Source organism: Opisthorchis viverrini (genome assembly GCF_000715545.1).
Source record: "Opisthorchis viverrini unplaced genomic scaffold opera_v5_19, whole genome shotgun sequence".
NCBI lineage: Eukaryota > Metazoa > Platyhelminthes > Trematoda > Opisthorchiida > Opisthorchiidae > Opisthorchis > Opisthorchis viverrini.
Genome location: NW_008751675.1, coordinates 1137065 through 1209153, shown reverse-complemented (window position 1 = coordinate 1209153; position 72089 = coordinate 1137065). Strand labels below are relative to the sequence as shown.

Genomic DNA, 72089 nt, shown 5'->3' with positions numbered 1-72089 from the left:
GTTCTTCTTTTGCGAGTGCAAGAACTTTGCTAAAAAGACGGTTGGTGAAGTGAGGAGGTGAATAGATGAGTCCGTTGACGGAAATTTGTAAACGGTGTGGGTGACGACAGCATGAAGGTTAGGTGACCTGTGCACAATTAAGAATATTTCGTAAAAGCTAAAAGTCAAAACTATTCGTTTATGCTGAGGTATTTCTTCTCAGTGACTGAATAACAAACACTATCACAACATTTTGATATACTCGGAGTTAAATTCAGGAGCTAAACCTCTTAAAACGAAACCGAGACTTCATGTAGAACCTCCTCTTAGAGCGATTAATAAGAGAGAATCACACACTTCCTTCCAGGGTATTAAAAATAAAATCGCTCAGCTGTAACACCCTTCCGGTGCCTAACTGCCATGCCACCCGGGGGAAGCACGAGGGCTGGGATACTGCCAGGTCGTCCAGGCCTAGACAGGGGAAGTCGATTGGCAGAGGTCGAGTTCGAACCACGGACCTTCCGGTCAGTAAATTCGCGCTCTAACCACCTGGGCCATCTTATCCAGACTAGTGCCTTATGATCGTAAATTGACTGATAAACGTAGGTGAACCAAAGAATTTCCACAAGATAGTCAATTTTCTTGATGTTCTAGGAAAACGGTGCTTTTAGGAGCAGTCATTTGACAATGTTCGCTCTCTGGTAGCCCATATAAATAACTTCGGCCAGATGAGGGAGTAACCGGTCGTAAAATGGCATGATCTCCTTCAGATAAGGATCAATCAACTAATATCAGATTACGCAAGCATAAGGTTTTATCACAATAGCAACCCAGTAATAAGTAGATCGTCATTTTTGTGCGAATTTCTGGTAACTTTCATCCCATTTACTTGGCTATTTTCATGTTCATTTTTGAAAGTTGAACTCCGGCTTCAAACAATTTCCAATGAATACGAAGAGTAATGCAATAGAAACCATCTATGGTAGAATGACCGGGCACAATAGACAGACAACCAAATGGCGACCAATACCGGAAGCTGAATGCATCACAAAACAATGCAACAGAGAGCTCCAAGGGACAGAGCAAGTGCCCATGCCTAACTCAGGCCTGAGTTGGGAATTGGATAGTCAGGCGGGCAAGATAATGGACTATACCAACCGGGTGTGAGCTTCTGATCACCTAATGCCCGCTTCCAAACTCTCCACTACTTAGTTACTCCTGAATAAAAATTCTGTCTCACTAGAATCATGATCGAAATGAGGACGATAGCTACGACACAAATGGCAATGACCCTGAATGATGGGGTCACTTACAGGACAGTGTTCGGGGAAAATGTGTTCACCATGTGTGATCACAAGGTCCTATCGCTGTTTCGCATCACAGTCGGACACAAAGTAAACACAAACAACCAAATCTACCGAAGCTGGGTGAAACGATAAAAGGGAAACACAACCCCAAGATTATGGCTCTTACCCAGAACATATTTTGGGCAGATTGTCTGACGAGAGGATGCTGTTCGATTCTTGTATACCATCGGCGGATTGGGTAGTGCGATCGACAATCTGAGCGACTTTTTTCTCACTGATACCGGCTATGCTATTGGAAGATTTCAATTCCTCCAGCTGAAGTTGAACAGCCAGGCTGAGGTCACTGTCCATTTTGTTCGCGTTGGTGGATTCCAGCTTCATGTGCCTGATAGGACGGTTTGGGTGATGATGAATGGACAACGAAAATGTTTAGTTTACGGTCACGTATCTTACACTGTTCTTTTGAGAGCATTTTTTGCTGACAATCGTCCTATGACTGAGGTTCTGGTGTTGAGGCTCGACGATCTCATCTGACCTAGTGAAAATCGTGCGTGGTGTGGCAGTTAGTAGGTGTGCTACGACCATCGAGTTTATGCAGGGTACCCCAGAATGGAGGTTAAGGCCTTTTCATCGCGTTTGCAAAGAAAATACAGGCGCTGGTGGAAAGAAATAGTATGCCGTTAAGTTAACGGGAGACTCGAGTGAATCCCAGCTGAATCTCTCGTTCATGGCATACGTCAGCTGGATCAGCCGCATGAAAGCCGACTTGTACTTCAGTTGGGAGGATAGTAAAGATATCAAGGTATGTTTTCTTGATGGAACGCTAATTGATGAGACCCAAGAAGAGTGAAACGGGTGATGGGCTGTCAAAGGGTTTTCAGCAACTCGATGAGTAGTATGTTCCGCCGACAGAACGCCATTCAGTTATCTTTTGTCATCCCTCGGAGGGTCAATTGCTCTTGGCCAGATTGCCTTTGGCGTCGTGGATCATGGTCACCAGAAAAGCTGGACGTTCACAAGATGAAAAATAAATTAAACTGTCATGTCATCCCTAAACGAGAATATGCTTGTACAGGCAACAAAAACTCACTCTGTACATGCTTGAGCCAACTCCTCGACTGAAGTTGTGCGTCTTTTCCCGGATTCAGCTGCATCGTACGACGAGCTGCTGATACGGATTTTCCCTCTTGTGACTGCCTCGGGCGCCTTGATACCAGGCGCATTCACCAGCTCCACAGTAGTTTCTGTCTCACGAATCGGATTGTTGGCGACCGAATTGTTCTCCAGTACACTTGATACGGGCGAGTGCAGTTGAAATGCTTCATCCACAAATTGAGTGTTCCCGTCCACGTCGTTCAAAACCTCCCATACGATATTGGGTTCGTTAGAGAGTACCTGGTCGGTTACAAGAACTAGAATACGGCCCTGGTCGGGGAAATTACAACAGAAAGGCACTTTGGATTCCAGATAGTAAGAGTCGATGACTGTTATGCGTTCGAGTGAAAGTTGCCGGAGTGGCCACATCACGATTTTTGGATCACTTCAAACTACTAATAAGAAGCAATCTGATCTGGATAGAGCGATAACAGCCATTTTGTAGTGAATCAAGGACACAAACTGAACTGATTACAGTTGAGTGGGATTAATCCAAAGTGAGAGGGGATACTGACTTTAACTATATGGGAAAAGTATTTATTGACGTTTATGGCGGCATCGGGCGAATCAGTTACATTGCACAAACGTGGACACTTTCGTCTGTTCGGACGGAATAATCCAGCTAGGTCCAGCATGTGCTGGGAGAATAGGGGCGATACAATCACCTCACAGATGTCCGGAACTCTAGTCCCAGCATGCTCAGAGATACGCACTGCTGGTGAGGCACAAAAGGAGAGAAACTCAAGTTCGGTGCTTCCATAGTTCGGCGTGAACTTACCAGACCATTCAACCAAGGCGAAATTTCAATGTTCAAGTGTTGAACGAGAGTATATTCCCCAATCAAGCCATGTGTAGCGCCAAAACCACTTATCAATGTGCCAAAGTAGCCACCAGCATGAGACAAGAGTAGGGATGGTTATGTCGCACTGAGGATGGGTATGGCCAACGAAAGCAGGTAGCCTGATGCACTTCAGTATTTTGCGAGCAAATTTTGGTTGAAAACCGATTATTAGTAATTCAGCAGTTGCTTCAACCGAAATCTTTATCTGGCACGACAAGCTATTCGTGTTGCAAAGTCCGGCCGTATTTTTCTAAAAAGAATGCCGTTTCCCGCGCCCAAACCTGTCGACATGTGAACTGGTGGAATGGTATGAAAGAAATTAAGTCTGGGTAGATTTGATGCTGACCATTTCCAGGAGTAAAACCACCCACCCTTCCAGGACCCACTGGGCCTTGGCTCCAGGCAAACAAACGGGAATGTTGGTTCCAGTCGTTGCAGGTTACACTAGCAACAAAACTAATAAATAGGGACGGAGCGAGAAGGCTCAGTGGTTAGAGCGCGAATTTACCGACCGGAAGGTCCGTGGTTCGAACCCGACCTCTGCATCTCAACTTGGAGGTATCTCGGTTCTTGTGATACCTTCTGGTGGCACAGCTAAACGATTTTATTTTTTTTTACTATTCCGCTCCAGTATGAGTCCCAGAATTTCGATAAGCCTTGTTTGTAGCCCATCAAACTCCAGTGGTTGATGTAGAATTGGCTACCATTACGATAAGGAAACGGATATCGTAGGTTCATGTTATCGCGATTTCGTGTGTTCAAACAGCGCCTACAATCGTCCATGGATTGGTAATGTGTTGGAATATTGGTGGGTCGGGTGCATTAAGTGGCAATTGGTCAGCTGACCGTTGATTCGTTCACCGAGCTTGGCATGTGATTTGCAAACGTTTCGTCACCATTCGAGGAAACATCTTCAGTGCGCTGTTCAGTGTAGCTTCTTCGTGCGCGCGTTTTGACCCATAGATTGGTATTCACTTGAGTTTGGCCATTCATACGTTAGCCGTGTACAACGAGAATGTTGATTCCAGTCGCTGCAACTATACTCACTAAAAAGCTATTGAAAAGGGACTAGACTGAGAACCTCCAAATTAAATGCTCTAACCGATCCCTTAGGGCTGACAGAGTGGAAGTGAGACAATTGTGCATTGAAGGCGTCGTCGACGCTTTGATGAGGTGACCGGTATTGTACACAACTGCAGAAGATGCATCAAGGCTAGAGTATGCCGTAAACAGATTATCTACTGGCAATTGTGCCGATGTGTCTCAGGCAGTCCCTTTAGTCCTGAAGAGTCGAGAGCCGTCCTACAGTGCTGCGCAAATCAGCCTGATCCACATAGCCACAAAAATCTTACAGTGCACGTGTAGTTCTTGCCACGTAACTGTCGCTCACGTCATCAGTCGGCTCACTCGGCCATCAATACGGACAGAAGAGACGGGCGTCTATCAGAGCGCGTTGTGAAAAATCTCTAAGACAACAACATGCGCTGCTTATGGAAGCCGGTTGACTGTTCTAGCGATTTCTTGGGCATGAAGACCGGATCGCTAGTGCAGAAAAAGCGGAATATTTAATAGACTAAAGGGGGTTCAGCGATTGGTTTACCTACCTGAGATGCTGCATTAACTTTCGGCCTCGTTCGTTAAATGAACACAAAGGACCACATTGTTCTGTGTGGGTCGACGGTGAGTAGAACCAGTCCAATCATCAAATTAATTGCCGAGTATTGAGTACGCACTTAAAACGATATTAATTACCTCTGAACAGCAGACGGCGCAACAAAAGGTACAACGTAACCAGACATAACCAAGGGAGATGACAAAACCTCACAGTATGACAGAGTAGAGTATGAGATCAGAATACAAGGCCTCGGTGCCATCAACCACAACGTCAATCGACCCGCTTACCTCAGTCTTGTAGATGGTATTGTAGTGGTTGTTGCGGAAGAAAACAGCCAACTGTCCATCGGAAACTGCCGAATACAACTCACATAGCCCGTGATACGTGAGTTGTGAAGCCGTCTGAGCGAGAAAATCTTCCGCTAACAAACCTATTTGAGTTGTACAAGCAAAGTGGGATCGATGTCAAACCTAATCATGGTAGTAGAAGTGTTGAATCTGTTTCGAAACAGACAATCCTATGTTGAACAGTACAACAAATGCCACAGCAGGAAGTGGAGAATTCCGCTACAAATGATACGAATACTTGGTCTGAATAGAAACGGACAACACACGCATCACTTGTAGGCCGATCTAGGAGAGATGTTACGATCGCTCCTCCTCATCGACCTACGGTTTGGCACGAGGGAAAATGTATCTATGTAAAGCTCGGAAGCCGTGCATTATTTGACGACCGACGTTAATTTTCTTGCAGTGAGGTAGGTAACACTGCAACGACGCCAATACGAGCATCGAATCTACGAGGTTTTGGTTAGGAACATTTGATAAAGTTGTATGCTACAGCAATCAACATGAAGCCACCCGGTTGCGACAGGGTGATTTGAATGGCTTTCACCTCAATCTCGGACCTATATTGTGCCGTTCACTGGTAAATGCCCAAACCCACTTCAGGTCCCAGTGCGTGCTTGTCAAGTCGCGGCACACCAATTAAAAAGGAGGATTAGGCCGAATAGGGATATTGGAGACCGGAAATTCTGGTAGGTCTCAAAAGCGAAAACGATGTATGGCGACTGAAAGAAAAGGATTAAGTCATGTCCAAAAGCTAGTCCAGATATTCTGCCAAACGATTTATCATTCCAGTCAGTTTTTTTAGATCACATGCAAATGGAAAAAGGGTTACAGGTGCGTCACCGTACAGAAAGCCTGGTGTTTTCGCCAACATTCTGGATACGAACGATATGAATGCCGTGAGTGGATTTTGTTGAGAATCGAAGTTAAAACCCGATGGTGTTTCTCATTGACGATAAAGTTATTTCGGCTGACATGTCGAACAAACAGAATAGGTTCGATTTTGCGCATTCTTTGCACTAGTCTGAAATCAGTTGACAATGTGTTAACGGGGGAAAAAGTGCAAGTTTAAACAAGAAATGCCTACAGAGAACACCACAACACAAAGAGAGAGCAGCACCGATGAGTGTCGCCTGATGGTGATACAGATGACGGTAAAACTTTCCAAAGAACTTGTCAAGATCAGTGAACAAGATCTGTCGGTCTGGTGTACTAAAACTGACTCTGATCGATTTAAACGGTCCTCTGTGTCTTGAGTCAGATGGTGATATTGACGAGGTCATATTCGCTCACACTGTGCTGTTCAAAAATAAAAGCTAAACAATAGACGTGTAAGCCAGAGGACGAAATCTACGTGCAAGTAAGTCTTCAAATCACGTCTTGTTCCTGAACGGTAGCTACAGGACCTACTTATATGTCCTACACACAGAACACGTACAGTGCTCACCTACTGAGCAACCGGGTCTAGTGAAGATCGAAAATGAAAGCGTTCACTATGAGTAACGCCGAAAAATCAACTGGCTAAAGGTACACTCAATCAAGTTCTGCAAGTGAATCGGGGCTTGTTAAATCGCGAATAAAACCGGAGAAACTGTTTGCCAGAGTTTTTTGGTTCATTCTTCGGTTGTTGCTCTTTCGATCTCCAACCTGAACTGTCAGGCCAAAACGAATGGAAACATTTGCATGCGTTGCATGACATCACTTGCTCCCTTAATGCGGAAATGCTGGTCGAATCTCTTCACTCTTGACTCCTTCCCCACGGTGCTGTGTGTCACCGCGTCACCTACTGACATTAAAACATGTGTTCTATTTCAAAAGCTTCACAGGTATAGGTGCATTTCCGACAAAGCGAAGAGACATCACGGAATATCCGCAATAATCACAAAAATATTCAGTTGAACTTTACGGTGAATCAAAACGGGCAACAAAATCCTTCAGTCAACTTCAGGTGTGCTCAGACAGAACCCAAAGAACGGTGATTAAATCGGGTCACCTAAATCAAGTGGAAATGACGATTTCCGATGATACGAATGTGGAAACAAAACTCAGCAATTATTCACCAAATGGCAAATTAGTGGGTCTGTGAAACTGCAGCATTGGTTGGTTAGGTCCCCGTCACCGGGACATCAATAAGATATTTGGTCTCCATGTGTAGATACACGAGAAATCTCGGTACCTGGCTACCGGTATCCTCGATGAGAACATCAGATCAGCAGTGCTTAGGAAGAACGTTGTTCACGCTGGTACTTCGCAAACAGCGTTTACGCAACAGAAACCCTTTTGCCAAGTCCTAAGTGGAAATGACCAAAAGACAGGTGAAGTATGAAAGCCCTAATCCGTAAACCCACTCGGCTTGATCAGCAGTGTCACCTGGATGAGGACCCTGGAGCTTGACCAGTCAAACGTTGATGACTCTGGCAGCTAGGGTTCAGTTACCTTACCAGAGGCGCTCCTGTATTAAATTAGTCGACTTCCAGCCGGTCCTGATGAGCTTCCGGAATCTCCACCGATAAAACTATCAATCGCACACGAATATTCTGGCTCGTTATACCCCATTTATAAGGTCCATGGGCAAAGGCAGAGAATTTTATGCATTGCCCAACCCGTGTTCTTTTGATGAACTGTAAACTTTATTGCCTAGACCGAAGTTTTTGTCAGTCGTACGTTTACGAACGCTATGCTGTCGCCTGATTACTCCTCGAGAAACATAGGAAGACTTTATTGAGAATTATTGCAAAAGTAATCATTAGAAGCGAATTTAATAGACTTTCTATAAGAGTAGCAGTTGTAAGTTCAGTGTTTCTTAAATGTCGTAAAACCATAGATTTACTTTCAGGCGCCAAAAATGGACGAGACACACTAGGACTTGCAGATCTGTTTGTTGCCATTTTGGTCAACCTGGGAATGCCTCCAGCAGGATTCTGAGAAGCGATTTTTCTTCGAAAACGATTCTGTGTCTCAAAAATGCAGAAAAATTATTGGTGACGGAAAGGGACCGTATGAAAAGAACAGTTATCCAACTGACACACTTCATCTGTCTAGTTCTTATACACTTGCTTAGTGCATAGGAACCGAAAAGATGTGTTTGCACCCTCATTCATGAGTTCAGCTTATTTGGTCCTTAACTCTGCGTAACCACTCTACCCTAACCACTCGCCTCGAAATTAGTGCAACTGAACTCATTTCGCAGCATAATATGCATTTGAGAAGCAGACATAAATTAAAGTGGCTCACCTTGAGCTGCTTTATCTGGATCAGCTGATGCTTTGAGTTCTATCACTCGCTCAACCAGCTGATTGTAGCTTCGATCAGAAACAACCGAAATGAGTTCTGCATTTTCCGGATCCACCAACCAACCGTGGTATAGTGTGATTCGAAACAAATCAAACACACTCAGAGCCGGAGTGAATTCGAATGCGGACACTCTGGTAGAATGAAAAGAAGTTGTATTCTGGTCAGTTTGATTATCAGATTGACCTAACGTGACGGAGAAAAGGATTCTAGAGGAGTTGCTAACACAAGACAAGAATGATACGGTTACTTCCTTTCTAGCTAAGGAAAACTGGCAACGTACAAATAGAACCCTGTAGGTGCTCAATGACGGGGACAAGATGAAAGTGTTCGGCATCGTTGTCAACTGTTTCTCATGTTTCCCATAATGATGACTACCTACGAAAGAAAAACAGAAGGGCACAACAGCTTACTGGAGGCCATAGGTCACACCACCTTAATGGGGTTTTTGGTGTGATGAACAGATGATGAGTTCTGCCATGGAATTCACCCGAAAAGCGGGCTGATTAGACGGTCCACACTTTGACGCCAGATCATACACTGAGCATTTTAGGGCCATCACTCAACAAAATATGAAGAGCAAAAAATGCGCGGTCAGAATTACAGTAAACGCTGTTGGTTTGTTAGCTGGCTGGATGTACTTCTGGGGGGATAGGGTGAAAATGTCTAGGGTATCTAGTGGAACCACTAGGCACCGAATACAGGCCAGTCTGTAACTACGAGAAGCAGGCAGGACAGGCTACTGCCGATTTGGCTTCAAATCCAATGTAGCTTTAAAGTAAAGTTGGGAGCTTTATGCGTACAACTACGGTTCAATACACAAGGGGATTGGAGAGGATGGGGACACGATAATCCTGTCAGTGAATCCAAACTATACCGGAAAGCACTGTGCAGCTGTCTAATCACTATTGGGAATCCTCAGCAGTGCGCATCGCACGAAATTCAGAGTTTCGACCTCCCGGCCAATCGAACACCACAGAACGTATGCATGATGTCCTAATTTCTCGTTCGGTTACATCGTGAAGACGACGGACACGAAACCGCGTAACACTGTTCTTCTGTCTGCGTCATGAGGACTAGTTGCAGCTATCGTCTGTATGTGTCAGAGCACCAAAAAGAGAATTGGCGTTTTAAAAGCAAACTGAACAAGAATTGATCGATCTTAGTTTCACCCATCATAATTGGCGTTCATGTTTCGATCCTGTTAGTTACACAAAACCGACTGGTTTCCGGTATACATGACAAATGACTTGCTATCGTTGGATTCCCCTCATTTTCCTTTGTCCCCTATTTTTAATTGCAAGCAGCCAGATGAAAGCGAATCAACAAACTGACAAATATGGGTCGGAAACAAGAGTGTCAGGTGGTCCCGAAAAGTTTCGATATTTTGAAAGAGCTGGAATTTCGCTGTACAACAACGTACCAACTTGATGAATTCTACGCTTCGAAATGAGGAGTACACGTAGCATGAACGGACTCGGACAGTCGACTTCCCGCTTGCTAGACGGGTGTTCTATTGACTGACCTACCGACAACGCTCGCTTACGGTCATGCCTATACACCTGCACTTCATAGCTGATTCGCAGCACCTCTGCCTTATTGAACAACAGATTATACTTGTCAGTGCTACTCGTCTACCCCTTAAATGACTTCCATAACGGGCTGGAAGGCGGGATGTCGGCGGTTCAACTCATGTTGCATGTACCTGAAGTTCTCATTTCAATAACTATCAGATTTCTTTATACGCTCAAAAATTATACATATTTCCTGGCCCCGTGTGGAATGGTTTTACCATCAGGATCGACCGCAGTGAACCCTCGAGACCATAAAGAGTAGGTATGGACAATCACGCAGCGTTATTGATTCCAGTTATATGGCATCAAAGATCTAGGTACTGGAATACAGCCCGCGTTCCCAAATGACAGCACAAATGACCCTAGTATGGAACATTTAGGATGTACTTTATTGGATGTATGGGAGAACAGTCACATTTAGCCAAAATGTTTCAGCTCTAACACCCTTTCGGCACCTAGCTATTATGATAACAAAAACAATCGTTCAGCTGTAACACCATTTCGGTGCCTAGCTGCCATGCCACCAGAAGGAAGCACGAGGGCTGGGATACTGCCAAGTTGCCCAAGCCTGGACAGGGTTCGAACCACGGACCTTCCGGTCAGTAAAGTCCCGCTCTAACCACTGAGCTATCTCGCCCCAAGCTATCATGCCAGCTGAAGGAAGCATGAAGGATGCCCAAGTCTAGACAGAAGCAGTCGGGATTGGGTTCAAATCACGAACATTCCAGCCGGTAAGCTTGCGCGTTAATCACTGAGCTATCTCGAGCTCAGCTCACATTTGGTTAAGCAGGTATTAATTTAAAATGTTGCTCTTGTGATCACAACCAATCGGTGACAAGTTTGCTCACAGTTCGGCATCCTCAATGAACAAATCCACGGAATTTAATCTGGATTCAGCATCCACCTAAGACTCGTGCAGAGTGACTTGGAAAAGGAGAGGATTATAATATATGTACGCATTTACTCGGGCACATACTCCCTACCCCGTCTTCTTTTGAAAGTGAATACAGTGAATTAGCCGTGCGCGACCCGAAACATTACGTATGGATACGTATATGTACGGAGAAGTATAATGCCTAATGTATAAAAATAGGTCAGTGGGAAAGACAATTGAATAAGAATTACCCTGTAAACCGAACGTTGATATCAAGGCCCGTTTGAAGACTTGGAAACAGGTTGAAAGCATCGGCCACCGTAGTTTCATAGTTCAACAATTGGCCATCATCCAAGTCCTAAAGTAAATCATATAGTTGAAGCACAAAACAGAAGCTAACCGTGACAGGATGTGAGAGCAAAATATCACTGAGTAAGTTCACTAAACGCTGACCGGTTAGAACCTCTGTGCCGATAGGAAGACTCATCGTCCCGCGGAGAAGCAGTACATTTCCAATAGCTATGATTGGACACGGTCCGTTCTCGTTCTGAGTTATAATGGGTCGAGAAGTTCCTTGAAAGCTAATCCACTTGATATGATAGATGAAATCATTGGGGGAACTGAAGGCTGACGGTCTTGTGGGTGTCTTGATCTGTTCCGAAGCACCGGTCGCTGGTGGCTTCGACTGGGAAACTGGTATCGGCTGCGAGGAGTATTGTGATGCATTCACGTCAGTACAAAGAGAGGTAGATGCTGTGGTAGGTTCAACAGAAGGAGGCGACAAACCAACATGAACATGTTGGGCAACAATATCTTCGTCTGCAGTTGGGAGATCAGGGTTGAACGAATCCGAATGTGAGGATGAAGTAGAAGCCTGTAACGTCGAACATTCGGATGCCGGTTCAACAGAATGTTCACTCTGTTCACTACTTGTGGTTTGTGTAGTGGTCAAGTCCATCTCTAGCACGTACACGTGCTCTGGGTAGTATGCTTGGTTCTCCCTGTAAGATTGAACATGAGTACATGACGCGCTACATATAGGATTGAGTAAAAACACAAGTGACGTGGACAACAACAAACAAGTGATTCTGAAGAAGCACACAAGTATACGCGTAACCAGCAAAAAGGCGGATAGCAGGAACAAAAATAACTCAATTTCCAATTTACCAGCTACAAACCGCATGCCATATGCACATTGGTTCCCGCTGCTGCAGTTTCGACCACCGGTAAATGGGAAAAAGGAATGCACAACCAAGTGTTGAATGCTAAGGCGTGATCAGTTTGTTCGGAAATTAGGTATCTACCCACTGGAGGCGATAGCTTTGATGCACGAGCAACACTGACTGCGCGATTGGACCATTTCTGCCAATGTCAGTAACCATTGGTGATTTGAGTCCCGAGGTCCCCATCCAGGAAGGTGACAGTTGCCAACCCGATTAAGTTTACTGTTTTCGCACTTCGGTGCCACGTCATACAGTGTCCACCTCTCAGTCGCCTCCACTCAGCACAGGGCTGGGAGAAAAGAGCTCTGCGAGACAGACGGTCTTCTGGCATGCGGAGCACATGTCCCAACCAGTACAACCTGTGAAGCCCAAGTAATTCATTTATTCCGGGAGAGTTCCTTCTTCCGGAGACCACCTGGCATACCTCAGCATTACCAATCCGATTTTCTCACCAGATCTGACCAATGCTGCGGGGACACCGATGATCGAAAACTGACACCTTCCGTATTTCCTCTGCGCGTAGGGGCCACGTCTCTGATCCATAAAGCAGTATGGATCGCACCAACACAGTCCAAACTCTTCCCTTGACAAACAAACTCACGCCACGTCGGCGCCATAGGTGTTGGAGGATGAAAAACTTCCCTGGTCTGTTCGATTCGAGAAGTAGTCTCATCTCCAGTCAGTCCAGCGGAATTCATACAGCTGTCCAGGTAAACAAATTTACCTACCACGTCGACTGGCTGACCTGCAAGTATGAGGCGTGGGCCTTGTCTTACACCACTGGACGTGGTGAACTTGGGCGAGAGCCTCCTGTACACTGTAGGTACCCACAGGAGTTCGCATACAGTGCCCTCATAAGGGAGAGAAATTTGAAAGGGACACCACTGATCGCCAGACACTGCCAAATTTGCTGACGATCGACAGTATCAAAAACAGCTTTCAACTCAAGAAAAACGATCAACGTGAGACGTCTGAAGGAGTGGTGCTGTTCAATAATTTGTTTCAAGATAAAGATATGGTCGATGCACCCTCGACCAGGGCGAAACCAAGCTTGATTCTCATGAATCTGTCTCTCCCGATCATTCAGCAACCTGCGCAAAATAATTCCAGAGAGAACTTTAGATGCGACGGATACCAGGCTGATACCATGATGGCTTGCTCCATTTTTGAAAACTGGGATGACGGTCGAGGAGCTCCATTCGGCTAGTATTCTATTTTCGTTCCAAATCTTCTGCAGTATGGTTGTCAGAGTGTTCACCAAGATCTCCCCACCTTCTTTGAAGAGTGCGGGGTGTAGACCATCCCGGCCACGTGCCTTGTCGCTCTTCGGGATTGAAATCTCACGCTAAATTTCGGTTGCCGATGGCGGGTTGGTGTTAATGTTCCCTTCGGGCCAGTTTGGTTCTTTTAGTGGTTGTGTTGAAGGAGACCAAGTGGACTGTTATCCGAAGTGCTTGGCCCGCCGCTCAAGACGGCGAGGGAGGGAATGAATTGCTGTTCCGTCTTTTTTCACATACTGTTCCACTGACACTTGTTTTTTACCCATTAAAACAAAGCGGGGCTGTTGCCTGAAGCGGAAGCCTTCTTCATATCCTGGGTCTTCGAAATCCACCAGCGTTCTCTGCCATTCTTCAAGCTCCTGATTGTTCAACGTTTGAGGGATCTGTGTGCGCCATCATAGTCGCTAGTTGCTGGTATGACCTTTCTGGCAGCAATAAGACCTGCTGATCTTGAGGATATCCAGTGTTCATTGAGTCGAGTCAGGTGGACCGGACAAACAGTTCTGAAAGCTGACAGCATTGCTTCTCTAACTCGCCTCCATTAATCTTCCAAGTAGTCTTCTTCGTCCACATGATTGTGCGTTTCCAGTAGCTTTCTGGCCAGATGAACTCGATACTCTTCAGCTACTGAAACTTGTCGAAGTTGATGAACGGAGCTGCTCTCTTTCGGAAAGTGTATTGCTGACGGAAAGCGAATTGCTAAGCGGACCCGAATGAGGACGTAATCAGAGTCAAGTTGCGTACCCCAGAAGGAACAAAAATTCTTAACTGAGGCTCTCCATCGGCAACTGATGGCCATATGGTCCAAGTGAGTCCACGACTGTCTTGTGGTAAGTGACCTCCAAGTAACTCGGTGCGTGCTTTTGTGTTGGAAATTCGTGCTGGCCAGGAACAGACGATGATCTGCACACAACTTAAGCCACTCTCCATTATCCGTACGTTCAATATCGACTCCAAATCGACCACCTAACTGTGATTCTTCCGAACTTAGTCGTCCAACTTGGGCGTTCATATCACCGGCCAAAATTACTATATCCGTCCTTCTTGCCGACCGAGGCAGCCGTGACATCTTAAAAAAACTCGTCCTTCTCAGTCTCAGAGCTGCATCGACCTGCGTTAATTTTAACTGATCTAGACAACCGCACGGTGCAAAGGCGACTGTTTACTGGGATCCAGTCCAGTAAGGCGCTTTAAGCCTTGGGGCTGCGTGCAACTACCACATCGTAGATACCACGAGCCACTGCGCAGGATCACCGGATGTCCGAAGAGTGAAATGTGGAATAACTTGGCCCGTCCTAAGCGGTTTGGGTAGCACGACCAAAATTGGGTCCAGCATGCGTGTTTCGGAGGCAACATATATCGACAGAGAGGGGAAGTGGGGCGAGATGGCTCAGCGGTTAGAGCGCGAATTTATTTAATGGAAGGTCCGTGGTTCGAACCCAGCCTCTGCTTTTCGACTTCTGTCTGGACTTGTGCAACCTGACAGTATCCGAGCCCTCGTACTTCCCTCTGAAGGCATGGCAGCTATGCACCGAAAGGGTGCTGCAGCTGAACGTTCAGAGAGGAAAATTAAGGTTTCAGTAAGGGATGCCTGTTGCCCTATTTGACATAGAGTAGGGACATCAAAAGCTGCTGGTCGCCTGGGGGAAACGCCTTACTGCCTTCACACTCCTCTTGCAGAGGACAGCACGACTTTACCTCCAGACCGCCTCGTAATACAATTACTCGCAGTACGTAAACTCGCTTTTCTTCATCTGGCTGCTCCCCTTTGGTCTTTCTCGCATGGTTGGATCTTTAGGAACTGAGCTCCAGCCAGTATAGCCTACAGGATCCTTGCAGCACAGAAGCTCGGCCACCACAACAAGGTGACAGCTTTGGGTCGGGACAGGGACGAAAATCAAGCTCCTTGCCTTAAGCCTACCACCATCGCAGCACTATCTCACCCACAATAAGTTACCGCATCCCTATCCAAGAAATCAAGATTGTCCGCAGCATAAGTGAGCCCCTGGCTGATATTTACAGTCAATAAGTTCGCGCTTTAACTACTGAGCTATCTTGAGCTCAACGTAAGTGCAGGCTGGAAACTGAGCAAAAATTCACAATAAAGCTCGTCTCTATCGGAAACGATAATGCAGCCCGATAGTATACACACAAGAATCACGAACAACCTAAGCCCTTTTAACCACCGCCGGTCGACCACTTCCTTTATTTGTATTCTCTCCTGGGGCGAAAGTTGATCCCGCATACAATACGGTCATTCTTGAAATCGATGGATATTACGAAGTGCCCTGAGTTCTCTTGGAACGCTGCAACGAATATCCATGAGCGGGGTTAGCTCATGGTGCTAGCAGCTGGAAGGGCAACGCAAACTGTTCAACTAGCCTTGGAATTCACTCCTCCAGGGAAAGAAGACTGTGGTCTACGCCTTTTTTTGAAAACACGCAAATCTCCAGAATTTCAGTACGACAATACATTGTTTACGAGGAGACTTACTGCCTCGTTCATCCAATTGTGATAGCACATCAGGTTTGATATCCAAAATGCCAACAGGGGTAGAACTGTGCTTCTGGTGTATTTCAATCCAACATGGCTCCTTGTCAGTGTAAGGCCTGACCGCATTCTGCGAATGTATGGCAAACACAATTGGTACCGGTCACGAAATTCTTGGTTTGGGGGTGAGTTTCTTGACGAAAGAGTGAAGTGGCACTTTGTACCTCACTGAAGTTATCACCATCGACAGCATGACATGAGTATTAAATACTGATAGTTCGCTGCCGTAGAGCCACAATTTATTTGAAAGCCTTATTGTGAGGAAAAGAATAAATGAATGAGGAAGACTAACGCCAGGTGAAAGTTTGGGCACCTCTCTCATTTCGCCACTCTAAAGTGGACATTAAACACTCTCTTCAGAGCAAACGACGTGATGTGCGCAATACGTCGTCTAAAGACGTATTTTTAAGCCTTTAAGCCGGACACATTCTTCAATTGAAGCCCCTGTTGCGTAACCGAACTCTTGCCTGACACCACTTGATGCAGTGAACTTAGGTGAGCTTTCCACGGGAGCAGAAAACCAACGTCGTTGGTTGCTGGAAGCAGTGTCGCTATTCCGGAATCTGTTTGTTATATATTTGCTGTTTTTCAAACATTTCATTGTTGTTGCTAAATCACTTTCTTCCGCTTCCAGCTCTCAGTGTCAAAGTTTTGGATGAATAAAGCCTAGCTTTCGGGCCCTCAGTCTTTTCCATTGTCATTCTGATTGTCTTTGCACTCCGACCCTCGTCGTACACAACAATTTATTCATCCAAAAAAGTCTTCGAACAATGGATCGATTCTTATGTCCTGAACTATTCGATACCGACCCCAATACTCAAGACTCGGCAGATACCTGGGAGCATTGGTTTTGTACTTTCACAAACTTCCTAGAGTCAATCGGTTCTCATTCACCAGATAAACTGAAAACCTTGTTCAATTACGTCTCCCCTAGTGTTTACCGATTCATCAAAGACTGCAAAGACTATGAATCAGCCATCGAAACCTTGCGAGAAATTTACGTACAGCCAAAAACTGAAGTTTTTGCACGGCATCTTTTGAACACTTGTAAACAGGACGGAGCTCAGAACCTTGATCAGTTCGTGTAGAAGCTTCGCAGTTTATTGTCAGACTGCCGCTTTACAGCCGTCAGTGCAGAACAGCATACCGGTGAAGCGTTGCGAGATGCGTTTATTAGCGGACTTTATTCCAATACTATACGCCAGAGACTACTGGAACATAAGCCGCTGGATTTTAAAACCGCGTACGACCATGCAAAGTCCCTCGAACTAGCGCAAAAACAGTCGTCGTTTTTGCCGAACACTCAACTTCCCTGTGCCACCGTATCGAACGACACGCCAAAGTCCCCACGTTCTCAAACGTCATCGCACGAGCAGGCGACTGCTGCCAGTGTGGGGTCTTCATGTTTCTTCTGTGGCTATGCTCGTCACCCGAGATATAAATGCCCCGCTAAAGATGCGACCTGCAAAAACTGTGGGAAGAAAGGGCATTTTCAAAAGGTATGCAGATCTACTGGTCCGCGGAACACCTCATCTGTTTCAAGTGCGCTATCTTGCGTCACTGCAGCGGCTCCCGAGTGTCTAAAAGAAGCAGTCACCGATGTGAAAGCCAATGGTGTCCCGCTTCGAGCTCTTGTTGATACTGGTAGCTCAGAAAGTTTCATTTCCGAAAAGGTAGTCCGTCGTAACAAGTGGTCTGTACTACCATCGTCATCTGAGATAACTTTGGCATCTATCCAGCACAAAAGCTTTACTCTTGGACATTGCTTTTTAACGTTGCAACACAAACAAAACAAGTATCCCTCTTTCAGGTTTTCAGTATTACGTGACCTCTGTGCAGATATTTTGCTAGGGCATGACTTTCTTAAGCTTCATAAGTCCCTGGAAATCTCATTCAACGGTGACAAACCTTCTTTTTCCCTTTGTGGCCTAATTGCTGCCAAAATTGAACCTCCCACTTTGTTCGAGCATATTGACCCAAGGTGCAAGCCAATCGCCATAAAGTCCAGGCGACATTCTGCAGACGACGAGGCCTTCATTGCTTCTGAAGTAAAGCGTTTACTTGACCAACACATCATTGAACCCTCGAAGTCCCCATGGAGAGCGCAAGTGCTCGTCACGACAAATGAACGACAGAAGAAGCGAATGGTGGTTGACTATAGTCAAACTATAAACCGATTTACGCAACTAGACGCTTATCCGCTCCCCAGACTTGAAGATTTAAGTACTAAAATAGCTCAATATCGTATTTTCAGCACGCTTGATCTTGAAAGTGCGTATTATCAAATACCCATTAAAGAAAGCGACAGAATCTACACGGCTTTTGAGGCTTGCAACAACCTCTATCAGTTCCGTCGAATACCTTTCGGAGTAACGAATGGGGTAGCCTGTTTTCAAAGGGTAATGGATGACATAATACGCGCCGAACAACTTACCGGGACATATGCGTATGTGGATAATGTTACCATTTGTGGAGAGAATCAAGAAGAACATGATCAAAACCTCCAACTTTTCCTCACCGTAGCACAAAAGCACGGCCTTCAGTTAAATCACGATAAAAGAACGATTTCCACCACTAAGCTCAGACTCCTTGGCTATGAAATTACTGAAGGTACCATCAAACCAGACCCTGAACGCTTCAAGGTATTGCAAGAACTGCCCGTTCCGAATGACATCAAGTCTCAACAACGACTGGTAGGATTGTTCGCGTACTGTTCTCGTTGGATAAGCCGTCTCTCGGATAAGATCTACCCAATCACTCACAATACAAACTTTCCTGTCCCTGAATCTGTTATGAGAGCATTTGAAAGTTTGAAAAAGGAGTTGATGGATGCAGCCTTGTTCACTATGCACCCGAGAATGCCTTTGGTGCTCGAAACTGATGCATCTGATGTCGCGATTTCTGCTACACTCAATCAAGACGGCAGACCGGTCGCATTCTTCTCACGTACACTGTCTTCCAGCGAAAAACACCATTCCGCTATTGAGAAAGAAGCGTGCGCAACTGCCGAAGCAGTTGACAAATGACAAAAATGACAAAATCCAATGATGGCGGATGGAGTTATCGGCTTTTTCTTTTGATGTTACCTACAGGCCAGGCATAGAAAACAAAGCTGCTGACACGCTTTCTCGAAGTGTCTGTGCGAACACTTCATCTAACCTGGATCTAAAACGCTTACACACAACCCTGTGTCGTCCCGAGCAACATGCATGATGCATTTCGTTCGTGCCAAGAATCTACCATTCTCCCTAGAGGATATCCGACTCGTCATTAAGCAGTGTCAAGTGTGTGCGGAACTAAAACCACGTTTCTTCAAGTCATCTGGCGGTACCCTCATTAAAGCCACACAAACGTTTGAACGCTTAAGCATTGACTTTAAGGGACCACTGCCTTCGACGACTCGAAACAAATATCTACTGACGATCGTAGACGAATATTCCCGTTTTCCGTTCGCCTATGCATGTCCAGATATCAGTTCGTCTACGGTGATATCATGCCTTGTGCCACTGTTCGCCACATTTGGCCTGCCAAGTTTCGTGCATTCGGATCGTGGCTCATCATTCATTTCGGATGAGATCAAACGATTTCTTCATGAAAAAGGTGTAGCCACCAGTCGGACCACTCCATATAATCCAAGGGGGAACGGCCAGGTGGAAAGATTGAATGGAACTTTGTGGAAGGCTATTACGCTTTCATTACGATCAAAGGGTCTTCAAATCAGTCACTGGGAAGCCGTTTTACAAGACGCTCTCCACTCGATTCGTTCTTTGTTGTGCACGGCCACCAATGCTACTCCACACGAGCGGATGTTTCATCACAATCGAAAATCCGCAGTCGGTACGTCCTTGCCACAGTGGTTGCTTTCGCCAGGACCAGTTTTGATGCGGCGAAACACACGATCTTCAAAGTACGACCCCCTAGTCGAAGAGGTCGAGCTCCTGGAATGTAACCCTGAGTACGCATATGTCAGACGCCCTAACGGCATGGAAGAAACGGTCTCCCTACGCCACCTGGCGCCTTCAGCAGATTTCGGATGTGCTCCAGCATCCGAACAGCAGCAACCGGAGTCCAACGCTGATTCATTTATTAAGCCGGAACTATCTGACTCTGCTTCGGAAAGTGAAATGTCGAATTCTTCTGAACACCCATTGGTTATACAACAACAGCGGACACGGCCGTATGTCCTGCGCAACAGAGAGGCCTGACATTATTCAATTATAAATCAAACTCTTGAGAACTTTCATCTCTGCGGGGCGTGAATGTTATATATTTGCTCTGTTTTTCAGACGTTTCATCATTTGTTGCTAAATCACTTTCTTCCGTTTCCAGCTCTCAGTGTCAAAGTTTTGGATAAATAAAGCCTAGCTTTCGGGCCCTCAGTCTTTTCCATTGTCATTCTGATTGTCGTTGCACTCCGACCCTCGTCGTACACAACACTGTTAAAGAGTGAAAACGTGATCGATAAATCATCTTGAAGGATGGAAACTAGCTTAGTTTTAAAGGACCTGCCTCCGTGTGTTCAGTCGAGATTTGAAAGATAAGAGCAGAGAACAACTTCGATACCACAGCTACCATGGTGGTTTTCAGTGTTCGCATGCTTTTTCTCAAGACAGAAATAACACTCGATAAGTCCCGTCCTACAGGCACCTAATTTTCACTCCATTTAGCACCAGTAAGCTTTGTAAAAGTAGTAACCAGGGGTTCTCCACCATCTTTGAAGAGGGATGGATAAATATCGCCCGGTCCCGGTGCCTTCTCACATCTCAGCAGGAATACTACGTGGCTTATTTCTTCTGATGGGCGAATGAGGTGGACATTCCATTCACCTGCATACATTGTTCCCAGGGACTGTGCCGCGGAGGGCCAGCTAATTGTTCTTCAAAATGCTGGGCCCATCTTTCTAGTCCGTTTCATCGCGCTTTATTTTAGTCAGTCAATCGTACTGATTGCTATTGAGCATGGCTGATTTTATTGGCAAAAGCCTTTTATATCACCTAAGCTTTCGACGTCCATCTAAACACCCGGGCTCTGCTAAGGCATTTTAGTGTTTGAAGTTTGAGGGATTTGCGTCCACTGTCATACCCTTTGCCTACGGACGTGGATTCCCTGGCATCTACCAGTGCTAGCGATCTGGACAATACTCAGTAGTTAGTTGATCGCATCGGAGAAGTCGGACAGACAGCAGTGAACGCCGCTAACATGGCTCGTTTCACATTCAATCACGCCTCGTCCATGTGCTCGTTACCAGTATAATGTTCGTTCATTGTAGACAGTGGTTGAGCTAGCTCAGATCGATACTGCTGAGCTACGGTAGATCTTCGGTTATGATGCATTGGCGTGTTTTTTACTGACTTGTGAGGTCCTGAAGGAAGGCGCATTGTCCGGCGCGCCCACACCAATGCGTGATCGGAACCGTGTTGTGCGCTCAAGAGGAAACGGTAGTCTTGAATCATGGCTCTTCACCGGTGGCGGATGATCACGTGATCCAATCGGGTTCATGGTTTAGATGCACCCAGTGGTCATCAGTTTACGCTGAAAGTCCGTACTGATCAGCACACAACTGGAGGAGTCGATCGGCGTGCGACGAGCATCGATTCCGATTCAACCACCCAGATGTGATCCCAACGAGCCTAAATGACAGGATTCAGCATTCATATCACCCGCAAGGATGACAATGTTACTGCTTCCTGTCAAACAAATGAGCACGGATAACTCTCAGTAGAAAGTATCCTTCTCAGTGTCAGAACTCCACTCGATGCGACAGATGCCGGTATTACAGACAGGTAAGTTTTTTCGAGTCGAGTGACATTCAGCTTGGATAACGAACAGCGCAAGGGCGACTGTTCATTGGAATTCAACCCAGAAAGCGCATTAAGCTCTGAGACTGAGTACAAATTCCAAGAGTGATCACTTCCGGATCACTGAAGCAGTACCCAAACGGGGAGACAGAAGTTGCCAAAGCGAGTAGGTTGACTGGTGAGGACTTTCGTGATTCGTCATTAATTGACCACCTCTGAGTGACCTCCATCCGGTACAAAGCGAGAAATTCGAACGACAGACAATGCCAGTTTCTGACGAGCAAATGAGTCAAAAGCACATCTGAGACCAACAAGTACTATCACTGTTGATCGTCGGAAGGAATGGTGCGGTTCCAGCACATGTCACAAAGCGAAGATATGATCGATACAATTCTGGCCAGACTGACAACCAGATTGCACCATGGGGACATTGGCTACAGCTGCTACAGTTTCGATAACCGGAAGGTAGGAGAGTGTGGGACAAACAGCCAAACCTTGGGGGCGACGGTATATTGGGTTAATTCGGGAACTTGACAGCTATGCATTGAAGGTGATAGTTTTGACGCATGAGGGCCACTGACTGCGCGATCGGGCCATTTCTGCCAGTTTCGGAAGTCCCCATCCAGATAAGCGGAAGTTTTCAACCCGACTCAGTTTACCGGTCAGTGTTTTCGCTACCATCATCATCATCATCGACAGCATGACATCAGTGTTCAACACCGATGCTTCACTGCCGTTTTCTCTATGTTGGTATCCTCTCTTCACTCGGTACTCTGAGATAAGGTCATCGAATTGGCCATGAGGAAAACGCCGCCTTCTATGATGATGGCCGAATGCAGACCATCTTAACCAAGTGCTTTATTGTACCGAAGCAATGAAATTGCCCACTGGACTTCCGTTGACCATGGTAAACTGACGTCAACGCCCAACTCGGATTCATTTGGTTCTTACAGAAGTTCAGTTGATGCGAGCCAGCTGAACTGTTCTGCAGTGTTAAGCCCATTGTTCGCGACGACATATCTGTGATTCTGAATCGTTTCACAAACACCCAGCACCTTCGGAAGAACTAATATGACCGCAAGAAACGAGGTGCGCTTGTCCCCTGTTACAAAAGTCTCAATTTTCCCAACTTTTGCCATTGCACTCCGTCAATTCTTAGGCTCTTCATTATTCGTCGTTTAAAGCATCTATGCAAGCCATCAGACGTTTGTTACTGGTATGGTTTTCCTGACCTCAAGTAGAGAAGCTGGTCGTGTCGAGATCGAGTGTTAATTTGGGTGTGCGAACGACCTCAGACATACGGATCCAAAACTTGTGAGCATCAATATCATCATCACTGACAACACTGCTGATTCATCCAAGAAGAACCACTTCTTTTCTTAAATGAAGCCTTATGGTGAACAGAGGAAAAAGAAAAGGCAGGGAGTGGACCTAGGGCTAGCCTATCACACACGTTTGAGCTGCCTACACCTCCAAAGCTCAGTCAGACAATCTGGAGAGAAACTGACACCACGAACGTCACAGGCATCGTCCGGTGTCTCTAGCCAAGCAAAAGTAGAGACATATGGACCCCATCCTGGAAGTTGAGCGGCACCACAGCACACATCCATGTCAAATTCTGTCCACCTCAAGGTTTTGGCCACTCCTAAATGGACGTAGAAAGAAGTGCTCGTCTCGGCATGCAGTCGCTCAGCTGTAGCACCCTTTCGGTGCCTAGCTGCCATGCCACACGAAGAAGGCACGAGAGCTGGGATAATGTCAGGTCGCCCAAGCCTCCTAGACAGAAGAAGTCGAGAGGCAGAGGTCGGGTTCTAACCACGGACCTTCCGGTCAGTAAATTCGCACTCTAACCACTTGGTCCGTCTCGCCCCGGCAACTCTACGTCCGTAACACATGAACCAGTCAACCTAGCCTGCAATGCTGGATGCATTCTCTGGGAGAAGTACACTCTGCTTAGCAAAAAACCGTCTCCTGACCACCCCATTCCAGCTTAACTTATGAGATATCGGTGGTCGAAGACATTCGCAGCCCGTAAAATACAGCCCGTACTGTAGTCTGAGACGCGCGTCCGTTGTCGAGTCCTGACTGCCAAAACAACCGAAGCCACTTGGCCGCATGATCTACCCCACATGCGAGCCAACCTCAAACCCACCCCACACTGCCATTAGCTATAGGTGATGTGAGTCAAGTACAGACTATCGCTTGCTCTGAAACATCTATACAGATTCGGAACATGCACTTGTTCGTTGCTGCTTCTCGTTGCCCTTCTTATGGGTGTGTAAAATGCGCATACTTCGCCTGACCAATGAGAAGCTTTTAGATCCTGAGGTGAAACAAGTCTACCAGAACAAACACCTGAAATCCCTTTCGGATAACAAGCGTACGGAAGTTAATCCTAACTGGAATTTGCAACGCTGCAATATGATGAGGACTTCTCCTGCAAGATGGTTCAACTAACTAGACCTAAGCACAAAATCTGGAGCAACACCCTGAAACTTCTCGAATCGCGGACATGCATTTCTCCTAGTCGTGTACGAAAGAAATTGATCAACTGGCGGAAATCAGGCGAAAAAAAGCATTTCCACTTGTGAGGAAGCCTGGTGGGTAAAGAAAGCTGAAGAGATGAGGGAGGGGATAAGCTATTTGAATGTGCGCAAGCTGTTCCCGCTGATGTGCACAACGGGCCTAAAGAAGCCTCCTGTGAGCGTGACAATCACTGACAACTCGTTAGACCGGAAAAAAGCGCCTGAATCGTACGAGGCCAACTCAACCCGTCCCGTGAGTTGCTCAGCCGGATTCCCGAAGGGCAACGCAGCCCCGGACAGTGAAAGTGGAGCCACTGACAACTTTAGAAACATGAAACTGCTTATCTCCCTAGAGCACCACCGAACTGCTGGTCCTGACGAACCCCAACCCAAGCTGTTCGAAGGTCAATGTAGGATCCTCAGTCGGTGCTATTTACCTCCAACTGAAAAACACCGTCCCAGGTGACTCGGTTGAGTCGATGGTGGTGCCCAGTTCCAATGAAAAGTGCTCGAGGTAAGTGTGGCAATCATAGGGAGATTGACTTAACCGTCGGAGAATGCATTCAAGACCATAAGTTAACATGACTGCGCCATTTACTACGCAGGTTGAGTTACTATCGCCGAGGCGACCACTGTCTTCCGTGTCCAATTAGGAGTGACAGAAGTCTAAAGGTGGATGGAATTCGACACGGCTGAAGGAATTGAACGGTGTCGCAATAAGTCTGTGTCTTCGGTCTTCCAGAATGGGGTCCATGTGATCCGACCTGTGTTTGACTGGAGATGCTGGACGACATGGCAGCTGTCCGATGTCAGTGACGCTCACGCTGTCAGTTTCCATCCAAACTGTCTGACTGAGAGTTAGAAGTGCGGGCACCTCAAAAGTGTATGGCAGACTCGCACTGGGTCGCTCCTCTGTCTTTGTATTTCTTCTATACACTACAGGAGGATGTGAAGTTCGCGGCTATCGGCTGTTATCTGCGGTAAGGGGAAGTCGTCGCACAGTTACATGTTCCATCCGCATAAGTCCTCAAAAGTGCGGCTATTTAAATACAGTGCTGCAAAATCCACCTGGCTTATTGTACGGCCGACATGCAGTGCGGTACGCGCATCCTCGAGCACAGTGACTCGTTGGGTAAGGACTGCAATGCCATCAGCTCTTTTGGAAGTGAATTAGTCCTGTTAGATTTCATGATTACGGATAATAGGGGGGCCATTCTGGGAGGTACCTGTTCAGGCAGAGGAATCGGATTGTAGTAAAGTGCTGCTTTGGACGATGACAAGCACGCGAGCTTGCGCACTCCCAACCTATTGAGACAGTTTAGCCAAACAGTTGACATCAGGCTGGGCCGTGATCTCTGCGTCGGAAGGTTAATAATTAATAAATTAATCGTTCAGCTGTAGAACTCTTTCGGTGCTTAGCTGCCATGCCACACGAATGAGGCACGAGGGCTGGGATACTGTCAGGCCGCCCAAGCCTAGACAGAAGTCGAGTGGCAGATGTCGGGTTCGAACCACGGACCTTCTGGTCAGTAAATTCGCACTCTAACCACTTGATCCGTCTCACCCCGGCAACTCTACGTCCGTAACACATGAACCAGTCAACCTAGCCTGCAATGCTGGATGCATTCTCTGGGAGAAGTACACTCTGCTTAGCAAAAAACCGTCTCCTGACCACCCCATTCCAGCTTAACTTATGAGATATCGGTGGTCGAAGACATTCGCAGCCCGTAAAATACAGCCCGTACTGTAGTCTGAGACGCGCGTCCGTTGTCGAGTCCTGACTGCCAAAACAACCGAAGCCACTTGGCCGCATGATCTACCCCACATGCGAGCCAACCTCAAACCCACCCCACACTGCCATTAGCTATAGGTGATGTGAGTCAAGTACAGACTATCGCTTGCTCTGAAACATCTATACAGATTCGGAACATGCACTTGTTCGTTGCTGCTTCTCGTTGCCCTTCTTATGGGTGTGTAAAATGCGCATACTTCGCCTGACCAATGAGAAGCTTTTAGATCCTGAGGTGAAACAAGTCTACCAGAACAAACACCTGAAATCCCTTTCGGATAACAAGCGTACGGAAGTTAATCCTAACTGGAATTTGCAACGCTGCAATATGATGAGGACTTCTCCTGCAAGATTATTCAACTAACTAGACCTAAGCACAAAATCTGGAGCAACACCCTGAAACTTCTCGAATCGCGGACATGCATTTCTCCCAGTCGTGTACGAAAGAAATAGATCAACTGGCGGAATTCAGGCGAAAAAAAGCATTTCCACTTGTGAGGAAGCCTGGTGGGTAAAGAAAGCTGAAGAGATGAGGGAGGGGATAAGCTATTTGAATGTGCGCAAGCTGTTCCCGCTGATGTGCACAACGGGCCTAAAGAAGCCTCCTGTGAGCGTGACAATCACTGACAACTCGTTAGACCGGAAAAAAGCGCCTGAATCGTACGAGGCCAACTCAACCCGTCCCGTGAGTTGCTCAGCCGGATTCCCGAAGGGCAACGCAGCCCCGGACAGTGAAAGTGGAGCCACTGACAACTTTAGAAACATGAAACTGCTTATCTCCCTAGAGCACCACCGAACTGCTGGTCCTGACGAACCCCAACCCAAGCTGTTCGAAGGTCAATGTAGGATCCTCAGTCGGTGCTATTTACCTCCAACTGAAAAACACCGTCCCAGGTGACTCGGTTGAGTCGATGGTGGTGCCCAGTTTCAATGAAAAGTGCTCGAGGTAAGTGTGGCAATCATAGGGAGATTGACTTAACCGTCGGAGAATGCATTCAAGACCATAAGTTAACATGACTGCGCCATTTACTACGCAGGTTGAGTTACTATCGCCGAGGCGACCACTGTCTTCCGTGTCCAATTAGGAGTGACAGAAGTCTAAAGGTGGATGGAATTCGACACGGCTGAAGGAATTGAACGGTGTCGCAATAAGTCTGTGTCTTCGGTCTTCCAGAATGGGGTCCATGTGATCCGACCTGTGTTTGACTGGAGATGCTGGACGACATGGCAGCTGTCCGATGTCAGTGACGCTCACGCTGTCAGTTTCCATCCAAACTGTCTGACTGAGAGTTAGAAGTGCGGGCACCTCAAAAGTGTATGGCAGACTCGCACTGGGTCGCTCCTCTGTCTTTGTATTTCTTCTATACACTACAGGAGGATGTGAAGTTCGCGGCTATCGGCTGTTATCTGCGGTAAGGGGAAGTCGTCGCACAGTTACATGTTCCATCCGCATAAGTCCTCAAAAGTGCGGCTATTTAAATACAGTGCTGCAAAATCCACCTGGCTTATTGTACGGCCGACATGCAGTGCGGTACGCGCATCCTCGAGCACAGTGACTCGTTGGGTAAGGACTGCAATGCCATCAGCTCTTTTGGAAGTGAATTAGTCCTGTTAGATTTCATGATTACGGATAATAGGGGGGCCATTCTGGGAGGTACCTGTTCAGGCAGAGGAATCGGATTGTAGTAGAGTGCTGCTTTGGACGATGACAAGCACGCGAGCTTGCGCACTCCCAACCTATTGAGACAGTTTAGCCAAACAGTTGACATCAGGCTGGGCCGTGATCTCTGCGTCGGAAGGTTAATAATTAATAAATTAATCGTTCAGCTGTAGAACTCTTTCGGTGCTTAGCTGCCATGCCACACGAATGAGGCACGAGGGCTGGGATACTGTCAGGTCGCCCAAGCCTCCTAGACAGAAGAAGTCGAGTGGCAGATGTCGGGTTCGAACCACGGACCTTCTGGTCAGTAAATTCGCACTCTAACCACTTGATCCGTCTCGCCCCGGCAACTCTGCGTCCGTAACACATGAACCAGTCAACCTAGCCTGCAATGCTGGATGCATTCTCTGGGAGAAGTACACTCTGCTTAGCAAAAAACCGTCTCCTGACCACCCCATTCCAGCTTAACTTATGAGATATCGGTGACATGCGTCGAAAGGGGCTGGTGATATATCTATTTTCTTCGCGGATGCGGTAGGAAGCGGTGGTAAAGGATAGATATTAGCGTTGTAAACCGTGCGCCGATGAATCATTTGGACAAATGTCGCTCTGTGGAGAAGCCAGTGGACTATTCATAGTACTATTCGGAACAATCGTCGCACTGCAGAAGTGTGACTGCATATGTAGTTTAGTACACAGCGCCTACCGTATTTGGTTACTCATATATCGGTTTTGGTAATGTACAACCTCACACACTGGTCTTCTGCTCGAGGTCTCTTTGTTTTCCATCCACAAAAACCATCATGAACACCTGTCTTTGGGAATCACTGGCCCCGGTGCTTTCAAAGCATACAAACTACATATCTGACGACCACGCCAGGATGGTAACCACACACTGGTGGTAATCACAAAGGCATTGGGTTTACACATGTACATACAGGCCTCAGGGCTAACAGGTTGATCAATCACACACGATGGACACAGCCCCAAAAATAGCCACCTCTGCACACGCTCACCAGCCTCACGCACCACATCACTAGCACCGGACGGCACACGTAGACCATGGTACACCTGGGACGGTGTGCATCAAAAAGGGGGGGCAGTGAAGTATACGATGTCTGCCAGTTTGATTCATATGTAGGCATTTGTGGTGTGCAACCCTGCTTACTGTGCTTCGACTCATGAGCATTCTCTCCGAATTCCATCCACAGAAATCGCCTTGAGCACCTGCCTTCGGAGAATCACTGTCCCCTGGTGCTTTCATAGCGTGCATACTATAAAATGAAGCGACAGTCAGTGCATTGTTGGAGGGTACATTCTTCCGGAGCCGGTCGTGTTCCACGGAAAGTCAAGGACGCCTTCACTCAACCAGGTAGATTAAATACTGAAATATGCATAAAAGCGAGGATTTCTGGCGAAATACAACTGAGAGCAAGGTAAAATCCTCAAAAACTTATTTCAAAACGGAACAAGACTGCTACCGCGCGCCAACCAGATCAGCCTACACATTGTGCCAACCAGTAGCAAGCGTTCTGTTCAAGGTCGAAAATCCAGGCATCAGCACCTGGATCACTGCTGGACGAAACATCGGATCAGCTATTATGGTAGCTGCTAAAACAGTAGTCAGAGGAATATACGTGTGGCTTATATTGCCGAACTCAGCAGTGACTGCCTGGAGGTGGTGTGGATCAATCAGGTTAACGAACTACCCTCATCTAGCTGAGTGCTGTTCAGTTTGTATGGCCTCTCAGTATTCACACAATGGAAGTGATTTTTTGAAAGCTACGACGTGTCTCACATGGACTAAAACAGACGAGCAAGTGAGCTCAGAATATCAATTCCAACTTTTGAGCCCTATCCAAGTATCCCGGGTCTCAGTGATTCCACCAGAATGTTTCCTCCAGGAGTATGGCTACTCCTGTGGAGGATGAAATTGTGTGAGCACCAGAATAATCAATGCATATTATGGTGGTTTTCGGTTGTAGTACATAAGCAACAAAAGGTAACCTTTTTGGTCTAGAAATTTTTATTTCATTCACAAAGGTTCTGCAGCTAAAAGCCTTGTGCGGCCAAGGAACCTCTGAAACATGCACTACTATTTTCTCTACTTTCAACCACACTTGCTAGCCTGTAGGTTGTCAGAATCTGATCCCAATAAAATGGATGTAAAAGTGAAGAATAAAATGCTCCGCAGTACCAGCAAAACTGTAACGCATCTATGAACCTTCATTTTACTGCGTGAAATTATACCACAAGACTTTTCAGTCCGAGACATGGTTGCTTCAGTGAGCAATTAACTTTGACGAGATGCAAAAATATGAAATAGATTAGGACGGTTTTTGGTTTGAGTACATATGCAACAAAATGCAACATTTTGGCGTAGCGAAGGACTTGCAGATGAGAGCATTGTGCGGATAATGGACACCGTCACGGGGTGTCACCAGGTGTTAGTAGGTTCCGTTAAAGCGGTACCTCATTTGTAATTCCCTTTTATTGACGATGGTCAGGGCACTAGTGACGATAATGCATCATCATGATTATCATCATGGAGGGGATGACGTCGGTTTCAACATAGTAGCTTCGCTGTCGTACGACCATCGTATATTTGGAAGCATCACTGTGAAGAAAAGAATAAAGGTAGACAAGAAAGGGGCTTCGTTGCATCCTGACACAATTGTTCTGGGTTGCCTATATCTCCAGGCACTCATTTAGGCAATCCGGATTGAAATGGACAAGAACGTCATTGACATCGTTTGGCAGTCATAACTTGCAGCCTCTCCAACAAGGCTGAGTGGGTTCACGCAGTCCCCATTCTAGGATGTGGTAGGCACCGACAACATACTGACGTTCCGTAAGCTCTTTTTAACCACACTGCCAAGTCAGTGGTTGGCCACCTTTCTGCTTCTGTCACTCTGAGTCGGGCGTGGAAAACAGCACTTTTCGGCAAACGGTGGTTTGACTAACGCAATGCGTGGCCTAACAAACGCATATTTTTCTGCTGGACACATTCTCCAGTGGACGTTCCTGTTGCTCAACCGAAAACACACTTTCTCAGTGCCTCATTCCGGAATGTTTCCACATCAGCCTACACGAACTATGATCATGAAACAACGGTTGTGTTTTGCATAATGACATCTCAGCTACGTTTCTCGATGAATGATGGCGAGAATAAATGGTAGGCGCTGATGCCGTCGTCGATTATATAGCTGGGCCAACGAGACATTCTGTTAGACGCCTCCATTTGCTGAGAAATATACATCCATACTTTGGGGGGGTTGCTTTGAAAATTGATTTTCCTAAACGGTTTGCTATGTGCGAGAAGATTAGTTGTACAGGAGCGCCCCGGCGACGAGACCGACTGGCGAAAAACACCGAGGGCTTCGTGATTTGGGTGTTAATCAGGGGTTGAAATATGCAGATTAGTCATTGTAAGCAAGGTTTGGTTTCCAATGAGAAGGTACGCATTAGCCATTGTAACTTTTCTAAGTTTTACACGGCAAAGCTGCAACTTGCATGGGAACAGCATTCACACTGAGGAAGACAGATTTAGTCTGTCATTCACCGCATCTAAGGCAAAGATGGGAGGCTGTCTACATGGAAAGTGCACCTTTACCGTTAACCTCTTACTTTCCCAGATTCCGATAAGTTAAATTTTTGAATGACGCGCCCCTGTTGTCAAACTCGCTTTACAAGATACTCCGATAATATAACTCACACATTTCATTCCAAACTGTTAGTTGGCATGCCGTCAGGTGTGATCACAATGGCACATGTGGATTAAGGGCTAACTGACATTGGTCGAGGGCGCCTAGTAATCAGCGGAAGCGTGGCAGTTATGTAAAAGTGGGAACTATACGTCTCAGATCGGGACTTGCCGAATTTGTCGTTGATGATAAAAAACAGTCAGAGGCCTTGCCTTCCAGCATATAGTGGACATATTGGTCGAAGGGATACTAGACTCTAACCTTTCAAGGATGCGTTCAACAACGCAAGGGGAAACAAGAGTCCACTGAGGAAAAGAACCTTTAATTTAAGCGCATCCGCACGTATTTCCAACTGTTTTTAGGTGATGTTACCTTCTACTTGACTGATTATTTTACCCGAAGGCAAGGTTTTTTACTTTGTGCTCCGTTTTTTTATTGCTTGACACTCGATTGATTCCATGATTCCATCATTCCGTTTTTGGAGAGTTTCAGATTGTTAGCTTGACCGAGATCACTTTATCTGGTTCGCTGAAGAACGTTGTCCAAAGTTTATCGCACATCTGAAATCATCTTGTGAGTTGATTGACTCCTTCAGGTTTATATGACACTGCTACGCTCTGTTAGCTTCGAAGCCAGAAACAACAATGTGCCTAGGTGGACGCATGCATGATAGAAACAACGGTTATTTTTCTGGATAGGTTTTCTAGAGGGTGGATAAAAGTGAGAAGGTAGGTTCTCTTGAAATCACCAACTAATTGGGTCTGCCAGTATTCTGAGAACTTGTTGTCTTGTTTCGCAACCTTCTTGCTAGGTACATTCTCAGTGAGAAGTATTTTGGGACAAGAGGAGTTCATTCGCCGTAAAACCAAAGAAATGCTGAACCCTTTTGCTGCCGATCGGTAGATGCGAAAACGGAGGTATACTTTTTGCCCTCGGGCGAATGCCCGAACCTGTTGATGTAGTCCGCTTTGTTACCCAACAGCAGAGCACAGTTTTCGCTTCCCTAAAAAATTGCGCGTTACTCTCTTGATTGGTGCAAATAACATACCCATTGGTTGGGGTGATGCTCAAGGCAACGTTTTTGGCGTATTGGTTGTAGGGCCTCCAGTTTAAGGCTATTGCATGTGAAGCTTTCTTCAGCTGTGGTCCAACGTCGAAACGAGTGCGTTTACAACTGCTGCCATGAATGCTAAAGATCCTATTTTATTTCGTTAATCTTACGTCGTCATCAGTGATAATCAGCCCAATCATGCGCCTGCAGTTTTTCTACCAGGCCTACACGCCTCAGGGTGATTTGGTGCTGAATGGGTGGATTTGCTGCACGGTAACACATTTTGCACCCATGGAAGAAGCGAATCCGCTGTGGATTGGGAACAGTCTGTATATGACAGTTTTACCTGCGGGTTGTTTGGTCCGATGCGATTTTGCGGAACGTGCACCATTCTGATGCGCTGTTCGGTTGTTTATCTGTTTTGTGCACAGAGACATGGGATACTCTAAAACAACGCCTACTACAGCAACCACTATGTCATACTGGCTTGAAGAATCCGGATCGCGGAAACAAAATAGTGAAAGCCTCAAGACAGAACAGCCTCCAGATATCGTCGGTTTCAAATTACGATAACGATGAAGGACATCAGTCTAATTGTCACACTGCGAGGACAATTTCTTCCTTGGGAAAAAGGGAACATGAGATTTCCTATGAGTGGTATCCAACGTAATCAGTCAACAAGCATATGGTGATCGACTGGGTCTTTTAGTTTTATGACTGAAATAACAGCACCTTTCCTGGATCACAACTACGTTGCAAGTCTCCAGACATAGCGATGACCATCGCACCAGTCTGTTTGCAGTAGGCCATCTTATAAACCCAACGTATTTTGAAATGTCAATTCACGAAAAAATAAATACAACGATTAATCTGAACACAGGAATGGAATTGCCAAAATGAATCTCCTCACCACACCAACCGAATACAAAGGAATCTGGCCGCAGTGCATAGCAGATTTCCAGAGAGATTGCGTGTAAGATAGCACAGGACCGACGTTGCTGGAGCTTTTGATTACTGTTTTAAACAAGATCTGCGTGGAAAGAATATCATCTCAACTGAGCAACGATGGCCCCTACAAGTTTGGTGACAAACCATTTGCAAGCCAGGCAAAAATTCATGAACGGACAAGCTGTCTGTCAGCATATCCGACATACATTTATCCTGAAACATTGACAGACTGGTCTCTTCGCTGTAATGGGTTCCCTACAAATTCGGCACCTGAGGCACATCAACTCTAAGAAATCTTCTACATAAATGTGTGTCGCTTTGCAGGTGACGGGGTGCAGCGGATCCTCGCTCGCAATGCCTCATAGACCACATTCTTGATAGAAACTGAAGGGTTGCACCGTTTCGTCATTGTATCACACGGTTTGTGCACTGGTGCGTCTGGGAAACCCAACCATCACTGTAAAACGTCTGTTCTGATGGTCGTCAGCTCGCCCGTGTAAATGTGGAAGAACGATTCTCTGAATGGTCGTATAACGCGGCTAAAACATGCTGAAGCAATCAGCTGCAGCTTAGGCCGTACGTTTTGACCATCAATCTTGTAATGACAGCCGACTGACTGTCGTTAAACTGGAAAGGTTTTCGATCATGCTCTGGTCGCCCATAAAAGAAATGATGAAAGCTGACGGCGTTAAGGTTTAGTGACATATACAACCAAAAGGGACTTACGCTCTGTTTCATCTAAACAATGCCAGTTGCTAGATCTGCCTTCCTGAAACAGCGGGTCACTATCAACGCGGACACGCATGAAGGCACGCAGGTGAGAGAGTGATTCAGATGCCCATAATTTTAGTTGCGTTAATGTGTAGCGATTTGCAAAGAACGCTCTCCGCTGTTATGCGCAATGAAAATGTGTCGGGAAGTCGTCAGAACCCAGTGTGTCAGGTTTCTTTCCTGTAAAGTTGAAGGCGGAAGGAAGTACTTTACAGTTGCTGGTGATTCTGAATGATAGGAACTGCTGCCAAACAGAAATCCTTAGAGGTCGTCTCCAAACGTTAATTACTAGGCGCGGTAACTCATGGAAAGCAACTTCTACCGGACAGTGTAACATATATTAGCCGACAGAGATACTCGGACAAATCAGTTTGACGAATTCCAATCAGTCGTTCGACAGCCGGAACCGTCGAAATGAACTAAACCACTTCCATACTGAGGGCCGCCTCCAGGTCTAAGATGAATTATTCTACAAGGCAGCCACATAACCCGTGGTTATGCAATTCAACATCCAGCAAACTTGTTGTGGACCACAGTCTGCTTAATGCCTGCCTGTTAAAGTGAACCTCGGTCTGGTTAGCTGATTGACAGCCTGGTGCGCTTGGCCAAACCAGAAAAAATCAATGGACATGCGAACCGGCTGATCTATTGGTCAATGTTGCGCACAAGCGGGTCGAAAATGTGATGCTAAGAATACAACTCGTTTGTCAAGGACGGATAAAGAACAACCAATGAAACCTATCTCAGCGAAAACGGTTATTCCATTGGCTGTTATATAGTCTCGTTACGTTAGGAGGTAGTTCTTATAATAAAGCTACATAGGCTCAGAGGAACATGGATTCTTCAAAACTATTCCTGTATATATGGGTGGTCTTACTCCAGCTTAAAACGAAGGACTCATACCACATGTCACATTTTCCTATTTGTTAATAACAGTCGATCCATTCCCACAAGTTCCGTTACTCTAAGCCTTAAGTACAGTGCGACTTAAGGGTGAACTTTCCAGGCAGCTTGAATAAATCGGTAGGTAGAAAAAATCGCAGTCCCACAGGACCTGCTCCGGGAGGGATGATATTTCCGGCGCACGCAACAACTGTGAATAAATATCTCCAGAGTGTTCCATTATCACCATTTTAACTCCGGTGGTCTATCGAAACTGCGGCTTCCTCATACGTGTTGGTCGTCAGCTGTATCTGCGCTGTATCAAGTAACTTCTGTCAGATGGGACATTTTGGGTTTCCACTGAACTTCAAGACTTCGAAGTCGGATCACGTCGGCGATATTCCGGATGTTTTTTTCAAGTCCATGTCCACTTTTTCCAGACAACTCCAAATCTAGCGCTCGCGTTGCCAATCGTCTGGGGAAGGCTATTCCACGCAGGGACTACCGGAAATGATGAAAAAGGTTCCACAATAAAATTGTGCTAAAGCCGCTGGACCACAGGAAGAAACCCGAGCAGGAAGCGCGGTCGAAAACCTCGATCCTGTGTATCAATCTGAGAGACCGTTAGACGCTTATTTGTCAATCCATAACTCAACCTCTGATTGGTCGGCAATGTAGGCACGGAGGCCATTCATTTGCTGGATGCCGGTTGCTAATGCTGCGTTTAGGCGGTGTTCGAGTTCCAAGTGTTCTGCTGCATGCACTTTAACTGCGACACGCTGATGCAATACCCCAAAATCACCAGAAATCTTCTGTTGTTTCTTCGCGTAAAAACTGCACCCATGCAATAAATATCTCATTTTTCGAGTGCATAGTTATACGTCGCCGCACTACACGTGTAGTGCTTTAGGTATCACTAATTTGTATCAACAACGCTGGCATCACGTGCATGTGAAGACCGTGTAAAGCGCCGGGAATCGCATTTTTAAAAACGTGACACTTTAGGTAAAGGTAATGGAACAGACACTTAGAACCGCTATTGCAGTGCACACAAACCAACGTAATGTTATACACGAACTCCTCATAATTGTGTTAATGGTGATATTTGTTTTGAATATTCCCTATCGTTAGCATCATCATATCCTCGGTTGTGAAGTTGAATAGGGGTGGAAAGAGCGTGCACCCTTGACAGATACTGCTTCGTGCACAGAAACCTCTGGAGAGCTCTCCGTATACTTTCAGACGTCCCGAAGTCTGAGAATACAAAGAACAAAGCTTGTGAGACATTCCTTAATTTGCAAGCATGTCACGGAGAACAGATCGGTCAGTTAAGTCCCACTCGCATTGGGAATCCACGTATACTAAAATTTTCTGCCGTTTATACGTATGGCCTTGTTCAAGTACCTGACAGTGTGCTTCATGAGCCACCGTAAGGCGATAAAAGACATGTGGCCCTAAAAGTCCCGTTCTGACCAGAGTCAGATTTAACCTGTGTGGTTACCGCACTGACTACGAGTCTCTTTTTGAAGATGGGCACTACGACCGATTCTTGTCAGTTGTCTAGGAAGTCTTCTTTCCCGAATGCAGGCAAACGTCAGACGTGATGACTAAAGTCTTCGCCCACACCTTGTCAATGAACCATGAAAGCCCTTACCAGTCCATTCCGTCGTTTTGGATGCCACCTCCTGGAGTGGGAACACGGTGGTTACTAGCCCTGAAAAATTTGGTTACATCACACAATCAGCTGCGATCCTGCTGAGTATTTCTCTCACCAGCTACCATACGGGATAAACAGAAATATTGCGTGTCAGTGAGTGCACTAGATCATCGTCTCTAACGCACAAACAGCATTCCCATATTTTTCTTACCCTCCGCGGATGAAACTGTGCCATATGATAACATTGTTATAGTATGCAATGGTGCATCAGTCAGACTAGTCAGTACACCGTAATCGAGAGACAAACGAATTCGAAAAAGTTGTACCACAAACAAGTTAATACTTCCGGGATATGGAATTCAACTGAACCAGAATATGGAAAGAGCTAACAGTCCTTGTGATATCAATAAAATACAAATGTGAAAACAAGGTCTCAGTATGCCAGACAAATTGTTAGCAAACTGGACCTGTTCGTTATTCGATCCGTCCAGTTGTGCAACTTTTTGAAAGTTCTGGCTCCATCATCGGCTCGAGAGATTCGGCCTTTTGAGGTGATTCAAATATGTCGAGAGGAATGTCAAGTGAGAACCCAGAAGCCAATGCTACTGTCGCAGAAATAGAGGAAGAACGTAGCTGATTGGTATGGCGGACCCAGATCAGCCTACGTTTACCTCAGACAACTCTTCGAGCACGGGTCACTTTGTCCACACTACCACGACAGTCTTTTGCCAACACAATTTAGCCGGATGTAACTATGTTATTTACAGTACTTGACGTCGGTTGGACTGAACTTCCATATTTTTGTTTCTACCAGTGGGCGAATGTGGTGTCGGATGGATGACGCAATCGGGTAAACGGTTCTTGCGGTTCGTAGGTTCATTCACCGGCGACGTACCATTTGGAGCGTTAACATTTGGTGTCGCTCTGTAATTCAGCAGAAATGTCACGATGATTTCCGATGTGGTACCCTTAAGTCTCAAAGATGCACGTTTGTAAGTGTCCACAAGTCTTTCAATTCGGCCATTTAATTTTGGATAGGACGTTGGTGATCGTACATGTCGCGTGTTATTTTATTGACAGAAGACAGGAAATTCAGCGAACGTGAACGAACTACCATTGTCAGTGACAATGATATTCGGAACGCAAATTGTAGTTTATAAATGATAGCACAAGCAGTAACATGGTTCATGCTAAACATTTCTGGTTATTTGCTGTAGACGTCTACAAGGATTAGATATTTTGGTCATTAATTGGTCCCACCAAGTCAGCATGAAACCGTAACCATGGTGTTCCTTAAAAAGGCTCTGAACATTATGCTTTCTGAGGAGATTTTGTAGATAGTTGTCATTTTGAGTGCTTGTGTTCTGGTTCTTCTAACTGCCCATCCGTGTTCGGCCAGTGGACGTAACTACGCGTTGGCATGTCTGGTAACAAATGAACTGTAATGACAGATGACATCGCCCTCATCTTTGAAGACCAAGGCGAAGCTCAAGCCCTGTTGAATAAACTGACGCCATCATCCTATCTTTTGGCATGCGCCCTGTACCTTGAAAGTGCAAAGTCCTGCTTCGGAACGTGCCATCTGCGAACATATCCCTTACAATTCAAGGAGACCCTCTGGGAATTGTGGAAAGCTTTACATACCTCGCTAGTTTTATTAGCTCTGGCGGAAGTGTGTCTGATGAAGCCAGTGCAAGAATCTCAAAGGCTCGAATCACGTTTGCTAATATGCGTCACTTGTGGCGTCAAAAAGCCACCTTACTAGATTTTACGAGTCACGTGTACTAGGCTGTGTTGTCGTGTGGGTGTGAAACATGACATCTGCGGATAGATGATGTGAGGTATCTTCAAGTTTTCAACCACCGATTCCTCAGAGGTGTGGCTGGAACAGGATGGCGCCAGCGTGTTAGTAGCGGGGTGATTAGAAAGCGAGTATTTGGTTGTGCTGCAGTTACTTCAATCGATGAAAACATCCAGTACCACCGACTACGATGGCTCGGTCATGTGCTACGCATGCCGAAACACCGTGTACCGAGACGAGTGTTGTTCTCCGTGCCTCCTTCACGGTGGCGTAAGCCGCGAGGTGGACAGCGCATTACTTGCCTAAAGGCGTGAAAGAGATCACGAAGAGTTTGGGTGTTGTTGGCGTAGTACGCCTCCCAGGATGGGGTCCCTATGACCCCAACATTGATGTTGCTGTCTTTGGTGATGATTCAATATGTAATCAGGCTAGCACAACTTGTGGATTTTGACTAGCTCATTTATCGCAGCGAGTTACCTTTGAATACCGCTCAGCAATACTGATCCGACATCTTTCTTTGAACCACCGGGACTGATATAGCTACCCATAGAGACAAACTTGTCTACTGCCTCAATGGACCCATCTGGACGCTGGAAGTTCGGGCTCAGGTCTTGCAGCAGCACGCTGTGGGTATGAAGCACGTACCAACTGCTACACCCCTATTTTCCATCAAAACACGCGGATGCCACTCAGCTATCCCCCGTCATTTATAGAGGCACGATCCAACTCCCAGGATCAGTTCACTGCTACACTTACGGCGCTTGACTGTGGCCTCATTGATGGGAGCAGATGTCAGTGGGGTACTTCATCGGTTCGCCCATGGATAACTCGCTTATGTACATGTTTTGGCCTCTGAACGATTCCTTTCTTCCTTTTTCTCCTTTCGACGCACTGGTTGCTTCAGATAATTCAGCCATATGAAATAGAAACCCTGGCATTATTAAACAGCCTCACAATTAGCGGCGCAAATGACGGCGGACGACCTGTGTTGATCTGGCTCTTTCAAGTCGGCTCAGCTTGGTGACTGAGCCGCGCACATATGGTGGCTCGCATCGCCTCGGTGGAGTAAGTTAGGGCGCGAAAAACATTAACAAAGGCGAAGCGGAGAAGAGCAGCGGGTTAGTGATAAAAACAAGAGAATAACTGTATAAACACTGCTGGTTGCGTGATTTTACCATGCCCATAAGTCCCCCTACCATTGACGTGTTGGTCCTCCGATACTCCAAATCATGCAGGGGACGTGCACCAGTGCAGAAAGAACGGTTTGCTCTTTTTTAGGTCCCAGTTTACGTACTGTCCGCCGTGTGCAATTTTCCAGTTGGAACCTGCCTCAGCAAACCGGGCACTGCAAGAAAACAGATCAGGTGGCGTGCGCAGTATTTAGTCAGTCTAGCCTAGCTGGTGGAACCGAATCAATTCAGTTGAACGAGCAGTTGTTTCCAAAAGCCATTCGTGGCACTTGAACGCTGCTGACTTGATGTTCCCATGATGTATCTGCGGTGCTTTGGAGGCACCAATGGTCGAAGACAAGCAGTCCTTTCTTGTCTTCATCACACAGCGACCAGGCCTCACGAACGTAAATAAACAGGCGTTGCAAGCCTTGTCTATCCTTGACAGGTTGATACCGTGTTGCCTCTAAAGGTATTGTTGCGGTTCGATCACGCTGCGAGCAAAACAATATGATATGCGGATCGTGGCAATACTCTATCCCCAGTTATGTTGCTTGACCCAGACTCCTAGCACGGCGGATAGTAAGAAGACGAAAAACCTCGGACACAAACTTTAGTGATCCAACAGCACGCGATCAACAGGCAATCATGGTAAAAATTGACAATGCATATATATTCATAGTTTGACCTTGAAGATGCCGGAAGTTCGCTAGCACACATAAAAATCTCGAGTTTTTTTTGGGATATTGATATCCCCAACACTTCCCCTTGTGAAAAAGTCAGTAACATACTCGACGGGAGTCGACCTGGATACGTTCCGGATGGCGGCGCCGTCGGTGTGTCCACCGCCTGGGAAGAAGTGTTGGATCAAATACTGAGCTGCCGGTCACACTCTCCTCTTTCGAAGCTGTCTCAGTTTTCAGCTCAAAGGTATCGAGCAATATGTCCAACGGCACAGTATCCGAACATACTTGAGTTTCCGGCGTGTTGTTAAAGCGGAGTTGGTTTTGATGTCTGGTCCAGGTGTCTTAACCAACCGACACGTCGTGCATTACACTACCGCGTTTGCGCAGGATACGACCTGCAATCCATGAATCATGTCCTGGGCAATAGTCACGGACAAGTACGGGCGTTCTCACCTTGAATGGAGTTCCAACTGCCACCGGTATGGACCTTGACTCAGTAGGTTGTGTTGGCAACATGGAAGAATGCACAGTTCTCAGTTTACGGCCCACGAGTGCCTCTTCAGGTGACTGGTGGTTTTCCAAAGCGTCATTCGGGGTCGTTCGGTACACGAATAGGAATCTCTGAAGGGCTTCGACGGATGCCTCCTCCCCTCGAGCTTTAGGCAAGGCCCTCTTGAATGTGTGGACGAACCTTTCTGCTTGACCGTTCGATTGTGGGTGGTACGGTGGTGAACGAACGTGTGTTATCGCATGTCGAGTGCAAAAGTCACGGAACTCAGCGGAGGTGAACTGTGAACCACTGTCTGAGACTATGGACTTCGGTAATCCATGCTGACTGAAAATGTTGGATAACACTCGCAGCGTACTAGATGTTGTTGGAGATGACGTCGGAATGATTTCCGGCCACTTGAAAAAGCGTCAATCAAAACCGAGTAAAAAATGCCACGTATCGGTCCTGCGTAATCAATGTGGATCCGAGAACAGGGCTTCTCAGGTCGAGGCCAGGGAGCCGGTGGTTGATGTAGCGGATTCTTTGCAGCTTGTTGGCGTCGGGAGCAGCGTTTTACAAAATCCGTGATGTGCTGGTCCATGTGCGGCCAGTATGCGTAACTGCGAGCTATTGACTTCATACGGTTGATTCCTGGATGTCCAGAATGGAACTGACGAAGAACTCGATGGCGTAAAGGTTGCGGAATCACCACGCGATCTCCAAACATTAAACAATCTTTTACGATCGCTAATGCATCTCGGCGATGAAAGAGCTGTCGAAGGGAATCATCTTTGAGATTCGAAGGCCACCGAGAATTCATGAATCGGATCACCTTTTGAAGCGTTCCATCAGCTGTGGTAGCTCTTTGAACCTCTGTTACTGTCACGGGCAGGGCACGAACGGACTGGACCAACTGTGGGTCGGCTGGGTCCTCAAATGCAACATGCGCAATAACCGTGTCTTCTTCGGGTGTTGGCTGGTTGTTGATCAGCCGAGATAATGCATCGGCCTGACCGAAGTCGGTGGTGCGTCGATATTGAATATCGAAGTCATAACCCAGCATAATCAGGGCCCATCTTTGCAGGCGGTTGGCAGAGTGTACGGGAACACCTTTCCTTGAGCCGAAAATGGAGAGCAATGGTTTATGATCGGTAAGTAGGGTGAAACGGCGGCCATACAACATTTTGTGGAAACGCCGAACCGCGAACACTAAGGCCAACGCTTCTTTCTCTATCTGTGCGTATCGCTGTTCTGCTGGGGTTAGTGATTTCGACGCATGCATAATGGCCCTCTCCGATCCGTCTGGAAAGACGTGTAGAATGACGGCACCGACACCAAAATTAGAGGCATCAGCTGCCACAACGATCGGCAGCTTTGGGTCGTAGTGGGTAAGTAGCAGATCAGAACTGAGCATCGTCTTTAGTTTGCAGAATGCTTCCTCGCATTCGTCTGACCAACACCAGGGGACATCCTTTCCAAGCAACCGATTTAGCGGGGGCCGGATGTCGTGCAACGAAGGCAGGAATGCCGAATAGTAGCTGATTAACCCCAAAAGGGAACGTAATGATGGTACATCCTTAGGAGGTGGCATCTGCTGTATAGCTCGAACGTTTTCCGGGTCAGGATAGCGACCAGAGGCGTCAAAAATGAACCCAAGATATTTCACAGTTGTCAAGAAGAATTGACACTTCTCGGGACGGAGGCGGAGGCCATTGTCCTGAATGCGCAGTAAGACGGCATTGATTCGCTCACGAAGCTCTTCGGGGGAAACAGCAACGATCAGCACGTCGTCCAGGTATGCGACCACACCTGGAATGCCAGAAAGGATGGTGTCCATCAATTGCTGGAAAATTGCTGGGGCGGTTTTGACGCCAAACGGAAGACGGTTGTACTGATACAGCCCGCGGTGTGTGTTGATTGTCAGTAGTGGGCGTGATTCTGGTGCGACTTCAACTTGAAGGTACGCTTCAGCCAGGTCGATTTTGGCGAAGAACTTCCCACCGTTCAGAACAGTGAATAGATCGTCGGGTACTGGTAGTGGATAATGGTGCTGCTGGATAGCTGCATTTAGGCCGGTTGAGAAATCGGCGCATATGCGGATGCCACCGTTAGGTTTCTTTACTACAACGATCGGCGCTGCCCAGGCAGAGTAGGATACAGGGGACAGAACGCCTTGTTCTTCCAACCGTTGAAGTTCGGCATCTACCAGTGGGAGGGAAGCGTACGGAACTGGTCTCTTTGGACGGAAGACTGGCGTAGCTCCCGGCACGAGGTGGAGGACTGCTTGTGTCGCAGTGCACTGACCGAGACCGGACTGGAAAACAATTGGAAATCGCTCCATAATGTCGGATGCATGATCTGGATGCGCTGTAGGAGACTGAACTGCATTGCAAACGGCGCTGATTGGAATGTCGGCTAACCCAAGGCGATCGAACCAATCAAGACCCAATAGGTTCAACTCAGTTGCCGTTATATAACACGACCCCACAAATGTAGTTCCTCGAAAAGATACACAGCACTGGAGCTCACCGGAAAGTTTTAACTCTCCACCGCAGGCACTGGTTGCAGTTCGAGCTGCTTGTCTGATCGGAGGTTGCCCGAGCGTGCGCCAAAGCCTCTCCGAAATGATGGTAATGTCCGACGCAGTGTCCAACTGCAGACGGATTGGATGACCATTTACGGTGACTGTCAGATACTTCCGGTTACCTGGCGTGTTGATCTGGAAAGTAGCCAGCAAACTGAGAGAGGAGCCAACAGGGTTCGATTTCGGTTTGGGACGGATGCGTGATGATTGCTTTGAAACAGCAGAGGCCGTATGCATCAGTGACTGACAATATCCATCTTTGTGTCCCACGGACTTACATTGGCGGCACCGATGCTTCTTGTAAGGACAGAACCTGACGAAGTGCCAGGCTCCACAGTGCCAACATTGTGAAGGTGGTGTCTTCTTTGAGCCTTTGTTTTGCTTCGGACCAGAACACTGCGAGGTCGATTTGGTTGGGCCAGAATTGACAGGGCCAGGCTGTTGCGTATCCTGGTGTATTGCATGAACCTCGGAACCGCCATGACCCCCGAGTTGGACCATCGCGGTGTCATGCTTCAGGTTAAGCAACCGTTGACACTCCGAGGTGACGGCCTGCAGCGTCATGGATGGGTCCTGCTCGATGCGGCTGAGGAGTCGGGTACGGATTTCTGCATCCTTCGGGGATTGTAGACCACATATGAAAATCAGCGACTTGAACTGATCTTCCGTTAACGATCCGAGTTTGAACCGTTCGCATTCTCGGTTCACGATGCCAGAATATGTGAGGAAGTCGTCTGCATCACTCTTCACTAGCTTCATGCATCGATAACGGATGTTGAAAAGTGACGTTTGCTCACCGAATATTTGTGAAAGCGTGTTGACCGTTTCATCAAAAGTGAAATCGCGCGGGTTTTTTGGCAGAATATAGTTAGCGTACTTATCATGCTCTGCGGGTCCAAGTTTGCGGAGCAGGAGGCGAACCTTCCAACTATCATCTTGAAGTGAAAAATCGACCCTGAACAGGTCTTCATAGCGACGAAACCAAGCATCAAACGTTATGCCAGCTGAGGGTTCATAGCAAAATTCGTTGATACTGCCAGCGATTCCATCAACCGACTGTGGGACGCTCGACGCCGCCGGTGAAGCCAAAGATGTAGTTGATAGTCGCTCCGTAAGTACTTTGATGAGTTGCAGTTGTTGCTCAAACATTACTTCGAGTTGTTCTGCCTCCATCTTGCGTCGCCAAATATGTTACGGTTCGATCACGCTGCGAGCAAAACAATATGATATGCGGATCGTGGCAATACTCTATCCCCAGTTGTGTTGCTTGATCCAGACTCCTAGCACGGCGGATAGTAAGAAGACAAAAAACCTCGGACACAAACTTTAATGATCCAACAACAGGCGATCATGGAAAAAATGACAATGCACATATATATATATATATATATATATATTCGTAGTTTGACCTTGAAGATGCCGGAAATTGGCTAGCACACATAAAAATACAGTGTTTTTGGGGATATTGATATCCCCAACAGGCATCTAGTGTAAAAGAAAACAGAATGGACCTTAGCAGTTTCAGCATTCATTTTGTCAACAATACTGCCGCCCGACGTGATGCCACTACCCAGATAAATAAATCTGTCCACTGTCCCTAGTGGTCTGGCCTGCTTTGGTGGTGCGCTCGCCCACTCTTTTACTAGCACTTTACACTTGGAAGTTGCAGAACATACCATAACGCATGGCAATATTATGTAGTTATTTCGTGTTTTTTGTATCCTAATGGAATCTGAACTATGTGTTGCAATATCGTCTGCATATTCCAAGTTCTCAAGGTCTCCGAGAAGAAGCTTCACGCCAGCAGTAGAACACAGCTTACGTTTCTCCGATTTCAAAGAGCGTTTGAGGATGAAAGATCAGGAAGAGCAGCCTTTTGAATGGCTACATCACTCAAGCCCGAGCACCACTTCACAGTAGTAGCCATTTTTCTGGCTTTTTGAGGATGAAGATAAAGACAAACTGCCTCTTGGCAGTCTTCTTTCTTTCCTGGTGAGCACAGCATATTCTTTCTGTTTCAGTAACAAATCGATTATTGCGGGAGATTGTGTGCAACATCTGTCTGACTGGTAATATGTGGCCGTACATAACAGGACGCCGCGAGACGCTGTCAGACATGTGGCTGTTCAGACTTATTTTACTGGCATTATGTCTTGGACGGGTGCTGGCGGGGCTTGGAGAAATTTACTGTGGCGAGGACAACTGCTACGATTGTGAGTGGGTTTGACGATAACTTGCCTGTTTTTCATTATTGTTGCTACCATGTTGTCTTTAAATATCATCATTTCTGATTCAGAATTTTTAAGAACCCTTGTGAGACTGTCACTTTCTAAAGGGGCACACTACTAATCCTACCGAGATATAACTCGAATACAACCCTGTGGAGGGTTCCAAACGGTTGGTGTGTTGCACTCTTAATATTATCTTTAATCTAGTTAGAAGACAGGCAGCGAATTACCTCGTGTCAAATTGACGGTCAAGTGTATACAGTGCTCTTTCACTCCTGGCGCGAGTATTCTGTTTATTTCACACAGCGAGGTGGTGGAATCGTTGGACTTGGGTTTCGCTCCTATTTGAGCTCATCGACAATACATGTCCTTACTCATTCCGGGATTTGGGCTCTATGCATTCAGCATACGAAGCGGGCGTGTTGCCAATCCACCAGCACACGCTGAATACACCCGAACTTTCGTTTCCGAACCCATAAAGTCGTCCGCAATCCGATTGGTGATTGGTTTGTCCAACCCTGATGGTCACTACTTCACTCATCTGAGGTACTAGAGAGCTTGGCCGTGTGCTTTTTTTGTATTCCCAAAATTTTTGCCCTGCGGAACGAAAAACTGTTCTTCTAAGCTGTCGGCAGTCAAAACTAAGGGAACACGTATTAAGGTCGTTGCTGGAGAACAATATGATACTCGTTGCTATCTTACATGATAGTTTGGGGCATTTCAAAGTTTCTTTTTCATTCCTCTCATTATTTTCATGCTTATTCCCGAAGTAACATTTTTAAAGGCTGTCAGAATGGGTGCCGGCTGTAATTTGATAGCGCCCCCTGTTGATTTCAGATCCTGGTAGTCGAAATCGTAACTTGAAAAATCATACCTGAGTATCGCTTTTATGTATGGTAGTTGATGGAGGCGAGATGGCTCAAGCGGTTAGAGCGCAAATTTCCTGACCGCAAGGTCCGTGGTTCAAACCAGACCTCTGCCTCTCGACTTCCCCTGTCTAGGCTTGGGCAACCTGACAGAATCCCAGCCCTCGTGCTCCCTTTGGGTGGCATGGCAGCTAGGCACCGAAAGGGTGTTACAGCTGAATGATTATTATGATTATGGTAGTTGAAACCCATCTGTCATTTATATTATTCCTGACAAATCCGGTTTCAGGTTTGGAATTCGGGATATTGTTGACTAGATGGACAGTATATTGAGCCCTCTGTACTCGAATAGTCTAAATGAATGGGCTTCTTATCAACCATTTGAGCTGAAGACTCCGTTCGCGGACCTCATCTAGTTGTAGGTGACTTAACAGTACTCCAATCCACGTAGCCATGATTTTGTTCGCGGATATAGTGCAATTTAGAGGCGGCAAACAAACAATCCTTTTCGTGTCCTAGAACAAAGATATCGTAATCGGACATTCTTTTGCTACCCTACTTATTCAAGGGAGCTAACTTCCGTCTAGGTGCAGTTGTTTCTCGCAGGAGTGGAACAACAACCTTCCAGTATTATTGTTGAGTACACTGGAGTATTAGGCAATTTATTTAATTACTTACCTTGTTCTCTTTACGTCCCCCTTTAACCTTGCATTCTCATTGCCCCATTACACCTCTTCATTGGAATGGGCTAATTTAAAATGACGGTCAGAGTATACTCTAGGCAAGTCAATTGCAAATGAAAAAGACCCCTAGCGATATCATACTTCCTATCACTCGCTCAGCTGAATCACTGTTATCATATGTATTTTAATTGACAACGTAAGGCGTATCTTCGTAACATTCAAATAAGGAGTGATATGCCATCATCATCATCATAGACAGGAGAACACTGAGAGTAGATGCTGGTGCGTAGCCACCGTGCAATCGTGGGGAAGGAATTCCATAGCAAGGAGTAGGAAACTTAGAGGGGGTTTAGTGCATGAATCCATGTTATTAGGGTGGACGGTCGATAAAAAACTACCTGCATCTTCAAGCAGCAGCGGGATTGAACCCCGAATCGGAGTAAGACGCCAGCATAACGATTTGCCCAATGTCGTTTGCGAACAGCATTCGTCACGACAGATAAACTTTTGCTAGACCGTCTGGCTAGAAAATGACAGCATAAAGGCTATTGCGGTCTGCTAAGCGCCATGTTCTCTAGGGTTTCCAGCATCGCACAGAGGAAATCACGTGAAACCCCGTTCAGATAGACGTGGAAATTCGACAGCTGTAGCCACCCTCATTTGGCTCGTCTATTTCATGGCTTGTCCTCTCCGAGTCTTCCGGCAGCATGTGTTCGGCGTGGAAAACAGCGCTTCCTTTGGTAGACGGCGGCTGGGCGTGCGTGATGCATGTCTCAGCAATCCTAGACTAACCAGTCTTGTTTGCTGCCCCAGTGATTCTGCTTCGTTAACAAGCGCTCGACAACGTACCACTTCGTTGCTAACTAACGCCAACTATCCTTCGAAGGCACCAGTAGTGCGAGTTTTGGAGATAGGGTTTGCTGATCGGAGGGACCGAGGTTCCGAACAATAAGGCGAGGTTACTGTCACTGTTGCTCTGTATGTGCAACCTTTCACTTCCATTGCTGTTGAACTGATGCAAAATGATAAATGCTGCTCAAGCAGTACACTCGTGGATAATGCGGCTGCAAAGGTTCATAAACTGGCCAAAAATACCGAGCCGTTCATTGGGAATCTCTGAAGGGTTGCCAGTAGAGTGGGAATCCTGTCTGTACACCTTAAATGTGTTAAATACATGTCGAAACAAGAGACCAACCATTTTTTAGAGTAGATTCTACGGTTGTCGAACAGCAGAATGCTGTCCGCATGATCCGAATCTAGTGGTCTTTCTTCAGCTGCTACTTTCATTCGTAGATTCGCAGCTCATTGTGTATTGAATTAATGATGAAACTGGATATGGTGGGTGGTAGAGTTCTCTCCCTTGCTTGTCGTAACACTTTTGGGCAGTACGTTGTAAACCCTGACATGACCATAGGTATTACAGGTCATGGAGCATACTGATCCATCTCGAGAACGCACCTTTTTGTCCAAGTACATTACCCTACCTAAAATTTGAGAAGTCCCTCTGAAATCAAGAATAAGTGCGCTTGTGGGTCGGCGATGTACGCTAAACTTCTCAGCTATTTGATGTCATGTAACTTAAATGTAATGTACATGCGACTTGGAGCACCTCTCACGGGCGGCATCGTAAGTCGTTTGGTAACAAGACATATGCAGTCCAACTGTCATTCTCGGCGAGCAGATCAATATCCAGTACTGTCAGAGTGCCGAAAAATAGGCAGTGAGATTTTTAAGGTCCTCAGTCAAAACCTTCAGCTCAAAAGCTTGATCGAAAGCTCGGAGTAAGACAACCGGGACAGTGTAACGAGGCGCTATTCATACCCAAACACCACACCTAGAGGGCCAGTAGACTGCATTTCTCAGACCTCTGTCAATCCGCCCATCTCCAGTTTTGTTGGAGAAACTCTGTGCACGCCGCATTATCCCCCTACACTAAAGTTCAGTTGGTTTCTGAAGTCCGTGAAGCGTCGCATCACGATAAGCTCCAATGTTTTTGCAACGTTGAGCTGCTGCCTCGGTTGGAATGCCTTCACCAGAGGTGACTAGTGCCACCCTTTAGATACCTTGGGCGAGATGGTCCAAGTGGTTAGAGCGCGAATTAACTGACCGACCGGTCCGTGGTTCGAACCCGACCTCTGCCACTCGACTTCCCCTGTCTAGGCCTGGACGACCTGGCAGTATCCCAGCGCTCGTGCTTCCTTCGGGTAGCATGGCAGCTAGGCACCGAAAGGGTGCTACAACTGAACGATTATTTATAATTTATAATTTGTTCGCGGAATAGCTTTAAAATTCCATCAGTTGTCCTTTAGTCAGTCAGCTTCTCCTTGCTATTCACAAAGTTGCGCGCTCAAAAAAGGTTGAACATTCCACTGCGCTGAACATTTCCTTCCAACTAACAGGGGGACACCCGTAGAGTGACCAACTATCATGGCGAGTCACTATAAAACTAAGTAGCTTACAAGCCATGCACACGAAGGCCGTTCGGGTGGGACACATATCACCCACCCTTCGAGGATTACTCATTTTCGGTTCGTCCTTTGCCTAAAACCGGTCGTCAATGTCTACTCTGAACAGAGAAGTAATGGCTCCTAAGACGATCGTCGACCTAAGTATTTGTCTGCTTGAGACTTGAAGTTAGGCTAGTTCTTGTACAATGAATGAACCGGTTTGGCGCGTGCACGACAGTTTCCCCGTCACCTTCTGGTCTGTTGTACTTCCAAAATTCAATTTGTTAGTCGATTGTGCTGGCTTGGGAGAAAGCTTTGGGAATGTCCTACAAAGGGATTCTACTTTGACATGTGTCATATGTAACCGGACTGATTTAGAGCTGGAAAGATGTTGGCTAATAAGGAAACATAACTGATTCGCAGAGGTGTTGCTTTACGTGTCGGCCGCGCTCTGTTTCTGATTTATTCCCCCTAGGTACCGCTTCGTGTTCTAGCAGTTGAGACGAGTATCTCGTAATATTATGCCACTGTTTCTGCTGTAAGTCTGTGGCAGTATATATAACCTGGATAAAGCAACCTCCTGTACAAACTTTCGTTTCCAGATAACCCTAGTCTCATTCAGGTAATCGCATTTCTGCTTGTGAATAACCAGAATGCTTAGTCTGGACAGTTCTTGGTCCTCACGTAGGACATGGTGATTATGAAGCCATGTCCTTGCGTTTTCACTAGACCTTTTACTGTAAATATAAGCGCTTCCCACAAAACGCAGCCATACATGCGCCTTCTTCCGTATTGGGACTTATGAGGCCAATATGGAGGGACACCGCAGCTTCAGGAAGCTCAGTGGCTAAGGCGCGAGCTCACTGACCAGAAGGTCCGTGGTTCGAACCCAACCCTGGTATATTGATTGCCTCTATCTGGGCTTGGACAACCAGGCAGCACCTCAGCCTTCATGGTTCCTTCGGAGATGCGTGCAAGCTAGGCACTGAAGGCACGTGACAAATGGACGATTATTGGTATTAATATATACCACTGAAGGTTCTGTTGGAAATTCAAGCCAAGGCTTGATGATCGTCACGTCTACCGTGACGATTGGTGGCTGTTCAAGGGAAGCCTTCTGACCATTAGGCAGCAGTCAGATGGTTGTCTGAATAGTTCAGCTGCTGGTTGCAGCTAGAAACATTCGACGAGTGCATGATCCTAGCTTGAAACTCTTAACATTAGGGTCACGTGCTTCGTCCAGTGAGAACGAAAGCACCTATGTGGGTCCGACCACTTCGTCCCAACACCTTTTTCACGACCGTGTCCCCCTCTTTTCAGTGCTCCAAGTCAGTCGAGACGATGACCGGGCTTTTATCCGTAAATCTTATCGCAAATTGGCCCGTGAGCACCATCCGGACAGACAGCAAACTCCCAGTGCCAAAGCAGAGGCAGAATTACATCTACGCAAGCTTAATATAGCCTATGAGGTGAGTATTTTCGTTGGTTTGTTCTTTACGCATCTGAATTCCTCGAGCAGATTCTGATGGATGAAGAACAACGGCGTGACTACGATTACATGCTTGACAATCCGGAAGAGACCTATTTCCACTACTACCGGTATTATCGACACCGATATTCGCCCAAAATTGATGTCAGAATAGTGATTGCAATCATCGTGACTGTTCTGTGTGTTATTCAGGTGGGTTTCCTCGTGTTCTTTGGCTTCTTTTCATCGCATATGACGACACAAGACTTGGTCTCCTCGATGCAATAAAACCAATCGCCGCTTCATGGAGGTTTTGTCAGAATGCTCAAACGCACAGCAATTTTGACGTTATTCGTTTGTAATACCTAACTAGTTACTTCGCACTTTTGTCCCTAACAAACCCGTTTTTGGATTATGATGAGCGGTAATTCACACACCTTCCGTTGGGAACACTTCGGCCATCAAACACTGTATGCATAAATCACGAATCGATTGCGCCCAGATCGATATTTGGTTAATTTTGTGGTGGAATCGTCAGCAGAGGAGACGGTCGAACAAATAGCTGTTAATTGCTTGTGGCTATAAGCCTATGAAGATCGGTAATGATTCTTCTCGATTTGAGTCCGAGGCGTATCTACGGGATGATGTTTGCTCTCCGGCGTTTCTGAACGGTGGGTGGTGGGAATCTGTAAGTGTTTGAGAAAAGGAAGCTGGACATGAGAGCCACAAAGACACCCAATTAGACAAATCTTTTTGTGTTTGTCCGAACTCGAGTTTTTTGTGTAAACCATCCCAACAGCCGTTAACTTATCACCATAAAAGACAGTTCATCCTTGTACACATCACTTACATGCTTCTTCGCTTACTACAACGGATCTGTGAACCTAGTTCTTTATTTTGTGTAGGCAAATCGGAATGCTGGTCCATTCCGTGTTGCCGTACGTACGCTGCTATCCAAAGCGGTCTTTTAACTGTATGCGTTCAACTCATACAACCTTATTTTTTGCTCAGTATTCATTTGTTTGGTTCTCTAAAAACGCCGAAGAGCAGTTTAGCTGGCCTTCATCAACCAAACCTCTGGAAGGACCGTATGAACCTGAATGGAACCCCGTCGCCGGACCCCGTTGACTAAACGACTTCCATACCGCACCCTTTAAAGAAGGTCGTGAATGTCTTGTGGTTATCCCGATGACTTTACTCCAAAATGTCTAGAATGAAGGAAGCATACGGACAGAATGGAGCATTTCGATGGTGATGCCTTCTTTCAAAAAAGGTACAAAACATGGTGCGAAAACCACCGGGGCGTCTGTCTAGTTCCCATAGTGTCGAATGTGCTCTCTCGTATTGTGCTACGCAGACTGATCCGTCATCTGGAGAGTCGTCGGATTCGCGAGAATGATGCTGGGTTCAGCCCTGGCCGGAGTTCCACCGATCATACCTCCACTTGATCTTCCACTCCTCCCGACGATCATCCATTATTTTTTTTCTCAACCTCAGATCTGCTTTTGACTCAGTGGATCGTCAGTAACTGTGATAGTGTCTGGGGATGAAGGTTGTCCCTTCTAAATCCTTGCTTTGTATCGGATGTAGGTGACTGAGAGACAATCAATCCATGAAAGCTCTTACCCGTTCATCTCAATCGCATTAGTGGCTACACTGAGCAATCAATTGAGTTCTCACATCAAAGCTATCGCGTAGCTCCGTAACTCGCTGCCATACCGGACAAACACAACTATTCAGCGTCAGTGAACTGATTGAGTCATCTCCCTCAGCGCTTGGTTCTCACTCGGTCATTCTGCTTATCTTCGGTGAACGAACAGATCTTTACTAGCTGGAACCACTGTACTTCTGTAGAGTGGTTTGTAGCTGAAAAAATTGAACTGAAACGTAGCTACATTGCTTGTTTGTTCACGTTTGACCATGACCGTTCTGTTCAGCTAGATTGAACACTGCGACTGTGCTACACTGGCAACACATGGTCTTCCCCGTCTTACAATACACATGATTCACCTACATCATGCGTTATGATCTCGCCGCGCCTGAGCACACTTGATTTGTTTTCAGTTTCTGATGCCGATCACCAAACTAGTTCGTACGTGTACGCGTGTTCTGCTGAACTATGGGACGATGGTGTCGAAGTCTATCACTTTGGTTTCCATTGTTGTGTGTGCGCTTTCGGTCGAGCGTTGATTCCTACTCGCTTTTAGTGATTATCGTGGTGTCTGATTACAGTGAGTCTCTGACAGGCTTTGATCACGAACACTCCATCCTAATACTTAGCTATTGACATAATTGGCGACTTGGCCCCTGGTAGCATTGCTTAACGTGTGATCAAATTATTTGCCAGTTACCCTCAAACGAAGAAGGAAGTATCTGGTCTTTAATATACTAGAATGAGACAGCTAGCTGATTGAATTCATGGTCTTTTGGGCAGAATTTCATGTGATTGATAGTCACCCACTGTGGCTGATACACACTTGTCCAATAAGCACCGAGCTGTTTCAGTTACGGGTGGGTTGAGCTTGCATCTAATTCAACCCCCCTGTGCAGTTTGGTCACCAACATTCATTAGCCATTTGTTCGTACTGAGTTATGTTAAGCTTACATGGACACTGAATAAGTCTTTTTAATGTAGGATTCTTATGAGAAGGTCTTCTGTTTGAAATTTTGGTAGAGCTCCATGAGTTAGCCAGGATTATTCCCGATCATTTGAAGTGCCAACGTTCAGCTGTAGCATCCCTCCGGTGCATAGCTCTCATGCCACTCGAAAGACGCCCGGGGGCTGGGATATTGCCAGGTTGTCCAAGCCTAGACAGGAGAAGTCGAGATGCAGAGGTCGGGTTTGAACCACAGACCTTCAGGTCGGTAGATTCACGCTCTCACCACTGAGCCATCTCGCCCCCCCTCATTTGAAGTGGGTGACTCTCAATCAACTCACGGACCAACCTGTTGGAGTTACTCACAACTCGCACGCGCACCAAAGAAGCTTGGCTTAACAGTAGTTGGAGCGAGATGAGCATGGTGGATTTGCCTTGTCTGTATTCTAAACTTACATCAGTTTGTCCCAATTCACCTGTGGTGGCATGTCTGCCTCTCTAACAGCATCCTGCAAGTACATGGCTGTGACTTGACCAAACTCGCAGATAGCGCTGTTTTGTATTCTACTTCTTGTCGGCTTATTAGTGTCGTTTACTTGTATAAGGAACAGTGTCTTTACCGACATCCGAACGATGTGAAATCAGAATCCACTGAGACTTTTTTTCAAAGCAAGTCACAGCAGAGTAGCTTGTCTCGTGTTTCTCGCGCTCAAAGTTTCGGTTTTCCGCGTCGTAATACGGCAAATTCGGTTGCCCAAAGCATGCACTGCTATGTCCACCAAACCAGGGAGGTTTCTGATTGTTGGAAGGTACCAATACCTGAGTAATGTTTCGATGGATTGCTTCTAAGTCATCCCCGTAAAACCGTTCTGAATTGTACTCATACTGGAATACAGAGGTAAAAATCCCATCTTCAGAGGTGGAAAGGCTACAGTTCGAACTCACTGAGATGGTGGTCGTGAGTATTCTCTGAATTAACGTGATGATTATGCATTTTGTAACACCCGCATATGATATTTCTTGGCATGTGGTTACGGATCACAGCCGCTCTACTTGACACAAAGCCCCTAGTCGCAACGTTTAATGCAATGTCACTGGAAAGCGTACTCCGTTATTTTCACCATGAATCAAGGTGGTTGGTGAATAAGAGAACCGACATGTGTTGTGTGGGGATCTAACGAACCCAGCGTTTGTTTATGTTCTATGACACAGTTTGAACATTTTATCTACGTCGTGTGTAGATAACATTTTGGTTGGGAAAAAACGATTTCCTGTTTGAATTCGAATACAACATTTAGGCTTCTGCATGCTCCACTCGGACACTTCTTGAAAGTTTCATACTGAAAGCTCGATTTTCGTCCTGTATCCAATGCGTCTTCTATCCAATCTCTTCTCTTTTGCTTGTTGTGTTAACTACATTTTGGAGTCTTCACATAATATAGGCTCGTCACTTCTGAAGCTGTCAAGAGTACTTACCTCTGAAAATGTACCACAATAGTTTTAGCTCGGGTTCATTCATTAGTGGTGGACCAGGTGACCGTGCCCCAAGCTTGGTAATTAGCTTTTCTTCAGTGAGGTCATCAGCGCCCAGTAATGATGTCATATTGATTGGTGTTGAAACCTTTGCAAGCTGATTGCCAAGCTTAGCGAGCAGATCAACGGCCATCTGGTCAACCACCAATATTGATTGGACACGACGGTGTTAGGAATTGAAGATACGGTTGCGCCTCTCTCAGTAGATCTTCCACGACGGCTGACTCTGTTGTCTCCCCTACTGTACTCTTCAGGGTGCTTGAGAAAGACCGTCGTCTTTTATTCATATCCTGTAGGATGCAATGGGGCGTTAATGAATATCTTGACAATCTTTGTGATCAGGATGCACGGTAATGCTTGTTGTATCTTCGGACCCTCTTTTCACTCTGTTTCGTTTCAGCTTCTGATCGGTCAAAACCTCCACTCAATCGCTTCGACTTCTGGTCGCCCGCATACTTGGCTCAAGCACTCACTAATAGTGCTTCTCTTATAACCCTACGATACCTAGCTGGCTGAAATTTATGTGGAATTTTGTGTTTTGAACGCTACTTCGCAAATCCGCTGTGATTTGTGTACCTCTTCGGCGCGCAAAGTTTTTTTCTCACGTGAATTCACTCATGGTGTTAGTAATGAGTCTGTAGATTTGAGGTTGTCCATCTATATCAGTCATCAAGATATGGCATGAAAATACACAATTCACAAATCAGTATGCCTTCAAATGTACTACCTTTTCTATGGCCCAAAAGTTGATGCTTTCAGTTTACTACACTGGACTTACAGTTTATATCAGCGATGCGATCAGCTTACTTTTTTCTAGAGATTTAAATTTCACACTTCAATGTGCGAAGCAGTCGAATTTCATTTATTTCAGCTACCCGCTCACCAAACCCATCAATCTTGATAGTGGCATTGTGTGTGCAGAAAATCATTCCACATTTCACGCTGTGATTTGTTTTAGCTGATCAATTAGTGCTTCTAAAATGAGAGGACACGGGTCTCATGCCTCAGATGACTACCAGGTGCTCTACCATTTCATCTTACCTGACGCCTTGGATTGCCACGTTTAATGAAAACACCGCTGATAACTTAATTCCAACGAGAGACAGGCAGCAATAGTGACTTTTTTCAAACCTGTTTTGTTTTCATCCTCCTGCATTCCTGGTGCTTGTTTACTTCAGATCAGCTCGGCAAACTTCCAGCTCTCACATGATCTTGTCTTCCAGACTGCCTATTCATACCGATGGTAAACGAAATTCCTGTAGAATACTGACTACTGAACCGGCCGTTTCAACAGTTTGGCCTTCTTTGCTACCCTGTGGATCTGGATTGCAGAGCACAGTCCGTTCGTAGGATTGGCATCTTCTCAAGCCAAATGTTCTAGAAACGACCGGGTTTTCTTACTGCATGTAGCATAGCTTAGTGTGGACCCTTTAATATCACCACGTTCACATCCCCTTTCACTTTTATGCAGTATATCGGGCAATGGACAAGTTACAACCACGCGTTGACTTACCTGGCTCGAGATCCCAAGCACCGTGCCAAAGCGCGCGAAATCGCCAGTGCTGACGGTCTGTTGTCTGTGCGGAGAAAAGACAATGGGGCGCGATTTACGCGAGAAGAACTGAAAGATCGAGAGGAAGCGATACTTCGTGATATCATCAGTAGGACTGTCGACCTTCGGTAAGTTTTCTTCTGGCAGGATTCGTTCTTATCAATAGTTCAGTAACAGATTATTTATCCAGAACAAGACATTCTCGTGATAGACCTGAAAAGAATCGCTTAGGTAGTGCTATTATGCATCTTCTGATGACGATTAATTGCGGTATCTGCTATCAGATGTTCTACGCACGATAGGAGGCACACCTACCGGGTCGATCGGTCAGCTGTATTTTGTACCGCGTGCAGAACACCGAATGACGAAGTTGTATAGTTTACTGAATCATTCACCATTGGAAGATTCGTTACCCGAATTCGTGGTATCCTTGGTCTTATCTCGGTCAACACATGGCAAAAACTGTGTTTTTTTTGCCTTTTTTAGATGTGTTTCTGTAATATACAACTGAAGGGATACAGCGAAATACGGGTGCTTTATCGTGCAAAAGTTCCTTTCTCTGTGCCCTGTTCGAGAGTATTCACTGGACACTAATGTGTCTCGGCGAACTTCATGGTTTAGACTCTCCGGTTTGGCTCATGTGCAGTCGCTTGTTGGTTAAGGGGAAATCAATAAATCTGTGACTCACGTTTGACCTTTGCTGCCTCCACATGATGTTGAAATATTGACCACTTCTGACCTACGCGGTACAAACAGATGTCGGGTCTACCTGAACTGTTTTGTAGTCGCGGGGACTTGGATCGTTTTTAGTTCCGGAGTTGTTGAACTGTCCTGAACTGTTGCTGAACTGTCCTTTGGTGTGAGCTTTGCACCCACGAATTGTAAGGTCATGCTCGTGGACATGCAGTCACTGTACACACGCAGTCGAAGCTCTGGGGCGTTTAACGTATCTTGGAATTTACATTAGTTCTGATTGCAATGAGACAGGTGAGGTCAATTAACGGATCTGCAAGGCTCGGATCGCGTTTACTAATTACAGACACCTATCGCGTCAAAGTGGTATATCTCTGAATCTCAAAGCACGTGTGTATCAGGCTACAGTACGGGCTGTTTCGTTGTATGGTAGTGAGGCTTGGCCTGTTCGGGAGCGGAACTGAGACACCTTCAGGTGTTCGACGACCGTTGTCTCAGAACCATAGCTCATGTGGGTTGGTGTCGTTGGATCCGTAGTGGGGCAGTTATAAAGAAAGCTTTCGTTTGCTCAACGGGTACTCTCATTGAAGAATGTGTCCAGCATCAAAAGCTGCGTTGGTTGGACCATGTATTGCGTATGCCGAACCATCGTTCGTCACCATTCGTGCAGACGCTCTGATCATATTTGTCAAAGTGGACTGAATTCAACCGCACCTTTAAATTTAATTTCTAGCTTAGCTTCATGTCTTGGTGATTCCGCATTCCTTCTCGTTCCCTGTTGGGACCCTGTGACCTCCGCGGTCTGCGTCGACTCACTTCAAGAACGCGTTTTCGGTACCGGTCTTCAGATTTTTATTTCTTTGTTCTTCTTCCAGCGGAGACTGTGCGAAGCCTTCATTACGACGGTTATTCATTTGTCAGTTGGTGTTGCTCCCCTATACGTGCTATTGCTGGCTAATTTGGGCATTCAAATGGGTCTGGTTCTATTGGATACTTCGCCATCCGTACGATGAAGCAGCTAAAGTGTTCCTTACTCGACGACGTCTTGGAATGAGTGAAGCTCAGTGGGATGGCTTGGACGAGGAGCGACGAGATGCATTCATGAAAAAACAACTGTGGGACCCGATCGCTTTCCAGGTGAGTGTCTTTTCACGTTGACCCTCTAGTTTATTACGCATCTTTGCCTTATCTTACCTTCACGCACGAGGTAATCGACTAGAAGCCATTCACCTAATAAGTAGAACACTTGATCCTCCATTTCAAACCAACCAAACTTTTGTGCTGGTATCTTGAGAAACAATCTGGTTGGCTGTGTGGTTCCGTTCGCTCAGATTTCGGATCTATGACGGAACCTTGAACAGTGAAGATGAACCCTTCGACGAAGTCAGCTGTATACACTTACAATCGAGATTTACCGAAATAACGTCCCTAAAACTATGCCATCCACCGTGTTTAAAACAAAGTCCCAACTGTCGATATATTAGGAAGAAGGAAGCCACTCCTACTAAGTGGACTGAATCAAACACAGTGCTTAAATGCGGCGCCCACAGCAAAGGCGCAAGTACTTGTTTCAACCAAGCTTTTTGTCACTGTAGCTGGACAGCTGGACGCTTTGCGTTTGTAAGACTACGGGACTCGAAAATCCGCACAGAAGTAAGTTGTGTTGATTGAATTTCCGCAATTCTGGTGTTTTATCAGTCACGTACGCGTCAAAACGCGACAATTTTTGCACAACGCATCTGCTTCTTCAAGTACTTATACGCCTAATTTCCGCCGAACATTCAGTTATAACTGGTGAAAATACCGATTAGAATTCGAGGTGGATCATGGGACCATACTTTGGGTCCGCGCTAGAGTTTTTTCAAAAATCTTTTTGTCTATGCTTGGCAAACCAGATTGTAGCTCCGGCCCAGTTCTCGTTACGGACTGCGTGATAACTATCCACGTGTATGTGGGGCTGAAGATTGGACCAAGTGGTTAGAGTGCGAATTTACTGACCGGAAGGTCCGTGGTTCGAACCCGACCTCTGCCTCTCGACTTCCCCAGTCTAGGCTTGGGCGACCTGGCAGTATCCCAGCCCTCGTGCTTCCTTCGGGTGGCATGGCGGCTAGGCACCGAAAGGATGCTATGGTTGAACGATTTTTTTTAACTTGATCAAATCGTTCCGCAGATCGATTTGGTATGAAAAATAAAGGGTTAACGCTGGTGTTTAACGGATTTGGAAGTCGTCTTATCCCTCAACTCCGCTCTAAAATTGAGCCCTTCTGAGCCCACCAGAAATTGTAAATAGGTCTGCTTGCATCTCAGGGGTACACTCAGTGTACACTTTGTGTGTCCTTATCTTTCGGCCTTCACTGACTCCACACAAAATATTCCGTAGGTGAAATACGTTCCATCACTTTTTCTCTCTAGGCATATACCCAAGCGAAAGCGGAAGAAATGCGTGTCCTAGCTGCTCAAAGCGGTCAGCAAAAGCGGTATCGGCGATACATTCGGAACACCGGTGGACCCAAGCAATTTAGCATGGAGGACTTTGATTTTTAGTATCTCCTTCCCCGCCCGCTTGCAACACTCCGGGACTGACTACCCACTGCCTTTCATCCACACCGTTTTGGATCTCTCTCTTTGTTAGTTTCACTTTGGGTGCGTGGCGTTTCTACACCGAGTCAAAATACACTTATTTTTCTTGACGCTGTTTTGTTCTCATTCGCTGAGCCCATTGGAAACAAAAAGTCAATCCACCATTTTATTCGCTGAAAGACACAACAAAAACCGTCCCATTTTCCAGGGAAATGAATTCAATGGAGATTTCCTTCTGTCTGTGAAGTCGATCTATACAGAGAAGCATTGTCCAGCTGTTCCATTCTTGTTGGAAATCATCAGCGGTATGCATCTCACGAAACTGGAGTCGAGAGTTTCGAACGCGCGATCTTCCGACCGATGGTTGAACGCAACCGTTTCGACACGAGCGGCTGATCGGCAGTGTGAATAGCTCTCCGCCAGATACGCCACGTAAGGTTCATACGGAGTACGAACGTCGGCTAACTTTGTCATACGGATGAGTAAACTTAACTCGTTAGTGAGCTAATATCGTCCATGGTCTAACATGACGTTGGATGTTCCAACTCCTAGTGCATCACTTTTTTCCATGGATCCACATTAGTGCACTGGTCACCATTGGACGTTATCGAAGTGCCCCTGCGTTCTCCTTCTCGTTTCATCGTTTTTCTCACTGATTCAGCCCGCATGGACAAGGTCCACACCGATCCTCTACCCTTTGAATAAACAAGACGACTTTCTTCTCAAGAGATAGTTCAGTGGTTAGGCCGCCAGGCGGAAGATCCATTGTTTGAACCCAACCTCAGCATCCCGACTGTTCCTGTCTAGGCTTGGGCAACCTGACACTATCCCAGTCCTCGCGGTTTCCGTTGGCATGGCACCTAGGCACCGAAAGGGTGCTGCAGCTGAACGATTTCATTTCATTCATTCTAAGTTGTATTCTAAATTCAACATTTAATGGTGCGACTGTCGAGGTTAGGAAGTGCAGCATCAGGTGACCATTAACCATGTGCCGTCTCAACTCAGCAACCCCCAAGAGCAGCCCTTCTTATCCCCTTGAAGTTTTACGACAGCCATCGCTCATCGACAACAGCGTTATGTACCACCCTCGAAAAGGGGCCAGACGCCTATTTCCTGGCAGCATTTTTATTTGAAGGTTTAATCTAGAATTGGCCTTCGATTTGCTCTCGTTGGAACAGCTTTCGTGTTTTAGTGCAAGTAGTCTGGCTAATTCACATCTAGGAGAAGTACGGAACACGAGTTTTCTTGAAAACAGGGTTCTGCAGCAGCACCTTGCTGTGAGTTTTACGAGTGTATACGTACCCTAAGGCGCCACTGAGCTCCTGGTCCGAATTACACCATTCAAAGATGGAGGTGAAGTACTCAGTCATTGGCTGTCTGATCTGTATGCCTGCATCTGGGTTCACAGGGCTGCTGAAGAAAAAAATAGTTCAGTTGGAACACCCTTTCGGTGCCTAGCTGCTGTTCGACCTGAAAAGTGGTTCAAGTACCAGACATATGAATCAATGAAGCTGCTCAGTTGTGACGCCCTTTAGGTGCATAGCTGCCATGCAACTCAAAAGACGAACGAGAGGCAGTATGCTTCATAGTTGACCGTGGGGCGAGGTGTCTCAGTGGTTAGAGCCGAATTAATTGACTGTAAGGTCCGTGGTTCGAACCCAACTTCTGCATCTCGACTGCTCCCGTCTAGGCTTGGGCAAATTGGCAGTGTCTCACCCTCGGCGCACTCTTCAGGTGTGGTGGCAGCTATATACCGACATGCGGTTACAGCTGAGAGATTATTACTATTATTCCATGACCTTCTCCAGTGTTTTAGCCATTCTAGGGGGTCTCGAGAAGTGTGCAGTCATCAGTCTTGTGAGAGGATTTGGCAAATCTCATTTTGCATTCAGATGGTGACGGTGTTTAGTGCTATTTGGAGAACTCGTGTGACGTGTGCAAAACTTAACTTCAAAACCAGCGAATGAAAGCCATCCTATCCTGGCGCTTTGTATACAGCCGAACACTGCCCAAGAAATTTTGCCTATTCCAAATCGTAATGGCTCGAAATCAGCTGGGTTCGTGTCACAGTCTCAATGGCATAACTCAAAGAAATCACCACCGGCAGATGACAAGTGTGGACAGTTCGTCTCGTTTCTGGAGCCACCGATTGACGTGTGCATATACACTCCACCTGGTGTAGTTTTAGAGTGTTCAGGCGCAGACTTCCGTACCGTGATCTCTCTCGTTTCTTCAGTGTGATTGCCTTGTTTCGTACCGTTCGATATGGAGCATACACAGCTGGAGACGGATAGATACGGTGTTGCTATATCCCTTTTCGTTTGCCAACTCACGGACCAGGCTGTGTTTCAGCCGTTTATTCCACTGAAATATGGACAGTGTGTATCAAAAATTGTCGTTAGTAGTTTTTACAGGCTCCGTTGGGGTCCAGTTCACTTTTAATGGTCTGGCCTAGAGCACATGCAGCCGGGCATATTTCGCCGAAGATAGCTATCCATGGGTTGGGTATCAAATGACAGTCAGTATGTCGGGGGTGTCAAAGATGTTGTCACTTGTTTTGACAGGGCGACGTCGGTGAGCTCTGGTGTTCTTATCACAGTGAGGATATGGAATGACAAACACTTATTTCCGCTGAAAAGGGTTAACAACATCATGATATGCATCGTTCCGGCATTCGGTACGTCAGCAAAGACTGTAACCATTGCCTGAGGGTGAAGAATTCAGGCATATCATGGCCAATTGACTCTTGGAAGGGTGAAGTAACCCACAATCATGTAACTTTGAGTGGGGACAAGGGTAGTGAGCACCAGAATAACTTTTTTGTCCACCCTATTAGGGCCATGATATTTGAACGAGACAATTTAGTGTTCTGGGCCTACAGCAGAGTGGTTCCTTCGTGACGTTGAATGATCAGCATCCGTCGACATGGGAGCCCAGTCGTGTCTGGTCTGCGTCGCCGTAAAGACTAACGCCGAGTAGAACGATTTGGTATGTTTCGATAGCCTTCTCTGATTCAGATATATCTTGGTAAGGCTTGGGTTGCACTACCTCCACAATATATTGTTTATCTTTGTCTGGAAATCACGCCAACTCACTTGTCTTTTTGGTTAGTATCCCCACGTTCGTGATCATTAGTATGTTGACTTGTCCTCAGGGCTGTAGTGGTGGCAGCTTCGTCCATCGAAACATTAAAACTACCCGAAAATCTCGGGTTGCTGGATTGGTTTGTCGGAACCAGAGCCTGGTCTTTGAGTTGGTAACTGCCAAAAGTATCTTATCTCTATCTTCCCTTGATCGGTCAAGTGCATATCGTGCTGTTCCTCACCTAGTTGGTAGGAGCGTTCAAGTAGGTTAATGGGGCCTTCGGAATCGCTGAAAAAGTCGATTAGCTGCATCATCCTTTCGGCGCCGAGTTGCCATGCCACCCGCGGCAAGCACGAGGGCTGGGCTGCCAGGTTGCCCAAACCAAGGCAGGAGAAGTCGAGATGCATAGGTCGGGTTCGAAACACGGACCCTCCGGTCAGTAAATTTGGGCTGTAACCGCTGAGCTATCTCAATCCCAGCTTTTGACGAAAATCTTGCCGTTCTGGAATATGCAGATGATATCGTTCTCGACTTCGCCGAGAAGGCAGAAGTGTTTCTGGATGAACTGATCAAAGTCATCCCGTCCTTTGGCATGCACTTTGCTGAAAAGACTGCCCATTTCAGGGTGACAGAGGCAGAGAGGTGGTCAACCTTTGAGCTTGTAGCGCGCGATGGAAGAGATTACGAAATGTCTAGATGCTGTCAGTACAATTCACCTTCCAGGATGGGAACTGCGTGATATCCATTGTGCATGGTTAGGGAAACTGCTGCTAATAAGACTCGGTGGCATTCTTGTTGTAAGTTTCTATCCAGATTGCCTGAGCGAATGTCTGGAGGTGTATTCACCTCGGGATGGTTGCGGCAGACTACCATTCCTATTCCTTCCTTCACAATATGGCTTTCGAGTTGGTCAGGGTTGTACGCCAGCGAGGCATCACATTTTTGTACTGAACCTCCGACGTCTGGTCTGCTGGATAAGCGTGATGCGAATACTCCAGCACCATGATTACTCGATGGTTAGGGCGCGAACTTACTTATCGGAAGGTCCGTGGTTCGAACCCGACGGCTGGTGCCTAGGCTTGGGTAGCCTAGCAGGATCTCAGCCCTCGCGCTTCCTTCGGGTCGCCTGAAGGCCACACACGGAATGGACCTTACAGGTAGAGCCTTTCTCGCGCTAAAGCGCTCACAGCTTTCCTCCGCATCTTGTCACGTGGTGGTTTGTGTAACCTTATGACTAACTGAGCTGCGCTGGAGATTTTCTCATACCAGGTTGATTAGCGAACATAGATCTGACTAATAGTCTCCTGGAACCTGGAACAGGCACGGTGCTTGCCCCTTAAAAACTTGTTCTGCTGTAGTAGTGTGCCGGCACCCACCCTCCGCCTTGCTTCAAAGGTTGTGAGCGAAAGGCTTTTGATGATGACCCTAATCGTCTTCTCTACCAGGACGTTGATGGTATCCCGGCCCGTGTACACCCGTGAACATCACAAATAAAAATGCTCTCTCGCCACAATACTCCAGCGTCCAGCAGCGCGTGCTAGACGCACCTGTATTATCACTCCTGGAGAGAGACAGACATGCTCACTTTTGAGTAGTGAATGCGGCGATATGATGCTGTCATTATGTCTTCTGCGATAAGTTCCGCTTGGTTGATAGGTATTTCGACGTTGTCATGTGATCATCCACTTCCGCTACGTCGTTCATTCGTGGGGATCTCACGAGGTGCGACCAAGCTTTCTCTCACCGGGTGTCAAACTTGAATAAATATGTGCTAAAACGAACGACAAATTGTGCGTACATATAACAACTTGAAAAGTTACGAGGAAGTTGATCGTCTGGGAGAATAGAAGTCGTTTACTCCTTCTCCTGTGTGTTACGCTGCTCCTTACTGGCACCAAAAGTCGTTGTTTCTCGCACAAGTATTTCTGGCTTTCTGTCCGAACCCTCTAATTTCACGGACTCGATGTCGTCAGTCCGAAATTCTTGTATCTCCTTCTAAGGTTAATCACATTGCTAGCCAGTCATTTCCTACCCTCTATCAACCAGGAGGTCGGGGTCTTGAATTCCCCCGGAGAGTTGTCTGATGCGCACCGCTGGTGATCCTTATTAAGGATGAAATTGCTGTGTGGTGCTCTGCAGCTTTTTAGCATAGAAAAACTCCACCTAAACAGTGAAACCACGGTTATAACCTCAAAATCTGTCTGCTACCTACAAACCATGAGTAGTGTGTCTAGAGGAGGAAGAACCCCTTAATTTCCATGGGCTTTTCACCTTAGAAGCCATCATTCGAGCCTTTGATCAATATCAATTCACAGAACTGTATGATTGAAGCATTGTGACCGACACCCGGTCTGCTTGGAAGTTAGTCGCATTTTCGATCAACCAGTCTCTGTCGAGTGGTACAGTACTGACTGGAAAATGTCCACTCCATCCTACGATTTATAAGTACATCCACAAGACTACAGGCAGGTTTAACTTGTCTGGAAGTACTCATGTGTTGTAGGCAGTTTAGCTGCAAGAACAGAGGAAAACGGAAATAGTTGAAACCACTAATTTTGATGCTGCTGGTGATAAGGGGCACTCCATCCTGCCTAGTGGAAAAGCTAGAATTCGAACCATTTTCTTTCCGCATAAGGACTGTGTTGTTCCAGTGCTAACTGAGAGATCAACATGACCTCTTTACCACAACCGACGCTAAGTTTAAATTTCTGCTCAAACCTGTTGGAAATCGGTTGCCCGGAATTATGAGCATTCTTCTCGTTGCTTCGGTCAATAGTATCCATCTGTTCGCCACTGGTCTTTTGCGCAGTTCCGTTTTGCACTGCACACTGGTTTAGCTTCACTGTTCTCCCCTCCAGGCCGACTCCTCCGTATCAACACGCAGACTGCTCTTGGGAGTGACCGCAAGTGTGGCGGCCATCAAGACTCCACTATTAGTAGAACAACTGACACAGCTCGGGTTCGAGGTCCGCGTGATTCCCACCGAAAATTCTCTGAAATTCTTCGATCCCAACGACCTGTCCGTTCGCGTATTCCGAGATCTGGAAGAATGGTCCACTTGGTCAAAGCGAGGGGATCCTATTCTGCATATTGAAGTAAGCTGATGTTGATAACGTCTTCGATTTGCAGCGCAGCTGCGCAATTGGGCCGATACATTGCTTCTCGCCCCGTTGAGTGCCAATACTTTGGCTAAATTGGCCTACGGATTTGCGGATAATTTGTTAACCACTGTCGCCAGAGCTTGGTGGTTTCCAGATCAGGAACATTCCGAGAACAGCACGAAGAAACGGGTAGTTTTCGCCCCGTCCATGAACACACGTATGTGGGAACATCCGTTCACCGCGGAGCAAATCGATCGACTAACTCAACGACTAGGTTGGATTTGTGTCCCACCAACATGCAAGGTACTCTTGTGTGGTGAGCATGGTGTGGGGGCGATGGCTGAGTTGGAAGAAATCTGTTCAGTTGTTTGTGCCAACCCTGATTCATAAGATGTGTTTTTCTTTCCCGAACGTCTTCACCAATCATCTGTTTCATTTTGTACACTACTTTGTGCGCTCCTGTGGGAAATAACAGTACAATACAGAATACGATTAATCTCCGACCGTTTGTTAGGTGTACGCGGGAATGTATGGGGGAATCGGATCGTGTCAACCGGCTGGAGAACAACCTCCAAATCCAATAAATTAAGAAATATATAATTACAACTCTCTTCTATAAAATTGGCTTGCCGCGGAAAGAATATCGAAAGAAGGAAGGAATGAAGCCTACTTTCCCTTTCTCATACGTTCACAATACGTGTCGCCACTGTTTGATATGTGTTGCCTTGCGAGAAGAGCTTAAACTCAGGTTTCGACCACGTCAAGTCGAATGACCAATGAGCTGCTGGTGTCGCAACTTAGCTTGCTAATGGCACGAATGTAGTTAACCGTTTCGGGTGATGTTCGATTGGTGAGGCTGGGTCATTGATGCCGAATTTCCTCAGCTTAGAGAGAGGATAAAACGGCCTGTTTGGAACCCATATGATCCTTAGGATTGTTTTGTCAAAAGCGAAGTTCCTCGTAGGGGAAAGTAGAGTGTTCCAGTGATCTTGCTAACGAACTCATTATTGGTTCGCCCTGCCTGCCTTTCAAAACACTCCCACGTAGCTCTAAGTGGTTACCTGTATAGGCAACGACCGTACCATTCGTTTGCTTGGTCTGATGAACTCCTGAGGACTGGAATTCCAAATTCATTGTTGCTACAGGAAATCCGACCGCAATCTTATTTCGTTACCTCCAAGATGGTGGAATCACACAGAACTAACCAAAAACTGAAGAAACGGCTATGGTTAAGCTTTCAGATGCTACCTGGAACATCGGTCAGGCAGCATTCGATAGTGAACTTTCCTTAACTGCCTAGAGCTCAGTGCCACAAATTCTCATGCAGCAGGCACCATCCAAACTGAAGACAGTCTCCTCAACCGAAGCCTGCAATGTAACCCCACATCAGTGACCCAACGTCTGATGGAGGATATCTAAGCTTCCTTGGTTTGCTGCACCTGACTCATATGAGAGCATGACTTCAATCGGTGTATGCCCTCAAGGTACTCAGCAATCACTCCATTTAGGCCTGAAGGTTTCTCTTTGATCTCTCTGATCACACACACTGTTCACACGTGTGAGATCACTTGAACAAAACACTTTCAATGTCAGCGTCTCACCGATTCCCACCGGTAGACTGCCAGTACAATACTAAAAGCCCTTAAACTACAGACGACCAACAAGGTACACTGATGAAGCCTTACTGTGCCTTTCCACGGTTCGTCTGAAAGCGATCGGCCGGTCATAAGCTGCATTGAGAAGCACTAAAGTCTTGCTCGGGTAAAACACGATGCGGTAGAACTCCTGTGTACCAGGGACACCCATTATTCCCGACGGACGTGGCGCTGAGTCAAACATGAGAAAAACTTAATCCGGCAATGGTAAACACTTATGACTGGTATAAAGCCGATCAGGTGGAAGATGTTTGAATGATACTGTTTCATCGCTAACTGACGCAGAACTTTGTCGGATTTCACACTTGTCTTTGCCCCATCCGAAACAGAATCTAGGGCACCGTTGGAGCCGACTCATCTGTTTTCTGAGGTAAGTAAGTTGTCAGGAAGTAATAATAACTAATTTTGCGCTCATTCAGGTTAATCGTTTTTCATTACTTTAAAATAAACGACGGTTTATTTTGGGGTGCTTCGAAGTGACTGTCCGTCTGGGTTAAAATAGTCTATTTGACCTCAAAGTTCTGCCCGTTTTTTCTGAACAATGCGTCTACACGTTTGAGGTGCGCACGACGCTGGAACCACCACATCAGAATATAACGCTACTCCCAGTAGAATACGTTTGAAGGCGGTAGATTGCTTCCGTTTCACTGTTCATGGGTCAGTGTGTTTCAGTAAAACCGGTACCACTGTTCAGATGGATTGGGGAGCAAGCCCAGACAGTGGTGATATGGCTTTAATCTGATTTCAGTTGTTTTCCCCTTGTCCGGCAGTGTTTTGTTCACTAGTAAAACTCTCGCCGAAAAAAATTGATCTACAAGGTGTATTAAGCGTACATCTGCCTGGAGATGATCACAAAGCACGTGAAATCGGTTATTTGAAAAGCATGCTCAATTTACTTCAGTCCGAACTCAAACAATACTGTGCGGTTTTCGTGTGAACAAAATACTTCCTTTAGCTGGAACTGTATTTGGGTTTGCTCCATCAGCTCGCATTTTCTGTTTGAACGATGACTGACACCTGGCTGACTGACCGGATCCGACCACATTCGAAAACTGAGTGCCTTTAACGCTGTTACTGCATCTGAACTTATCGAAGAAACTCATAGAATATTCAAGGACAGCATTGTCGGCAGCCGACCATCAGTGTTTAACAACGGGAATTCAATATCGTTCAAAATAGTTTACTTGAACGTCATATTGCATAAAAAGTATGAATTGGAGGAAGGTGTTAGTCTGCTCAAAGTGCCCTGAGGCACGCACGCTTCTGAACACCCATACGAATAATTTGGCTATAAATTGGCAACTGTCGGGCCGTTGACATCCATTAGCAGACACATCTTGCGGCATCTTTGTCTGAGGATAGCAAGAATCATGCGCGCCTCATCTTGGAAGGCAGAGCATCACGGTAGCACCAAAACCTTGTGTAATACCTTCACATCCTTTTGAAGGGTGAGAAGTCGGCTACCTCTCTTGTTGTGCCAGTCTAAATAAAGAACGGAAAACAGCACCCCTTCCATCCAGTTCAATCCATTTTATCAGCCATAAACCGTGTACCAACAGTAAATGATGAATCGGGATGCACTATACCAAACCACCGCAGCTCTGACTACTAAATAGATTTTACAGCTGTTGTCCCTTATGCACAACCAAACACTAGTTTGGCGGGCCTCATTACGAGTTCGTTGGCAGTGACCGACTAGAGGTATAGTTTTGAGACAGCGTTCGTCAAAGTCTTGGAGGCATCTCGGTTCTCCTGCTCACCAAACCCAGTGATTCAGCGAAACTGTCCGTGACGTATCCTGATATACACATCTCTTGCGATCCAGCGATATCCCCCAACTTACCTTACGCGTTTAGAACCTAGCTTAGTTCCCACTAGCATAGAGACCCGATGCTCTCATTAGACGGACAATTTTTAATCAAGGACTTCACGCCGATTGGTTGACCGTACGGCGAACCTGCGGCGTGCCCCCTCGAACCAGCGCTCTGATTGATCAGAATATCAACCAATCTTAATCAGGCCCTTTTCTTTTGACAATTGCCCCGTCACGTTCACCTTGCTGGGACGTTACCTTGAGGAGAATTTCGCATCGTGTTTTTTTGGATACAGGTGCGACGATCTCGTTTTACCGCACTACCCTCGGCCACTACCCACTATGCATTTTGCTAAACAGTACGAGGGGTGCGCAACAGAAGGCGAAGGATAGAACTTGCATAACCGCAACAGGTTAGTCCATCTACAAGGGTAGGTTTTACGGAGGCGTCCCTGTAAGAATTAGCCGCAATAGGCTATGATTGCCTACTGTCTAGCTTTTTCGTTGTTCTATGGCATTTTTGACTACTTTTGTGGTGCGAAAGTTTTCTCATTTGATCGGAACATATAGGCAGTTTTGGCACTGAAAACTTAGAAAATACCTGCAGGAAATTCTGGTGTTCTTCAGTAGATATTTATTGCTTCAAGAGAAGCCGAGCTGCAACTGTTTTATCCTTGATGGAAATCATCAGCGGTGCGCATCGCACGAACGTGAAGAGAGATGCGAACTTGCCATTTCTTGACTAACAGTTAAGGCCTAAGCCGTTGGGCCACGGGGAGGCTGATCAGTAGTTTGATTCATTCGCATTCAGACAGGACCACTCAGCCTTCACTTGAGGAATTCTTAACATACTGCCGTATGTTGGTAGTCCCCTTGAGTGGCGATTAGGCACATGGAAGCCCAAATCGTCACTTAAATTATTATTTCTTTTGAGCTCTTCAGTGGTCGCCGATTTCAAGAAACTGGTCTGCTTAGGGCGTTGTACTTTTTCGGGAGGTCTGATAAACTCATGCTAACTCATTCTCAGTGGAGGCCCACCAGAATTAGGCAAGCACCTTTTGCTAATGGTGAGTAGGCAAAATAACTTGTCAGAAAAGTGTTCAATCCTCTTCGAAGCCACACAGCTAGCAGGCGATAATTCATCTGATAGACCCATTGCAATTTCATCCTGTAAAATTATTTATATGCCATACTACTCACAAGTAGGTACATTTCATCGCAAGTCACTGACATGAGGCATGCTTCACATGCTCCTGACCAATTATCTCTACTCAAATTGCTGATGTGTTGCACCAGCAACAATACTACAGAAGTGCTTGAATTCTGCTATCCAGGGTTTTGTGGAATGTTCCAACGATAATTCGCAAGCACTCACTTTTAGCCCTGGTCCAGCCTCTTTGGAGTACGCTGCACATCTGGCACACTTATTTAGACATGATTTTTCAAACCGACTGCATATAGCAGTGATGGCCTTGATAAAATACGATGCGTTTTGTTTCTAATGAGGGTAGTCTTGCCTTCCGAATCAGATACAAAGATGTGTCAATCACTGTACTCTTAGACCACTGATTGCTTGCGTGGATAGATTAACCTCCAAATAATCTTGGCCATTAAGAGATACTCTTGAAGTTTTCGAAAATTCTTCGCACTATGTATTTTAATATAGCCGACGGTTTATGGCTTTTCAAAAGATAACGCAAAGCTTCTTCGCCCACAGTGGGGGTCGTTAGGTCTATCCCCTTTATCCGGTTTGTTCAGCTTTGGTAGTTATTAAAGAAGGAACTGTTCTCTTTGCTTTACTGAAGCCACAACAAGCATAGTGGGATACTAGTAAACATATGCGCCGGTTGTTCACGTTCTGCTGTGCCTCTGGTCACTGAACCCTTGCGGTTTGGCATAATATCCGCTACTGCCACACTCAGTGCTTGGACGTGCTGTTCTGAGTAAGTGCAGACAGATCGGATCAATATGTCTCTTAGTGAATTTTAGCCTTACATTTTAGCACCAGTACATCACTTCTGTGCCACCGCTACAGCTGAGAGCCAGATGTTTGTCGTCTGATTGTGTGCCCAGTAGCACAGCGAAAGGTATGGTCTGTAACGTGCACTGTATTCAGACGTGAGTTTTGAGCCATTAGACTTTGTTTACATTCGCGGTCCTAGACTCACTTATGTCCGCAATGGTTCTTAATAGAACAGTCATCAATTCCAAGTCCTCACTGCTGTATCCTTTACGGTC

General features: G+C 46.3%; 3 protein-coding genes across 3 annotated transcripts; 2 read left to right on the top strand and 1 right to left on the bottom strand.

Annotated features, from left to right (window-relative positions):
• Positions 1-2206: 2206 nt before the first annotated feature.
• On the bottom strand, positions 2207-12749 carry T265_01749 (hypothetical protein; the record flags this gene model as incomplete). The annotated part of the gene is made up of 7 exons (XM_009165839.1): positions 2207-2291; positions 2377-2711; positions 5185-5327; positions 8479-8669; positions 11235-11341; positions 11384-11984; positions 12631-12749. The coding sequence occupies 7 exons, from the start codon at positions 12747-12749 to the stop codon at positions 2207-2209; spliced, it is 1581 nt and encodes a 526-aa protein (XP_009164103.1).
• A 32765-nt stretch (positions 12750-45514) lies between these two features.
• Positions 45515-66773, top strand: T265_01748 (hypothetical protein; the record flags this gene model as incomplete). Its single annotated transcript, XM_009165838.1, has 8 exons — positions 45515-45764; positions 51096-51244; positions 51295-51456; positions 56845-57053; positions 58494-58755; positions 60031-60161; positions 66167-66377; positions 66417-66773. Coding segments are annotated over 7 exons (1053 nt in total).
• On the top strand, positions 51098-59772 carry T265_12856 (hypothetical protein; the record flags this gene model as incomplete). Its single annotated transcript, XM_009165891.1, has 6 exons — positions 51098-51244; positions 51295-51456; positions 53959-54108; positions 56905-57053; positions 58494-58755; positions 59521-59772. Coding segments are annotated over 6 exons (1122 nt in total), but the record flags the coding sequence as incomplete, so codon positions are not given.
• Positions 66774-72089: the final 5316 nt, after the last annotated feature.